The 72,089-nt window shown below is 42.8% G+C and overlaps 2 protein-coding genes and 2 long non-coding RNA genes across 8 annotated transcripts in view; 3 read left to right on the top strand and 1 right to left on the bottom strand.

The window, feature by feature from the left end:
* LOC142465531 (uncharacterized) overlaps positions 1-12,029 on the top strand; it is an 82,248-nt gene extending 70,219 nt beyond the window's left edge. Inside the window, exon 3 of the long non-coding RNA XR_012787916.1 lies at positions 11,845-12,029. This is a non-coding gene — a long non-coding RNA (uncharacterized LOC142465531). The remainder of the gene's footprint in view (positions 1-11,844) is intronic.
* Positions 12,030-17,054: 5,025 nt separating this feature from the next.
* On the top strand, positions 17,055-25,607 carry LOC142465514 (uncharacterized). Its single transcript, XR_012787904.1, has 3 exons — positions 17,055-17,170; positions 19,585-19,750; positions 25,400-25,607. It is a non-coding gene; the product is annotated as an uncharacterized LOC142465514 (long non-coding RNA).
* A 1,373-nt stretch (positions 25,608-26,980) lies between these two features.
* On the bottom strand, positions 26,981-51,870 carry ZBTB49 (zinc finger and BTB domain containing 49). 3 transcript variants are annotated; one of them, XM_075569434.1, is made up of 9 exons: positions 51,719-51,868; positions 51,332-51,427; positions 45,018-45,191; positions 36,641-37,713; positions 36,118-36,164; positions 33,409-33,482; positions 32,715-32,797; positions 32,282-32,443; positions 26,981-27,812 (listed from the first exon to the last, which is right to left on the bottom strand). In XM_075569434.1, exons 3-9 carry the CDS (start codon positions 45,167-45,169, stop codon positions 27,154-27,156), a joined length of 2,250 nt encoding a protein of 749 aa, XP_075425549.1. In that variant the 5' UTR covers positions 45,170-45,191; positions 51,332-51,427; positions 51,719-51,868; the 3' UTR covers positions 26,981-27,153. The 3 variants fall into 3 exon arrangements, with proteins under 3 accessions (XP_075425549.1, XP_075425540.1, XP_075425557.1); XM_075569425.1 differs by lacking the exon at positions 51,332-51,427 and having other exon boundaries at positions 51,719-51,870; XM_075569442.1 differs by lacking the exons at positions 45,018-45,191; positions 51,332-51,427; positions 51,719-51,868 and adding an exon at positions 39,223-41,088.
* A 14-nt stretch (positions 51,871-51,884) lies between these two features.
* On the top strand, positions 51,885-66,605 carry LYAR (Ly1 antibody reactive). Of its 3 annotated transcripts, none has more exons than XM_075569451.1 (9): positions 51,885-51,989; positions 54,082-54,249; positions 55,536-55,650; positions 56,891-56,998; positions 58,113-58,196; positions 58,380-58,764; positions 61,362-61,445; positions 63,898-63,989; positions 65,937-66,605. In XM_075569451.1, the coding sequence occupies exons 2-9, from the start codon at positions 54,128-54,130 to the stop codon at positions 66,069-66,071; spliced, it is 1,125 nt and encodes a 374-aa protein (XP_075425566.1). In that variant the 5' UTR covers positions 51,885-51,989; positions 54,082-54,127; the 3' UTR covers positions 66,072-66,605. The 3 variants fall into 3 exon arrangements, with proteins under 3 accessions (XP_075425566.1, XP_075425573.1, XP_075425569.1); XM_075569458.1 differs by having other exon boundaries at positions 51,899-51,989; positions 54,087-54,249; XM_075569454.1 differs by lacking the exon at positions 51,885-51,989 and adding an exon at positions 52,877-52,896.
* The last annotated feature ends 5,484 nt before the right edge of the window (positions 66,606-72,089 follow it).

Below are 72,089 nucleotides of genomic sequence, written 5' to 3'. Positions count from 1 at the left end.
CTCCTGATATATAGTCTTTAATGCTGGTTCCACCGACAGCATACTCCAGTGTCTTTCCCTCTCCTCCTTGGTGGTGCGTGTGCACCAGGATGACGTGGTGGATGGCGCCGATGGGCGCGCGTTTGGCACACTCCCCCGCCCATGAGACACGCTCCATGGTCACCATGGTAAGGAAGCCCTTTGCTGGCTCTGCGCAAGCGCGTTTTAGCTGGGGTTTTTTCCTATCCCTGCTGGCCCAGGATTACGTGTGGGCAGCGGGGGCTGCCTGCAGGGGCGCGTGTGCGCGCTCTGATGACCCCACACCAGAATCTCATTGCCCAGATTGTAGGGAGGATCCCAGATATGGTTCAGGATTGGTAAGCCAATTATTTCTTAGTCTTTAAATATGTTAATGATGATGGGATGTGTATGCCTTGATAAAGTGCTCTGTGTAGCACGAAACATGTTGGTAGGGTAATGCCTTGCCCTTTTTCCTTCCATGACTATTACATTTTTATGGATAATGCACTTTCCTCCTAATTTCTTGTTTGGATAATTCCGGTTGTGCTCTGCCATTTCTCTCTCTTATCTACAGCATTTTGAGAGACAGAGAGAGAGAGGCAATGCATGGGGAGAGACAGAGAGAGAGAGGCACCGCATGGGGAGAGACAAAGAGAGGCACAGGCACAGCATGGGGAGAGACACAGAGAGAGGCACAGGCACAGCATGGGGAGAGACACAGAGAGAGGCACAGGCACAGCATGGGGAGAGACACAGAGAGAGACACAGGCACAGCATGGGGAGAGGCACAGGCACAGCATGGGGAGAGAGAGACACAGGCACAGCATGGGGAGAGACACAGAGAGGCACAGGCACAGCATCGGGAGAGACACAGAGAGAGGCACAGGCACAGCATGGGGAGAGACACAAAGAGAGGCACAGCATGGGGAGAGACAGTGTGGGGAGAGAGACACAGCATGGGGAGAGGGGCACAGCATGGGGAGAGGGGCACAGCATGGGAAGAGAGACACAGCATGGGGAGAGAGACACAGATTGGAGGGGGGGGGATAGGGACAGACAATTGGGGGGAGAGAGAGACACAAAGAATGGGGGGAGACAGGGAATAGGGGAGAGAGACAGAGAATGGAGGGGAGAGAGACAGAAAATGGAGGAGATACACAGAGAAAGGGGGGAGAGAGACAGAATGGAGGGGAGAGAGAGAGATAGAGAATGGGGGGGAGAGAGAGACAGACAGAGAATGGGGAGAGAGAGACACACAGAATGGGGTGGGGAAAAGAGAGAGACAGACAGAGAATGGAGGGGAGAGAGAGAGACGAGAATAAGGGGTGGGGGCAGATAGACAGAAAATGGAGGAGAGACAGAGAATGGGGGGGGAGAGCATGGAGGGTAGAGAGAGAGAATGGAGGAGGAGAGAGAGAATGGGGGGAGAGAGAGCCGAGCATGGGGGGGGGGTTGGCGGGGGGAAGAGAGAGACAGAGAATAGGAGGGAGAGTGTCAGAAAATGGAGGAGAGACACAGAGAATGGGAGAGGGAGGGGAGAGGAGAGGGGGGGAGAGGGAGAGAATGGGGGAGAGAATGGGAGGAGAGAGAATTGGGGAGAGAGAGAGAATGAGAGAGAATGAGAGAGAGAGAGAGAGAGAGAGAGAGAATGAGAGAGAATGAGAGAGAGAGAGAATGGGGGGAGAGAGAGAATGGGGGAGAGGGAGAGAGAGAATGGGGGGAGAGAGAGAGAATGGGGGGGAGAGAGAGAATGGGGGGGTAGAGAGAGAGAATGGGGGAGAGAGAGAGAGAGAATGGTGGGGGGAAGAGAGAGAGAATGGGGAGGAGAGAGAGAGAGAATGGGGAGGAGAGAGAGAGAGAATGGGTGGGGGAGAGAGAGAGAATGGGGGGAGAGAGAGAGAGAGAATGAATGGGGGGGAGGGAGAGAGAGAGAGAGAATGAATGGGGGGAGGGAGAGAGAGAGAAGATGGGGGAGGGAGAGAGAGAGAGAATTGGGGGAGGGAGAGAGAGAGAGAATTGGGGGAGAGAGAGAGAGAGACAGAGAGAATGAGAGAATGAGAGAATGAGAGAATGAGAGAATGGGGGGAGAGAGAGACAGACATGGAAGGGTGGAATGAGAATGTAGGGGTGGGGGGGGGGAGAACGAGAATAGAAGGATATGGGGGGAGGGAGAGAGAAAAGGGTGTGTGAGAGAAGGGGGGACAGAGTGGGGCAGAGAGACATAAAGGAGAAGTGGCGCAGTTGGTGATATCATTTTTTTTATAATTTTTTTTTTAAATGTGTCCCGGTTTTTACTTTTGTAAATCTGGTCACCCTAGGTGAGTCGTAAGAACGTTTCCAGGGTCCGAGGTTGGCGGAGTAATGCGCTTAGCTGTAGCCGAAGATATCACTCAATCTCCGGATACAACTGTTGGGGTATCCCATAACTCTGGAACCTCCCTACATAGACACATTCTGCAAAGACTTTCTCCGCCAAACCCACCCTGAAATTTACAGCCTAGAAATCTCCCGATCCCAGCATCCCAGTAAAGGCAACAATCACATAATTCTTTAATGTGGGGGAGGGTGGTTAGGCCTCCCGAGTGAGTGGTGGGGGAGGGTGGGTTAACCCTTATTTACTATAGCGGTTAATAACCGCTAAGGTGATTTAAGGGGTTAGGGGACATTATATTGGCTCTTTTTATTCTTGTGTATGTTTTGCAGCACCGGAGGGGAACATGGACAGGGTGTGGATGACGACGGCCTTCATCATGGCAGCCGGGCAAGGGTGAGTGCAAGAGGTATTTATTTTATTTATTCCGCTTAATGTTTTTGAAATGGGCAAATGCACTATTATCCATATGTGTGGATAATAGTAATTTTGCCATTACTGTAGTGTATGTGTTAGGGTGCGGGGGGTGGGGGGAATGGTTGTATTTTTTTATAAGTATTGTTGTATTTTTATATTTTTTGGGGGGCACAGAATTGGTACTGCAGGCAAGCCGGGACCCCAGACACCCGCAGGGACCACCGCCGGCCTGTAGTATCATTCCTGTGCATCCAAAAAAATACATATATGTATGTTAGGGGAGTATAGCGGTTGTTGGGGGCACAGGTGTATTATATATAGTAATGTTTATTGAGGGCCTAGGAGGTGGGTAGTGGGGCTGTAGTGTGTATTTTTTTTTAATTGTAGGTAGCAGGGGTGGGTGAAGGGGTATTAGCCCCAAGGATGGGTATTTAGGCTTGCGAGTGGGTAGCGGGTGGGTTAACCCCTTCATTACATATTATTAACCGCTACGGTAATGAAGGGGTTAAGTCCACCCGCAAACCCCCCCCACAAGGCCTAAACTCCCACCAAGGGCCAAATACCCCCGTCACCCACCCCTGCTACCCACAATAAGCCTGGCATGGGTGGTTAACCCCTTCATTGCCTTAGCGATTAGCCGCTAAGGTAATGAAGTGGCTGTAAATGCATTTTTCCGGCATCGGATTCATGCCGTGGGGCTCCGGTGCTTATATCAATGGCTATCAGCTCCGGAGACACCCGGCATCAATCCCATGCAAGAAAAAGGCCAAAATATTTTCTAAGTCCCGTCCTGCTCCCTTGCCGATACTTCTCCCCACCAACTTGCCAACTTTTTTTGCCGGGACGGATTTGCGGGAAAATCTCAATTGTAGAGCTGCGAAAAGCTGCTCGTGGCTACTAGAATTGAGCGTGTTTCAAAAACTGGCGATGAGTGCCGAAAAGTGGCTTTTCGTCGCCCGGCTGCCGTAAAAAAAATTTTGGCAAAAAAAAGTCGATTTTTACTGTTTTTGGCGGCTTTTCGTGGCTTACTGAAAAAAAATCCCAGAGGCATTTTTGGTGAAAAAATTGCGAAAAACAGCTTTTCTGTGCTTACTGCATGAGGGCCTAAATCTTTTCAGTTGTTACTCTCAGACGTGACTACTGAAGATGTATGTATGAACTGAGTGCACCGAGTTTTAAAATCAGGAAATACAACTCAGGAGCCACGGAGAGATGCAGTATTGTGAATGCACTACTGTGGGACAAAAGAGAGGATTCTTGGCCCCCTCAAACAACAACTGGAGCTCTTGGAAGAATTTGAAAAGTTGCTCGTCTTCCCTGATCTATCGTCTCGGAGTCTGGCCAAGCAAAGAAGTTTGAAGCCTATCACAAGTATATTAAGAGATAATCACATTATATCTCATGGGGGTTTCCTCTTTAAATTAATGATAACGACAAATGATAACCAAACTACAATCCGCAGCACAGAAGATGGCCATCACATCCTTGGCAAATTGGGTCTTCTGTCCGGTTCCAGCGTAGCGCTGCAACAATCACCCAAGCCGCAGAGTACCCCGATGGAATTGAACAGGGTGTGACCAAAAGTGAAGAGAGGTACATGAGGCTCCGATGTGGATTGATTGTCTGCCAGTGTCTGGTTGCAGATGAAGATTTCTTCATGTTTTCTTTTCTCTGTTCTTGTTTCATGTTTGTTTTCATTTGTATTTTTTACACATGGCTGCTCCCTGTGGAGAGAATCTGAGGAGGCCCATCACCTCCACTGGAGGGTGATCACTATGAACATGTGAGAAAAAGAACATTGTTGCACTGGGTGACATGTTAGGGACTTTTACTTCAATTACTTTTATACATGGCCTTTACTTCTTAACTTTAATTTTTAGGATTATGCCCCCAGGGTGATTTAATCTTTCCTTCATTACCGCAATGACGTGTAATTGCCTATTAAACAAACAATATTAATGGATCCTGACATATATGAATGTCCTTTTTGGGCACTTGCTAGGTTTTAAAACCAGTTTAGCATAACAGGGGGCTTGGCATGTGTATATACCCCGTCCTCCAACATTTACTTACTGTGCTGCATCTATAAAACTGATGTGATGATTTTGTGATCTGATGTTGTTTGACTTGAGGGTAAAAAAAGGGGGGGGAGGGGAGGTAGGGAGAAAAAAAAGAATCTATATCCCCAGTATTATATTGCCTCTTGCCACGTCCCATTATTCTTTCCTAGCTCCTATTTTTACTTAATGAGAGTCAGTGTGCTACATGTTCTGTATTTGATATCCCACCATTATGTGGGAATGGAGGCGTTGCATCCAGAAGAGAAGGTACTAAGCACGAAAAGCCTGTCCTGCTTATCCCCACTACCACCGGCATATGCTCAGAGCCTCCTGTGAGCCTAACAGGTAGCACCAACACCAGGTAACCGCAGTACATCTCCCTTAGGGTGGGGGAGCATGGGTTACATAAGTTTAGTGAATTTACCTTTTGGCTAGCACATACATCTGTTATTAGAGGACACATTATTAGCCTTTCTTCTTTTCTTAAGAAACAAAGCGTGGAAGAGATTTGAAAAACTTCAAAAGGAACTTGCTAGGCTTGAAACATTAAATAAGCAATTTACTACTAAGAAGCTAGCACAACAAATAACCACTGTCAGAACTAAACTCAATTTGCTTGTCATGGAAAGAGTGGAAAGATAGCTAAAGTGCACAAAACAAAAGTTTTTCCCTCAAGGAAATAAAGCAAATAGGTTTTTGCCAAATAAACTTAGAAACGAGATAAATAATAATAGAAGCGTGGATCTGGTGCTCGAACAAACATCTATCCGATATAAGTGTCAGAAAGATAATGAAGATAAGGTACCTTCTTCTAATGAAAAAAGGCTATTTGGACGTGTAGCCCTGTTTCCCCCTAAACAAGATGGCTACTGATGCTGCCCTTTTACCTGTTGGCTCACAGGGGCCTAAGCCTCCGCCACGTGGAGCCTGGGGCGATATACTTACAACCTTGGTGCAGTGCCTCCAGCTGAGAGGGATTCTAACGTAGTGGGCTCAGAGTTATTTACTACATTTATTTATTTATTTATAAAATATTTTACCAGGAAGTAATACATTGAGAGTTACCTCTCGTTTTCAAGTATGTCCTGGGCATAGAGTTAAGACAAATAATACATGGTTACAAATACAGTTACATAAATGAACAGGGTACTACAGTCTCTGGTTCTGAGCCGTCATCGCCCACTTTTGATGCCAAACCTTTACCCTGCCACTGATGTCACGTATGCGATACACAGGGAGGCCCGGTATCTGGGAGTCTACCTCAAAGAATCCTTCTCTCTATTGGTCGGCCAGCTTATGCTTGCCGGGAATTACCAAATTACGTAAGAGAACAGCGTCTCCAGTCTGAAACTTCCGATAGCGAACTTTATGGTCGTACCTCCGCTTGTTATTGGCGTTTAACTGGGCTGTGGCCCTTTCTGCTAACTGAAAGGCACGGTGCATACTATCTTGTAGTTGCTTCACATAGCGGTAGTGCGCCACATTGGGTACCCTGTCGGTAGATACCCTGAGGCGGATGTCCACAGGCAGTCAAGCTTCTCTGCCGAACATCATAAAGTAGGGCATATACCCAGTAGATTCATGCCGAGTGCAATTGCATGCGTGCACCATTGCCTCAACGGGCTTGCTTCATTCTCCCTTTTGAGATTTTTTTTAAGGTGCTTAACATATCCATAATGTTCTATTGAATCGTTCAGGGAGAACGTCCCCTCAAAGTGGTAGGGAGTAGTCCTGAACTTTTGAATGTTTAATAACTTGAGAAGTTCCTTGATTAGCTTGCTCTCAAAGTCTCTTCCCTGGTCAGAGTGCATTCGGTTTGGCAGATCGTAGTGCACAAAATATTTCTCCCACAGTACCTTGGCTACTGTGATAGCTTTCTGGTCTTTTGTTGGAAACTATAAACAAACACAAACAGAGCCCAGTGCTACATCCAATGGCACAAATACACAGTGAAATACCTATATATTCTCTTGTAAAAAGGGTCATTTAGTTTAACCCTTTGGCCAAAGCGTCTTAAGCCTGCTGCCACTTACAAGGCATGACCATAGCAGGGCCTAACATGGATTAAAATTCTTAATAACCTGAACAATACTAGGAAGAATGATCATATTTGATCTGTCATAATCAGCTGCATGGTTCTAAATCTGATTGAAATTCTTATTTACCTGGACAATACCAGGAAGAATACTCTGTATTAGATCTGACACAATCAGCTGCATGCAAAGACCTGTGCATATGGAAAGTGGGATGGGACGAGCTTGAAACCTGGGAGAGAGGGGTCAACTTCCAAATCAGCTGTGACCAGCTGGACAAAGTTAACAAAACACACAAATACCCAGTAAGCTCATTTAAGCCCCAAAAGTTACCACAAAATATATACATGTGTATAAATGTCAAAACGGAGTGCTACTGGGCATGGCAATATGTTGAGGCCCAACTTATTATCACACATATATCTGTATGTATAAGTATATGCGTGTGTATATACATGAGAGTGTATATAGGTATGTGTACTGATGTATATACATATATATATAGACGTTCACACCCTTGGCTCTCTAATTGCATGACAACAAGTATATTATACACAATTACACACATTAGTACATCACCATGCCTTTTTACACACCCGCATCTCAGTAGTCCGAAAATATCATATTTTGGTTTATGTATTCAACTAGTTCTCCACTAACTTGGCAATATATATTGTGCAGCAGTTGGCAACTGTATATGATACTAATATACAACAAATTAGCAATATGCATACAGAAAGCATTCTGTTATTAACATGTAGTGAGTTTCAATTTCGCCCAATTGGAACATTGTAACCTGATGTCTGTAGTTGTTTGATCATCTGCATCACTATTTTAAACTGTACTATGGATCAATAGGAGTCCGTGATTTTACACACCTCCCTCCCGATTGGCTTGTGGTATTCGCGCCAACATTCAGAGGCTCCGTAATGATGCTGTAGGTTACCATAACAACGCCGCCTGTATTAATAGCCACCGGGAGCAGAGGTCCGCCCACCCCCGAAGATGTTTCCAGTAGGAACGAAACGCGCGTCGGGTATGACGTCAGTGTGACGTCATTAGCGCGACGGACAAACAGTTGTCCGGTCACTCTCAGCACAGCACTCGTTACTACCTAGATCAGAGTTAACTAAGATGTGGGCCATACAAGGATCCCACTAGCAAGGATAGGGGCTCTGCAGCAGTACGCTTTAAGTGTGTAGTGTGTCTCAAGCCGCATTAGCTGCTTGTCAGCTGACTCCACGTGTGTTGAGTGCCCGGTGTCTCCTCTACCAGGAGGCATATGAGGTAACACGTAGTTGCTACAGTTTAAATGGTGTGGCATTCAAGTGATTTTCACCTTCATCTACACACTTTAACCCCTTATTCACTTGAAAGTGTTAACAGCCAGAATGTCCACATGTGCACACCTTCTACATAGATTATGCACTGTCTGGTAGATAACCACAGACCACATGTAGCCTGTAGGTGGTTATAAGGTTTGAATCACTTACAATAGTGGTCTATCATACTGTGGACAAGCAACACGTATTGGCTCTACATAATACACAGCAGGATTCCGGCTATCCAGCCTCACTCAGTGGGTCTGTCACTATACATGTTACATGTTAAGTAACTGACACTCCTAATATATCTTCATAGAGTATATAGAAGCCACGTCACTAGAACACTAGGGTCCGGTGCATGATTATTTAACAGGAACATCTGCTAGTAATAACATGGATATTATGTCCATTTATCTGTCTGAGTTTAGCACTACTTTAGGTTTAAATTAGTTTATGTTTTCTATATATCAATAAAACTTTTTTATTTTGATTGACATATATGGAAAATCCTCCCAACTCTGCGCATGCGTGATTTCGTTATGTAGCTGAGAACTGACAACTAGTGGGCTTTGCGCATGCGCGGGGCGTACATATGATGTTCTCACTCTGATTCGCTACTGAAGTTAGTTACCTGGTGACCAGAAATGCGCTGCTGCGCATACTTAGAATTCTGATGCCTCCACGCATGCGCGCTTGGTAATGGAGCGCACCTGATCCATTCTCAGTATGTTGCCCATCGGGTGATGTCAGTGACTGCCGGAGATGCGGGATTTGTGGTGATTTTGATTGTTTGTTTAATTGTATTTGTCTGTGCCTGCACTGGGCTTTGGGCTATATATTGGTCTCCGTCATTATTTGTCTGCACCCCCTGAAGAAGGTCCCTCTTTGAGGACCGAAACGTTGGGTCTGTTTGTGTGCCTTTTTATATCTAACACACATTTTTTGGATTACGATTGCTGCCTCTTTTTCTCCTATGGGAAATATATTCATATATATATATACAAAAAGAAGACAAAGAGCGCACACCCCATAGTGTGATCCTGTACATTTAATAAAGGGAAGGGAGGGATTAAAAACACTTACAAAGTATAAGTGATAAACAAGCTCGCAGTCCAAACGAAATCTCTGGGCAACACCCGACACCAGCTGTCCTTAACGCGATCGATTGAAGTCCTCCACACAGTGTGGCATTCGAGTTGGCCTCAAATCAGCTTCCACACGCTCCGGCTGTAAAGCGTGCAAACAATGTGATGATGTAGTGTCGTAATGTGCGTCCCTGACGCGTTTCGTCACAACAAATGTAACTGCTTGTTTATCACTTATACTTTGTAAGTGTTTTTAATCCCACCACCATTCCCTTCCCTTTATTAAATGTACAGGATCACACTATGGGGCGTGCGCTCCTTGTCTTCTTTTTGTATCTATAGATTCTGCCTTGGAAGTGGTTTTTCCATTTTAGAGCAGCCGTGGACCCTTGGATTCTGTACAGTTTTCCTGCATTACCTATCAGGACTTATTCTGGGGTTTGGACATTTACACTTGGACTGTACTAACATTTTTCAATACATATTTATATATATATTTTTTATATGTTTGAGTGTATATTTTCGTTTGTTTATATTAATTGCATATGTTATACTCATTATAGGATTGTTTTGCATTTTGATTTTTTACACTTTGAAAGGGGTTTATTATTATTTTTCACTGGTCTATGAGTGGCGCTACTTTATTCACTTCTTCTCTTGTCATATATAAATATATATTTATATAAAATATGCAAACAATATATAAAACATATATTAAAAAACATAAATATATATTTTTAAACACACACAAAGAAAATACCGCAATCAGAACAACCGTATACAGTAAATACTCAGATATTTAATACCAATCAAATAATCCCTAAAACTAAAGAAAGAGATTGGCGGTGCTAAGGGTCAGAAACCAATATGAAACACACAAAGACACAAAGAAAACCCTATAGTAAGCACTCAGATATATCTGTAAAGAATATCAACACAAGATGTATGGAATGATCCAAAATAACACCATTTTATTTACTATACGTCTAGATACCACAAACAGTTAAAATGACAACACATTAAAAACAGACGGGCACAAGAAAAGACCTCCTGGAAGTAGAATGATGAAATAATGGATCTAGAATTAGTGCAGATGACATAAGAAAAACCTGGTCGATGCTTGCATGCACGTCCGTTCCTAGGTGGTAAGCAGGTAAGGCAATGCCTAGGGGTGGCAGGTCTCAGGGTGCGGCAAGAGTTAGGCCGAGTCCCCAGTCTTCACTGTGGCACGCGCGCCCGGCGGGGGGGCGGTGCGTGCACAGCGCTACACCGCGATCTGTGGTCTGGGGGGAGAGGGAAGGTTTGCGACGGCAGGGGGCGTGGCTGTGGGTTTGCAGGGGTGTGGCCATGACGTCCCGTGGCTGGTTCGCCCTTATTGGCTGAACCGCCGGCAGGGGCGTGGCCACGCCCCCGCCGCAGATGTCGAGGTCAAATTCTCCTGCTTCCCTGAAAACCTGTCACGCACCGCTGGGGAAAGGTGCGCGACAAGGTAGGGACTGGGACCGGCCGCACTGGGGGGGTGGGGCTTGATAGCACAGCGCACGCCGAGCCTTGCGCTGTGGCGGTGACTGGGACCGCAGCCTTAGAGAGTGCTTTCCTTTTCTTTTTCAGTTCATGTTTAAATCCTCCGGTCACATGTGCCAATAGGAAGCCACATATGACGTCACAGCTTCCTATTCGCCCATGTGAAGTGACATCTAAACCTGAGCTGAGATACCGGCACCCCCTGGGGTGCACATACCCTAGCGATGGGCCTGTTCAAATGTGAGTGTTGTTGCTTGATGAAGTCAGCACGGGTGTCGCTCTCGGGCTGGAGTTCTGGCATGATGTTGCTGTGGCAACCCCACTGCCTATACAAATTGCCTGCACTTCTGCACAGCACAGAAAGCCACCTAAAGTGTTCCACAAATTATTTCTTGCTTCATCCGATATATACCGTCTCTTGTTTATCTCAGTCACAGACACTCACCAGCTTCTCCTGTAGAGAGGGAACTTCACACTACCACATTGTAGAAGTGTGTTTTAGTTACCTGTATTTGCTAATTGGAGAATAGTCTTTTCTAGCTTCTCTCGTGAATGTGAGGTGTACTTGAGCCGTTTGACTCAGTGACTCATCTCCATTGTCATCTGGCTCTTGATCATCCTCCTGGGATACCCATACAATGCATTGCCCCATGGACATTTTGTAAGGAATCGGGGGCCACATCCCTTGCGGCGTGACCCCTCCTTACCCATTACCAGTACTGCAGCGGCTGCTGCCCCTGCCCCCCGTCGCTACCCATACCGCCGCCCAGCGCATACCTTGAACTCTGCCATCGCCATCTTGGATTCTGGCACTGGTGTTACAGACTCTCAGCTGTGCTCTACTACTTCCTGGTCTCTCAGCCACTCACGAGCAGCTCCTCCACACGCCTCCGCCATGCCCCTCGTCCGGATTGGTCACTGTCGCTTTAAATATCCTGCTTTGCCTTCACTTCCTTGCTCTGCATAGCTCCTTGCTACCTGTGTTGCCTGGAACCTGTGTCATGCTCTCTTTGTTTTTATTCCATACAGCTATTGACCCGGCTCGTCTGAATACCCCCTCTGGCTCCTGAACTCAGCTTTCCTACTGACTACTCTACCTCTAAGACACTCGGACTCAGCTACGGATTTTGACTACGGAACTTTCTATATCCTCGGACTCGGCAAGTACTTGACCACTCTTTATCTACATCCAGGCCTGACTACGCCACATCCCGGACACGCCCCCTCTGCTGTCGGTGCGTATACTCTACATCCCACCTCAGTACAGAGGTCTGGTCTGCGGGCTGCACAGCGTGACACATTTTCAGCCAGATACGGATTTATAAATAATCATTCCCCATTCAAAATCTATCTTTGGTTTGTATCCAACAGTACTGTAGCACTGTTACCTTCATAGCACCAGCCTTTTCTTACCTTTTTTCCTTTTCACTAAGTTTTCAGCTTCCTCAACAGATCTTACCTAAATCATGGTATCTCCTTAGTGCGCACTATTTTACCAAATTAAGTGACTGTGCTTTTGTTGTCTTGTTACCTTGAATCAAACAGCTGCACACAGATAATAACAGAGTAAGGCTGTGCTCACAATGGCGGTGCGCCGCACGCCGCCTGTACAGACATTTGCAAAGCAATGAAGGTGCACACAGTGTGCGCGATCGCTGCATCTAAACGCGCGATTTTTCTAAAGACTTTTGAAATTGATCTTGCCGCGCGACGGTCGCGTCACGTGAGTGGTTCAGCCAATGAGGGCGAACCGCTCACGTGATGTCATGACTACGCCTCCACCACGCCTCTGCGTCGCCTCCCGTTGCCTCCAAGGCCTGCAGTGCAGGTTTCGTGCGCACATAGCACGAGTGACATCACCAGGTCGGGCACGCGCACAGCCGGAGCAACTATAATCGAGGCCTAAGGCTGCGGTCCCAGCACAAGCACCGCCCCCCAATCAGACCGGGCCCAGTACCTGCCTCGGCGCGCATTTGGCAGCCGCGCTCCGCAATGAGTTTTCTCAAATACAAAAAAAAATTGTATTTTGTACTCGCGACGGAGGCGTGGCCACGCCCTCACTGGCTGAACCAGTCACGTGAGGTCATGGCCATGCCCCCTCCCGTCGCAGTCTCTCCCTCTCTCCTGAGACCGCAGATCGCGTTGAAGCGCTGTGCATGCGCCGCTCCCCGCTGGGCACGCGTCCTACAGTGCTGACTGGAACCGCAGCCTAACAGAGTAGGTAAAACTGAAACAATAGGTCCATTTTCACACAGCAGGTGTGACCTTTGCAGGTGCAAGTAGATAAATTGTCTTGTTATTACATTGGAAGGCTAGCTTGTATTTGAGAAGTGATACTATTAATTTGAGTCTAGCGTAACTGAAGTACAGTCATTAATAAATTGTTGTAACATGTTGTTTAAATATTTGCTTACAATGGTCTGTAATAAAATAAGCATAATGATGGATACAAACTCACTTCCCCCCAACTGCAAATGCTGAAAATCATTCAATTTACTTCAAATTTCCAATAATATTTGAATAACCACCTTGTCAAGGCAGCTGAATCATCAGTGCTAGGAAAATGTTTCTATTTTAAATATTAGCCCTGTTGCTGAGCAGAGGTTGCCTTTTCTAGGTCTTTATTTCCCATGGGAGGACCTCTCCATTCTTTATTTATATTCACTAGAATACTTAGTGCCCTGGCTAAAAGGCATCTCTGTGCAGCTGGTGCTAGGGGTCACTAATTAAGAGAAGGTCACAGAAGCCCAATCTGCAATCTACAATCATACGCTCAGCAAGCATAACTCAGATCTATGCATAAAATAACTTCCACATTGCAATGCAATTTCTCCAAGGTGCCACAAACTACTGTATAGCCACATATAAAAACATGCAGCTGTAAGGGCAGCTGAGCTCATTGTCCAAAGCCACTACAATGTGCAATTATTCAATTTCAATTCCTTTTCTTCAGCATAGTTTTAAAGCACCATAATATATTTCGTTTGAAAACACAGCGCAACATATCCAGATTTTTGCCATTTTGAAGCAAGATGGATGAAGAGTCTTTTTGATCTTGCAGCTCTTAACATCAATGTATCAAGGAAGGTATTGAAGTATCCAGGATCCAATATTTCCCAGGTGTCAGCTAGCCACTTTGGCAGTGGTAATCGGAGGCGTTATGAGGGAGTTACACGGCACGCGTGTTATAATGACTACATTTCAAGCTTAAAAAGATTACGTTTCAAATTGTACCTCATTTTGCCGTCTATTGTTGTGCTCTAAAAAAATCAAACCGGTCTCAGTTGGTGTAAAGCTACTTAATTACCCAATGTGCTCCGGGTGGAATAAACATTCATGCACTTGTTGCATAGGATGCAGCACTGAGCAGAAAATGGCAATGTTCTTTAAAGCAACTCTGCTCTCCACTGATACACAGAACCCATTTATTTGTGTAACGTTGTTTCCCCCACCCTACAGGAGATTCTGCCATTACAGGTAGTGTGGTGCATGATACCTATTGATAACAGGAGAGCTGAGCTGTCCGCCGATGGTTGTGGGGACACAGGATCAGGTCTCTGGGGTACATTACCCACGTGGCTCTCTAGCAGTGCAGCGCTTCCATCTGCCGTAGGCTTCAGATGAATGGAGGCGATCTCCTATGGTAGAAACGGTTACCTCTCTCCCCAGTAAGATCACACACCAGGCAGGAGGTATATTGATCAGGAATGGTTTATTATCTCTGTACCAGCACAGTAACATGGCAGTTGCCTGCCCAATGCAGTGTCTGGATCGGCTACCCAACTGAAGGATGGTCCCTGGACCTACACTACAGGCCATGGGCACTCACTGCAGTCCTAGCTCTTCCCTACCCCTCTATAGTGAAGGCCCAATGTTCAGCCTCTCTACTGTGTGACTTGCCTCTCTCAAGTGGGGAGAAGCACTAATGAATGTGGGCGGCAATCCCCCTTAAGTACAGCCAGGAGGAGGGCACTAGGTCTGACCCAGGATTGGATATACTCAGGCCTAGCTGACACCGCCTCCCCTGTCACTCAAGGGCACTGCAGGGAGTGGGGTAAACCCATGATTACTACTGGCAGCCTGCTCTTACTAGGGCTTACTGCCAGTGAGGGCAGGCTGATAGCCATAGATGACATGGCTACATTTGTATAAAGTTATACGTATAATAATATTTGGCAAAATGACGGTGACTTTAATTCTGCAAAAAACACCTCCGCCGAACCTTCAAAAGTAAGCTATTAATGTAACAATACAGCCTGACTTCACTATTTCCTCTTGTTCTGCCATTATTATTAGCATTAACTTCTTGCCCCACCTGGGAGCTCTGCTGACCTCTCGCTAATTATGCTTAAGCTCCATAGCAACAGTTTAGAAATTAAGCTGCAGTAATGGTTCATGTTCATTTATTCCAACCATTACAGCTTTGCCTAAATTAGCATTTTGACATCTAAGCAGAAACACCTGATTGAAGTCATTTTTCATGGCCCAATTTACATTATGCAAATATGTTTAATGCAATACAATATTTAAACACTTTCTTTTACTCAATAGGTACATTTGCATTTTTATATGCCTTTTTTTATTATTATTCTAATTATCTGTCTTTGGTGCAATAATTTAAACTATTTATCTAAACTGTTTATGATTTTCATCTTTCACCTAGAATAATTTATTGACAGTAATGCAACTGAACTAAGACATTCAGATTTCACATGATAAATCGCAAGATAGGGAAACATAAATCTATTTTAGTACTAGAAAATTTAGGGCCTGATATGTTTTCATATTGTTGAGTAGTCAAGACAATAGCCGAATTCCTGTAGTGACACATATATGTGTGTGTGTGTGTGTGTGTGTATGTGTGTATGTATGTATGTATGTATGTATGTATGTATGTAACATCAAAAGCAATGTACGCAAAAATATGTTTTATCTGACAAACATATAAATTATGTGAGAGTGGTGTTGAAAAATATCCAATTATATATATTACAGTTCATAAAAAATATATAATAATACATCCCATATGAAAACTTGTCAGAGATCAAAAAGAACATTTAGAATTGGTTGCAGAGCATCATGATCACAGCAATGTTTTGGATATTTACCACCTTGTCAAGCTGATACAGAAAGTGGGCAAAAGTATGTATGTATGCATGTATATCTTTATTTATAGAGCACCATCTACTGTATGTACATAGCGCTTCACAGCTATAAATGTATATGTAAAAGTATATGGCTCGGCACCCCAAACTCACCTTGGCAAACTTGATACCCTCTACAATTCAATATGCTGCTTTGTCCTCCAATGCAACTACAACACACATCACTGTGAAATGCTCAAAGTACTAGATTGCCAATCACTTGAGTCTAGGTGCAAAGTTCATCTTTCCTGTCTTGTCTTCAAATACTTCCTGGGCAAGCTACCCATCTATATGAACAAGCTCCTCACCCCTACCACATGCAGCACTTATCATCTGAGATCTGACTCCAAAAGACTGTTCATGGTCCCAAGGCTCAGCAAAGTATCCAACTGCTCCTCTTTCTCTTACCATGCACCCCAAAACTGGAACAATCTACCGGAGACTCTCACATCCACTACCAGTCTAAGTTCTTTCAAAACTAAAGCTGTCTCACATTTTAATCTGGTCTGTAACTGTTACATACGCCTATACCATATATTATCTTTAACTGTGCATGCAATGTCTTGTACATAATGTAAAATCCTGTTAGCTTAATGTAACTGTATTTGTAACCTTGTATTTGTCATCATACTGTATCTGTATGCCCAGGACATATATACACCGGGTAGTTGGGTCTCTTATATGTATTCTTGAAACATCCGCATTTTTGTTCAATAGATTATTAAAAAATACATGAGTGCCTGTATAGATGATTCATATAAAATTCTGTAACATTGAAATATACCGCATTTTAAGTAGGTCATGTTGGAAAATGGTTAAGATTAGGCAGACCGGAATTATTTTCAAGTAATAAATATTTCCAGTACGGAAAAAAATGCTGTGATGGCGGATCACCAAGCGCAATTAGTAGAAAAATAAAGAATTTAATGTGCAATGGTGTGTGATCCGCCATCACAGCATTTTTTTCTACTTTGGATTCCGGGCAGGAGCACGCCGAACATGCACACGGTACACAGCCTTTCTACTTGGCATCGGCCTCGTATCAAGACAGTGAGTACTAGCCGTTTTTTTTTTACCTTTTAGTGTGTGGGACGCCAGGATTTGGTGATGGTAACGGCGGAGAGGAGGTGAGATTGCCGTGGGACGTTCTTAACTGTGTGTTCACCGGCACCTCTGCCTCCCCGTACCGCAATTTAGCCCCCGTCCTGATGGTAAGTTCGTTTTCACACGGGTAATTCATAACACAAAGAATTTATTTGGCTTGATCAGTGGCATGATTAGATTTTACAGTTGCAAGCATATTGTTTTCAGCATATTTTGGACCATCGTTTTTTTTGAGGATTATTCCTCCGTTTTTCCATATTTCCTGTACGAGTCTGGGATCTGGCGCAATTCTACATTAGTGAGATCATACTTCTCCAAAAAATACGGATCTCACAACTAAAATGCAGTGAATGTACCACCCCCGAGGCCCGCCTGTTTGTTCTAAGGATTTAGATATACAAATAGACATTAAAGTTAGGGTCCTAAAGAAGTAGATTTTTAATTTTAAAATGGCTTATAGTTAGTTACACTAAGTAGTTGCATAGTTTTTACATTCTTCAGGACAAAATGCTGTTCAAGGAGAGATAGGGAGAGTGCATACCAGGTTAAAAATGGTTTATTTCCTATGCTCAGCCACAGTTTGTCTTCAAGAATCACTCTACTAAAACAGAAGTATAGATTTGTAAGCAGACAATGACCGTCACATTTTTTTGCGCCAAGTTTATAAAAAGGATGTTGGTCCTTTATACCAGGGGTGCTCAATCCCAGTCCTCAAGCCCCCCAACAGGTCAGGTTTTAAGGATATCCCTGCTTCAGCACTGGTGGCTCAATCAGTCCCTGCTTCAGTACAGGTTGGTCAATCAACCTGGCCTGTTAGGGGGGCCTTGAGGACTGGTTGAGCACTCCTGAGTTATACCGTGCATTAGAGAAGTGTTGTAAATACAGTACCTAACATATTTTGCCTCTAATGGGGACATTTCCAAAGATCTGCCTTTCCTAGATTGGGGAATAAATAAGTGAGGTATTTATAAACCTCATGAAGTACTTTAGGAACAGTCCAAAAACAAACACGGTCAGGTTATGGTGGATAAAAAAAGGACAAAAACAACATCACAGCGTTCTCCTAATCTTGATCCAGTCTCAAAAACATCATAAGCTGCAGATAGAGATGTTATGTTTTGGCAATGCACTGCTGGCCCATCCAGTGCTGAAAAAGTTAAGGTGAAATACTATTCAGCTCATAAAACATACTGACGCAGTATCATTAGCAAAAATCAAAAGTAAAAATGTAAAAAAGTCAGTCAACAACAGGGCCACCAACAGATTTCCCCAGGCCCAGGACTACAGTTTGACAGAGCCCTCTCTCTCCCCCCCCACCGCCCCCCCATGTTGGTGGTCTTGCGAGACCCCTCCTCTATCACCCCCCCTCCCATCCCATGTATTTCTCTTGTCCCGTCTCACTCATACCCACCCCTCTTCCTCACTCACCCCTCGCTCCCTCTTACTCCCACCATACTCCCCCCTGCCCCCCTTTGCTATCACTCAATTCCGCTCCCTCTGCACACTTTTTCCCTCCTCCCTCCCTGGCCACACACACAATTTTCCCCAATACCCATACAACCTTCCCCGCCCATCCTCACAATAGCCAAACAACCCTCCAACAAAATAAATTCCTACATTACCACCCACCCAGATATATACTTCCACTACCCCCCAGATACATACTTCCACTAACCCTAATACATACTTAAACTACCCCCCCACCCCCAACACCAGACAGATGTAAGGGGGAGGGGCGGCATTACATAGAGCTTTTGTAAGTCAGAGCTAGAGTTTTAAATTTAATTCTAGAGAATATGGGAATTCAGTACATGATTTTCTTAGTGGAGTAGCAGAAGTGGAGCGGTGTGTGAGGTAGATGAGTCTGGCAGCAGCGTTATGGATGGCTTGGAGTTTGGACAGGCGGACGAGGGGAATACGAACTAGGAGAAGGTTGCATTAATCAAGATGGGACAGGATAAGTGAGTGAATTAAGATTTTAGTTGTGTCATGAGGGAGAAAAGGGCATATCCTAGCAATATTTTGGAGGGTGGAGTTGACAGGACTTAGTGAGGGCTTCAATGTGAGGAATGAAAGAGAGAGCAGAGTTAAAGATGACACATTGGCAATGGGCTTGGTGCGTTAATGAGAATGTGGTATTATTGGCAGTGGGGGACAGTTTAGGTGTAGGGGTGACAGTGGAAAGTGGAAAGATTACCAATTATGTTTTGGGCATGTTAAGCTTCAGGTAATGGTGGGACATCCAGGAGGAGATTGCGGATAAACAGTTGTTCACATGGGACGAGGTCAGCGGAGGAGAGGTAGATTTGGGTGTCATCAGCATAGAGATTATACTGAAAGCCAAAATATCATATTAGTTCACCAAGAGGTGTAGAGTGATAAGAGCAGAAGGCCAAGGACAGAACCTTGTGGCATCCTAACAGAGAGGGTGTAAGGATTCTGCTCGATCTATGCTGGGTTTTGCTGCAGTTCGGGTTTTCCAATTCACCTGATCTTCTGAAATCTGAAATTTCTTCTGCAGATAGGAACTATGATGTTGGAAATCGAGAACTTCTGGCTATGAAAATGGCCCTTGAAGAATGGAGACATTTGCTTGAGGGGACAACTTCTCCGATTGCAATCCTAACAGACCACAAGAAACTTGAATACATCGAAGGAGCAAAGAGATTCGGGATGTGTCAGGCGAGGTATTGTATTGTATGTCTTTATTTATATAGCGCCATTAATGTACATAGCGCTTCACAGCAGTAATACATGTGGTAATCCAATAAATAACAGATAATATAAATAACAGATCGTGGGAATAAGTGCTTTAGACATTAAGGAAGAGGAGTCCCTGCTCCGAGGAGCTTACAGTCTAATTGGTAGGTAGGGAGAACGTACAGAGACAGTAGGAGGGAGTTCTGGTAAGTGCATCTGCAGGGGGCCAAGCTTTATGTGCCATGTGTTCAGAATAGCCACAGTCCAATTCATATGCTTCTTTAAGCAAGTGTGTCTTAAGGTGGGTCTTAAAGGTGGATAGAGAGGGTGCTAGTCGGGTACTGAGGGGAAGGGCATTCCAGAGGTGAGGGGCAGTCAATGAAAAAGGTTTAAGGCGGGAGAGGGCTTTAGATACAAAGGGGGGCTCTCTTCTTCACGCGGTTCAACTTTGTGATCTCTAATCGTCCAGGATCCAAGAACATCAAAGCAGATGCTCTATTCTGACAATTCTCACTTGACGGCTCCGAGGAGGTAGAGCAGGGGCCCATCATTCCATCTTCACAGCTCATCTCTGCCGTATCATCACTTCTGCAACAGATTTCGCAGGCTCAGGTAGAGGATCCTAGGTCAATGTACACACGTTCGTCTAAATAATTCCCCCCCCCCTTCAATTCTGAAGTGAGGTGTTGCAATGGGGTCATAACTCCAAGATGGCTGGTCACCCGAGGGTGCAATTTCCTCGAACAAATCTTTTGCTTGCCAACCTGCATTATATGCACTCAGACAAATGTGCCAAGGACGTTACCCATCCACCCGTGGACCCACTTATCTATGGATTTTATGGTGGAACTGCCTCCCTCCAGTGGTATGACTACCCTACTGGTAGTAGTCGATCAACTCAAACGACAGGCCCATTTTGTTCCTCTCAGGACAGACCCACGGCCTCTGAACTATCAGAGATCTTTATTAAGGAGATATTCCGCCTCCATGGAGTTCTGATGTATATAATCTCAGACCACGGATACCAATTCGTCTCCAGATTTTGGATAACCTTCTGCCAAAGAATAGGTATCTCCCTACATTTCTCTTCTTCCTACAATCCCCAGTCCAATGGTCTCACGGAAAGGGCCAACCAGGCCTTAGAATTTTTTTTCCGCTGCTTTGTTTCTGAGCTACAGGACAACTGGGTTGATCTGCTACCGTGAGCCGAGTTTTCCCACAATTCCATGAAATATGATTCAACACTGGAATCACCGTTCTTTTGTGCCTATGGGTGCCACCCCACTGCTCTTCCTCCTTCCAGCCCTCTCCGGAGTAACTGCAGTGGATGATAAGATCCAAGAACTCCAATTACTCTGGAAGAAAATTCAGGCCAATCTGACCAAAGCCACCCTTCAGCAAAAAACCCAGGCAGATAAATGTCGACAACCACTGCCCCCGTTTCGAGATCAGGTTTGGCTGGCTACAAAAAATATCCACTTGAAACTGCCTTCCTCCAAACTCAGGCCCAAGTTCATTTGTCCTTACAAAATCCTGAAACAAGTCAACCCGGTGGCATTCAAACTGGAACTTCCGGATAACTTAAGAATACCCCCAGTGTTCCATGTCTTGGTCCATTGGAATGGTTATGGACCTGAGGAAAATTCATGGATCAAATCCAGGGATGTCCATGCTCCCAACCTGTACCGGGCGTTTCATCAGAAATTCCCTGCCAAACTGGCTTAGATCACCCGGAGGTCTCACCTCAAGAGGGAAGTACTGTAAGGATTCTGCTCAACCCGTGCCATGTTTTGCTGAGGTTCGGGGTTTCCAAGTAACCTGCTCTTTCTGATCGCTGTGGCCATTTTGGGTACTGGCAGCCTTCTGTATAAGGCTGCAGTTCCTAGTGGGTATCGCCGAGCAAAGTTCTAACGTTTGCAGCTCTTGTTGGTCTTTGCAGTCACCCTTTACCCTTATGCCCATTTTGATTCTCCTGTTGCTGACTCCGGACCGTGACCTCTGCCTGTCTCCTGGACTTTGCAACTCTGCCGCCAGCCCTGACCCCTGCCTGCTTACCGATAACGGATACTCTTCCAGGACTCTGTCCCTGGGCTCTGGTCAGTTTATTTGCATCCCTACCTCAGCCCTGCGGGTCCGCTTCCTGATTTGAGACAAGCACCATCCCAGAGGGTGAGAAGAGGAGGAGACACCAGAGAAGTAAACACTAAATGAGCAGTTGGATAGGTAGGACTTGAACCAGGAGAAGGTTGTATCAGAGGCCAATGGAGTGTAGAGTGTGCTGGGGAAGGGGGTGATAAACAGTGTCGATGGTAGCAGAGACATCCAAGAGAATTAGTTAGGAGAAATTACCCCTAGACTTAGCTGTGAGTAGGTCATTGGCCACATTTGCTAGTGCTGTCTCAGTGGAATGTAGAGCGCAGAATCCAGATTGCAAAGAGTCAAGCAGGGAGTTGGAGGAGAGAAAATGAGTGTATCCAAGCCGCTCAAGTAGCTTGGAAGCAAGGATTGAGAATGCCACTCAATGCACATCTTGCCACATGTATGTGCACTTGGAGCAGCTGTTTAAATTTTTTTCAAATAAGTAAGGCACCTGGCCTTGATGGCATACATCCAAGAGTTCTCAATGAGTTAAGTTCTGTAATAGCCAACTGATTACATTTAATATTCAAGGACTCCATTTCCACAGGCTCAGTACCACAAGATTGGCGTGAAGCAGATGTGGTGCCTATATTTAAAAAGGGAGCTAGATCACAACCGGGGAATTACAGACCTGTAAGCCTGACATCAATAGTGGCGAAACTACTTGAAGGTTTAATACAGGATAATATTCACGAATATCTAATGGAAAAAAAATTATTAGTAATAGTCAGCATGGATTTATGAAGGATAGATCATGGAAAACTAACCTTATTTGTTTTCTGAGGAGGTAAGTATGAATTTAGACCAGGGTAATGCAGTTGATGTGGTCTACTTAGATTTTTCAAAGGCTTTTGATACGGTTCCACACGAGGTTGGTGTACAAAATAAAAGCAAACTGGACTCCATAAAAATATATGCACCGGGATTGAAAACTGGTTGAAGGACAGACAACAGAGGGTTGTCATACATGGAACTTTTTCAGATTGGGTGATGGTCGTGAGTGGAGTACCTCACGGTTGGTACTGGGACCCCTGCTTTTGAACTTGTTAATTAATGACCTTGAGGTTGGCATCGAGAGCAAAGTCTCCATCTTTGCTGATGATACTAAATTGTGTAAGGTAGTAGAATCACAGCAGGATGTACTGTAATTTCTCTCCAGAAGGACTTGGAGAGACTGGAAATTTGGGCAGGTAAATGGCAGAGGAGGTTTAACACAGATAAATGTAAGGTTATGCATTTGGGATGCAAGAAAAAACAGGCGACTTACAAATTAAATGGGGATAAATTGGGGGAATCTTAATGGAGAAGGATTTAGGTGTGCTTGTACACACCGGCTTAGCAATAGTGCCAAAAGTCATGCAGTAGCTGCAAAGGCAAACAAGATCTTATCTTGCATTAAGCGAGCAATGGATGGAAGGGAAGTAAACATAATTATGCCCCTTTACAAAGCATTAGTAAGACGACCCCTTGAATATAGAGTACAATTTTGAGCACTCATTAGAAAAGACATTATGGAACTAGAGAGAGTGCAGAGAAGAGCCACCAAATTAATAAAGGGGATGGACAATCTAACTTATGAGAAGAGGCTAGCTAAATTCGATTTATTTACATTAGAAAAGAGGTGTCTAAAAGGGGAGATGATAACTATATACAAATATATTCGGGGACAGTACAAGGAGCTTTCAAAATAACTATTCATCCAAAGGGCAGTACAAAGGATACGGGTCATCCCTTAAGGTTGGAGGAAAGGAGATTTCACCAGAAATAAAAGAAAGGGTTCTTTACAGTAAGGGCAGTTAAAATGTGGAATTCATTACCCATAGAGACTGTGATGGCAGATACAATAGATTTGTTATATTTAAAAAAAAAAAAAGTTGGACATCTTTTTAAAAAGGAAAGGTATAGAGATATACCAAGTAAGTAAAAATGGGAAGGATGTTGATCCAGGGAGTAATCCGGTTGCCAATTCTTGGAGTTAGGAAGGAATTTATTTTTCCCCTTATGTGATATCATTGGATGATATGTCACTGTGGTTTTTTGTTTGCCTTCCTCTGGATCAATACGCAAGTAAGGATAAAGTATCTGTCATCTAAATTTAGCATAGGTTGAACTTGATGGACGCATGTCTTTTTTCAACCTGATCTACTACGTAACTATATAAAGGGGAGAAGAAACATGGGGCGGTCGTTAGACAGAGGGCTGGATTAGAGGCTCTATCTAACGATTAGCTGGATTAGAAGCTCTGTTAGACGGAAGGTTTCTTTAGAATGGGCGTGATGAGTGCATGTTTAAAAGAAGATGGGAGTGTGTCAGAGATGGGTGGATTTAGGTGTGCAAAGGTGTTGTGTGTGTGGCCTGATGTGAAGTAGGTGGCAAACTCTTGGGCCATGAGGTGCAATTGGGCAGAGAAGGAAGTTAAAGGTGGCAAATAGGTGTTGAGGGTTAGAGGACAGTGTTAGGATGAGAGAAGAAAAGTAGGTTTACTTGGCAAGGGAAAAGGGCCATGTTATAAGATGAGAGTAGGAATTTATAGTGGAGGAAATCAGTTAAGAGCGTAATTCACTCCAGTAACATTCAGCAGTGAGCACTTTTGGAGGTAGGGGTAGAGCTTGTGTGCCTTGGTTGCAACTTAAGATGCCGGGAGTGACATGTGGTGGTAGGAGCTGTCTTGTCCAAGGCTGATGAAAGTATACTTTGCATAGAGAGGTTGCCAGGTTTGGGCAGTAAAGGTTAAATGGAAGAGAGCAGATGTTGTGTGTATTAAAACAAATGCACATTGCACTCACAAACTGGAAGAAATATATGCACGAGAGAAAGAGCCCAAGGTGACTGCCACGTCTCACTGGATGCCGGTACTTCTCCTTGCGCGACACAGGAGAACGGAGTACTTCCCTGTCACGTGATTGATTTTGCCTCTCGCGGATGAACTCTGGATGAGTTCACTCGATCGACGTCAGCGCAATGTGAACAGCTGGGCTCTCAGTCTCTCTTGCTCACTCGTAAACCCTACGCGTTTTGCTATGGTTTCATCAGTTGTACCGAATATAAAATGTTTCATTGCCAGCCTGGTCCTTTATTTATCTTCCTATCTACATTGTAATTTTTCATGAAGCTTCCCATGAATTTCAAAAGTTACTGTTTTAAGAAGTTATAGCACAATTTATAGTTATAGCTGCAATATGCAGTATTGTAAAACTATAACCAGGATATTTACCATTAATAAAACCGTGGAAAAAAAAAACAATATTTCATTCAATTAGCTACAGTACAAAATAGCAACAAATCAAATCTCACAATCCTTTACAAGACTAATATATATGGACGCTTCCAATTATTATAAACATGAAAGTGGAGTTCCAGATAAGACATTGTAAACAGCTTATGTGATGAACAAGTCTCTTTTAATTAAGATGATGCATAGAGTACACAAGTCTAATCACTTGCATTGTAGAAGTACAGAAACTGCTCACTGAACACAGGCTAATTATTTTTTTCAGATGCAAATAGTTTGTGGTAATTAACAAGACGGAATCCATTCGGCAACCTGGAAAGATCTCCAACTGACAATGCATTGAGTCATCCTGTCTCAATTCGCAAGTGACAAATGAATCAACATACTACTGTAACTTTAAGCATTTACATGCATCAAAGCAGACCTTTAAATGTATGTTTGTGCATGTAAGTGAAGTTCAATATTCACCAATAAAACCCACCAGTATTTATACTATAGAGGTTGGTAATATGCATCTCGAAAGATCGTCTTATAATATCAATTGTTAGCCAAATTAAAAAGGTGTCATCTAATAATGTACCTCATTTACTCTGCACGGTCGCAATTGGACTAACATAGCTATTTCTACTAAATTCCTAATGCATTTCAGAATTCATTTTTTTTTTGGCTTGTATTTCTCAAAATAAGAAAGTCATTTTATAAGTGGATGAAATATACCTGTTTTCCAGAGACACAAAATAGTGCTATTATCGTTATTGTAAGAAATGTATTATTAAAAAAAGCATTTCATAATGGTCACTTAATGTGGCCTTACAATAACAGCACCTTTAAGGAACTATTTAACCTACCTCAAAAAAACAAACAAACAAAAAACACCTGCACAAACTTTGTACCCACGTACAGTATGCAGCTTAAAACTCATTCACGGTGGACTTCCATATACTCTTAATGTATGTATCTCACCCAACTTAACACACCTAGACGTAAACTCTTCAAAGCAGGGATTCCTGTGTAGTCTTTGTTTGGTGTTCTTATACCACTATTGTAGAACCATTACAGATGTAACAAACCTTAAGGTATGCGTGAGCGTGGCCCGGGCAGGGGGGGAAGGGGTTGCAATCTGGAAGCATGGACCCCCCTGCAGCACCATCGTAGAAGACTCCGTCCCAAGCACCATGGGCCTTTGCTTTTTCGGTCGTGACGCTGCCAGTCCTGCTACATCTGTATACCTGGTGCTTTTAATTCATGTCATTATTTCTGATTTCCCGGGGTACCTTTTGAGAACTACAAACATAGTTGTAGCTGCTCCTTAAAGTAAGAAAATCCTGTTTCATTTGAAATGTTTTCTTTAATTACCTGTTTGATAGAAACCACAAAAATTTCATTTTTATTTATTAATTTACTTTGATTGCACTAATTAACTTAGTAGATTTATCTCAGTGGATTCTTGCTTAGCATGTAGTCTCTAGTTGTTAAGGCAACCATTAACCATATTTGGCATTATTTTTTCCCCTCCCTTGAGCTTTGTGTGTACACTGATAACTAAATGTGAAAAAAAGAACTGTATACTATAAACACACAACACATGACAGCTCGATGCTACCAATCTAATTATTTTCTTTATCAACTGGTTTGAAATTAATTTGTACAAAAATATCATCTATTTGTTGCATCCAATCATCTATTTCCTATTTAAGAGAAAATACATTTTACGGGGCATCACTGAGCCTGAAAAACCTGACTGATGGTACATTCTCAGGGTCAGACTGGTCAAGGTAGAGGGTACATAGGGAAAGGAAACAGTTATCCATTAAGGTAAAAATAAAAGTCCAAAGCTTTAGGTGTATTCATTTACAAAAATAAACTTTATAGTCACTGGTTTTAGAAATGTGCATGTTCTAAGACAACAGAATTCCAGATAAAGTAAATATGTACGCTAACCAAAATAATTGAGTCTTTAGGCCTATTTTTCAGAAATTAAGAAAAAAAAAAAAATATATATATATATATATATATATATCACTGGTCCATCTCCGTTTCATTCTGCAGTGTCTTCATAGCCAACCCCCACAGCGTCATGCTAGAGACGAAAGGCCCATCAGAATTCCGGTAGATTGTAGACGATGCACGGTTAATTAATGGTTCATTGCAGTTATTCTCTAAAGTTACCAAAGAGGATCGAATCATAGACATATCTGACTGTAAAGTTTCTTCTGTGACTGCAACTTCTACTTCTGTAAATGTGTAGCTTTGAGACGTATCTGGCATATGAGGCTTCGAGACCTTCATACGATCTAGAATCAGTTTTTCTTGTCCCACTACTTCTTGTTGGTGAATTATTGTCTGCAGCTTGCAATAGGAATTTGCTGTGCTCCCTTCAAATTCAGTCCTTGAATTTCCAACTGAATGACCAGATTCTGGAAGCAATGCTACAGTGACATCCCGAGGAAATGAATCTGAATTCTGAGATTTTTCAAAGTCTGAGGATTCAACTGCACTGGAAAACTCCTCTGGTGTATATTGTCCGTCTTCTCCAGCCTTGCAGTTCATATTCTTATGACGTCTAAGAACAGCAGAACGAGAAAAGCTTTTATTGCATGTCTCGCAAGTGTAAGGCTTTTCTCCTGTATGTGTCCTCACGTGTCTGCGTAAATCTCCAGATCCTCCAAACCTTTTTCCTACCAAATAATACATTTTGAAATAGTTGATGAAAAGTCAAATCTTACAGTTCTTTACCTTACAAAATACTTCAATTAAACCAATTCTAAAAGTTACAAGTGGCCACTCATTCTTAAGGGGGTTAAGAAAATATAAACTAGTTAAAAACTCAGAAAGTACAGTTAACTCAGATAGGGTTAGGATACTGCATTAACAAAAATAATATATGACACTACACTTTGATATGTTTTCTACCACACTGATGCACTTGGACACAAAGTTTGTTAGCAAGTTAAAATATATGGAAGGTTAAAAAAATATATATATATCTTTTTTTTTCCACTTAAAAAAATAATATGATTCTTGCTCCTACTATAACCCCTACACTCACACACATTTTTAACTCCTCCCTCTACTCTGGTACCTTTCCCTCCTCCTTCAAACATGCAACAGTCATACCATTACTCAAAAACAGCACGCTTAACCCTACCTTTCTTTCTAACTATTGGCATGTCTCCCTCCTGTTTTTTGCCTCTAAACTCCTTGAACGTCTTGTATTCTCTCACTTGCTCCATTTTCTCAACATCTATTCTCTCCTAGACCCTCTACAATCTGTCTTCCGCACTGCTCACTCCACTGAAACAGCCCTCACTAAAATAACTAATATTCTCCATGCTGCCAAAGACAGAGGTCATTACACTCTGCTCATATTACTCGACTTCTCTGCAGCATTTGTGCTGTGGACCACCCTCTTCTCCTTCACATTCTCCATACTCTCGGTATTCGTAACAAAGCTCTATCCTGGATCTCTTCTTACCTCTCCCATCGTACTTTCAGTGTCTCTTCTGCTAACACCTCCTCCTAAATCGATCTCTCTGTGGGGGTACCCCAGGGCTCTGTCCTGGGACCTCTCCGCTTTACTCTGTACACACTCTCTCTAGGTGACCTAATCAAATCTCTTGGGTTCAAATATCACCTTTATGCTGATGACACACAAATTTACTTTTAAACCCCTGACCTTACACCTGCTGTACAGACCAAAGTTTCTGAATGTCTCTCTGCGATATCATCCTGGATGGCCCTCTGCCGACTGAAACTTAAAGTGTCAAAAACAGAGCTTCTCATATTTCATCCCAAACCTGGCCCCACTAACTCCTTCCACATTACGGTTGGAAGTTCTGTCATACACCAAGTAGCACAAGCACGCTGCCTAGGGGTCCCACTAGACTCCTCCCTCACATTGAAACCTAAAAAATCTAAAACCTGTCGCTTTTTCTTCCGCAATATTACAAAGATACGCCATTTCCTCTGTTGCTTGACTGCTAAAACTCTGACTCAGGCCCTGATTCTCTCCAGTCTCTATTACTGTAACCTCCTGCTGTCCGGCCTTCTTGCCTCTCACCGGTCTCGTATATTATAAGGGTCTGCTGTGCGCCAATATAAGGGACCTTTTGTACCTGTCTCAGGTACACTCCCCCATCTCCATCACAACACTCCCTTGGCAGCACGCTACTCCATCTAGGGGTTTGAGCGAGGTCTCTTTCCATAGTACTCTCACCGGTCTCCCCTACACTCTATCCTAAACGCTTCTGCCAGAATCACTCTACTCTTTCCTAAATCTGTCTCAGCATCTCCCCTGCTGCAATCACTCTCCTGGCTTCCTATCAAATCCTGCATCTCGCACTCAATTCTCCTCCTCACTTTTAAAGCTTTACACTCTTCAGCCCCTCCTTACATCTCAGCCCTAATTTCTCGCAATACACCATCCCGACTCTTGCGTTCTGCTCAAGGATGTCTTCTCTCTTCCCCCTTTGTATCTAAAGCCCTCTCCTGCCTTAAACCTTTCTGACTACCCCACACCTCTGCAATGCCCTTCCCCTCAATACCCGACTAGCACCCTATCAACCTTTAAGACCCATCTTAAAACACACCTACTTAACAAAGCATATGAGTAACTCTGTGGCTAATATTATACACCTGATAAAGCTTGGCCCCCTGCAGACGCACTTACCAGAACGCCCTTCTACTGTCTCTGTATGTTCTCCCTACCTACCACTTAGATTGTAAGCTCTTCGGAGCAGAGACTCCTTTTTCTAAATGTTACTTTTATGTCTGAAGCAATTCTCCCCTTTATGTGTTATTTATATTATTTGTTATATATAGGATTGTCATGTGTATTACTACTGTGAAGTGCTATGTACATTAATGGCGCTATATAAATAAAGACATACATACCAGAAACACGGTACATGCCAAACATAGGACATATGTTTTTTTTAATGTAGTGATTTTGTTTTTGGCTTATCAATTCTGTGATATGCAAATTTGGTATGCAAATGAGGTAATCTAACCAAACTAAAATTTTAGGAAAGTGAAGGGGAGAATAAATGTCCCTCTCAACTTGAATATCACAGACACTAGTTAAACTTTTCAAAGCATGATGAAACATTGGTAATTTGTCTTTCCACTTGCTGGCTGGGAGGATCCTGGCGCCGCACGCCCCCAGGCGCACTCCCGCACACCTCCTCTGCTTGGTCCTGTGCCTGCTGCTGAAACCCCGGCCTCAGGCACTCCTCTCGCGCACGCGCGGCCCTTCTTACCAAGCGGCGTTCTCACGCAGGCGCACACCTCCCTTCGCGGTAGTCCCCCGCCTCCGGATCGCGTTGTGCGTCATCTGCGCGCAGCGCGCGCGTCACCCGAGCTCCGTGGCAACAGAGCTCATGAGCTCCAGCACTTTCACCTGGCTCCTGCACCTTGCCAACCACAGTCTCTATGGAGATACTCCCCTGTTCCGCCCCCCCATGGGATTGGACTGCTCTACCTATATAGGCTCAGCTGTGCCATTGGCACTTTGGCGGAGCTTAGATTCCTGGTCCCTGTGCTCACCTCTCTCCTGTCTTCTAGTTATCTTGCCTTACCTCGTTTTTATCTCCTGTGCACCGACCCGGCTTGCCTTTGGATTACCGCTTCTCTTGAATACTGACCTCGGCTATCCACGACCCTCCGCTACTCTCCAACCCTGAACTCGGCTCTCGGACCTCGACCACTCTACCTTCTCTAGCGTAGACCTCGGCTACTAGTACCCTCTACGTTCCGGATTCCTCCTACCCTATCCTTGGCAAGTATTACGACGAGTCTACCCTCTCCACTCCAGACCCGGCTATATTGACTATCCACACTCCAGACCGGACCCCGCGCCTGTCGGTGGCGTTATATCTATTCCCACCTCAGTACCGAGGGTCTCGTCTTGTTTGTGGTGAGCACAGCGTTACACTGGCAGTCTCAAACGTCGTGATTCATCTCAAAATAGATATAGCAAAAGAAATTAGCACAACCACCGCACTAGGGATATGCAACAATTTAGTAAAGTTTCACCTTTTAGATGAGCAGAAACACATTACATTTCAGGGGGAATCACCAACCTTCGTCAGGTGGATACAGGTACACAATCTTCTTGGCGATTGTGCATCGGAATTACCTGACGAAGAGGGGGGGTGATTCCCCCCAAAATGCGGTGTATTTCTGCTTACCTAAAAATTTAAATAAAAGTTGTTCTATGTTGCGTATCCGTAGTGCAGCGGTCGTGCCAATTGCTTTTGCTATATGTAACTTTTCTTTCCGACTGTTGTATTTGTGCTATGAGAAAAATATGCGTGTCTGAATTGAGTACAGTGGCTCATGGATTCTTTTTAGTACTTTACAATTTTTTAGGAATTGTCCCTAGCACCTCATTTATACTATTATAGTCCCCTTGAAGATTTGTATTTACTAGTATACATGTAATGTTGGTAAATATGACACCATTTGATTCTCCTGACGAGTTGGGTAGGTTAACTATTGCCAGTGTTTTACAAGGAGTGAGGAAGATTTATTTAACACACACACACACACACACACACACACACACACACACACACACACACACACACACACACACACACACACACACACACACACACACACACACACACACACACACACGAAAAACAGCCCTTTTCCCAGCAATAAAAACAGTTTATAACGTTTTAACTGCTAATCACGTGCTTTATAGAAGGCCCCTTGAATGTGCGGAAGTTTGTAACAACTTAAATCAAAATACTCCTGGCTCATCTGCATATTAAGAACAGTCTTATTAAATGTATCTTTATCATATTACGTATTTTTTCCAAATCCAAGGTTCCACTTCAGCACTTGCAAGGACAAGGCCGGTGCTTTTACTATGAGACCGGACTTCGAGGCACGTACTCAATATGGTGGAGAAGAGTTCAATTCCATTCAAATGAATGGGACCAACGTCCTCCAGCGTGGGGGAAGCGGATTCATGACCTATTAAATAAGGGCCTAGAGAGAAACTGCTACAACCAGCAAACATATTTTTACACATAGGATAATTGAACTGTTAGAAACGTGCACCTTAGGTGGCCATTCAATCTCAATATTTTATATATGAAATCATGTATTTTTATGCGTCCACGATGTTAGTACTTACCACATGTCAAACAACTGTAAGGTCTCTCGCCCGTATGTCTAATTCTGTGCTTTATTAACTTCCGATGCATGTTGAATGATTTACCACACTCATCACAGGTGTATATTTTATCTGCCGTATGGGTCTTTTCATGTTCCTTCAGGTTGCTGACATTACTAAAACCTAGTAGTTCAGAAACAAAAATAAACTTGCTTAATGAAATGCGAGATTCGTGGATGTACGCAAGTGTTTTATCATTTGCTGTATTCTTGAGCAAAGAGGATTATGCACCTGTGTGGTCACACCCTCACTGTACACTTTGATTACAAGTATACTCTGAAAGCTTGTTATCACAGGCTGTTAGAGCCGGAACACGAAGTCAAACAAACTTGGTGAAAACATCCTTCAGCAGAGTATGCATTCTTTTTTTTACTATGAATCCCAATGTACTTACCTCGACCACAGATATCACATAAATGAGGTTTTTCTCCAGTGTGAATCACAATATGGCGTTGCACATCACCCGAGACTGCGAACCTGAAACACAGCTTAGGATTTATTTCTTGACACAACTCTAAGTTTGCAAAGCATTAAAGACCACATTGTGCTTTTAAGGACCAGTATATTTTCAATACATTTGCAGAATGAATAATTAAAGTGAGCAGGTGTGGGATGGCATTGCAGAACAGGTTGCAATAAAAGTATGCATATTACAAATGCCCTGCTTTTGGGACAAAATGTGACCCTCCATCAAAATGAAGCAGACTGCATTATACTCAACATTCATATAAATCTTAAAGCATGAAACTTAACTATGAAAAAAAAACAACTTCAAGTTGCTGCATTCTGCACACGGTCAGTGTTACAGCGACTAATCTTAGGGTTACCTCTGTGTGTCAGAGTTGCCTCTCCCAGTTGTGTATAATATTTGTGTTGGTGATTTAGAGGGCATTAGATTAGAAACAGGGGAAGAAGGTGACCAGTTAAACATCTTGGAAAGTAGCAACAATGGATTTTGCGTCTCATCTCATTTGGGGGAAAAAAAAAAAAGTTGGGAATATGTAGTTATACTTTGCAGTTCATACATTACAGTGCAGCAAGTTATGCAGAAGGGAGGGGGAGGAAGAATACTGTGGTCCATACAGTACCTTTTCCCACAAATTTCACATATATAAGGTTTTTCCCCAGAGTGCCGTCTTAAATGAGTTTGAAGATTGCCAGCCTGAAAAGTGAGAGACCAATAAGACACACATGTAGAAATTATTAGAAAAAGAGCGCCGCCTGCTGGGTTAAAATTGTATAGACCTTGTTCATTCATATACAACGCCTACGTAGAGCTTTTCTCTATATACGCCAAAAGGACCAATTTTGGACAGAAACAGCCCAAACGGCTGCTTCGGCATATATAGAATTACCCCCATAGTGTTAGTGCACAGGAGGAGAATGGCCGTATTTTATCCAGGCTTGGACAACCAGCCAAAATACGAACTTCACTTATAACATGAAATGTGGAAACTAGAACAGCAAACGTTGCTAAAACTTTTGGCCGCAGTTTAATTGGAATACCGAGGGTTAGCCTCAGTGTTATTGTGTGAGAGGGAATTAGGCATGTGATAGGAAAGTTATATGAGAATTGCCCAACGAATATACAGTTATGAATACCATCTTCTACTAGGAACTAGAATTCCACTAAAATAAACACATATTTAAGATATGCTTTTATACTTTTTTTTCCACTTTATAATTAATGCGATTCAACCTATTTAAACAATAAGACTATATTGCATGAGAAGTCCCTGCCCCTAAGAGATTACAAATGAAATTATATTGTGGCAAAAGACAGATGTAATATAATTATATATAGCTGGATATATTAAAGTGTACATACAGTATGCTTGTGGAAACAGAGTCACACAGTATTGTACAGAAAATATTGTGCATTAGAGGCTCAAGAATTAGAGGCTACAAAGGGTGAAAAACAGCCGTTTTTTGAAAATATTAAACGAGGAACCAAAAAGGTAGAGGACAGTAACTGCGAAATGACAGCGATGAGGATGTATGACATAACGAAGGACATAAAAGAGCAGTCACAATTTAGGTTTGCAATTTTTTGTGTTAACTGTAGCATGCGGTTTTTTTCTTAAACAGCGATACATCTCTTTTTACTACAGTATACAGTAGATACCAGCACTCTTATTGTGAATAAGGGGTGGATGGTGCACTAAGGGAATAAATATATGGTACAGAAAAATACAGGACACCGCCAGGTCCAGAAGGAGATGACGAGTCAAAAAGTCCCCAGATTACACGCACTCAAATCAATAAGGTCAATAGGATAGTGTACTGAAAGTATAGTCGAAAATAACCAATATAAGATGGGTAAATAGATGCTAGAAATGTCACCCCAAGAAACAGACGGAGAGTATTCTGTAAATGTTAAAAATAATGTAATCTGGGGACTTTTTGATTCACCATCTCCTTCTGGACCTGGTGTTCTGTATTTTTCTAAAACAGGACTGCATTCCTTTTCTCTTAAGTGATGGCTTTCTTGCATTTTGCACCTTTCACCCTTTGGGTGTCCCAAGACGTAGCCGCTACGTCATGGGCACTCCAGGGGGGGCCCATGACGTACTGGGTACGTCATGCCCTTAGTGTGTTTGTTTTTAGGGGAGGACCCGTTCCGTAATGCAGGGAAATGGTTTGGGTTAATGGCCCTTGCGGTCACGTGATCGCCGTTTGCCAGAGGGGCTGTGGCACTCTGGGGCCACATCCCCTTTGGTGCCAAAAGGGCTAATAGGTAGAGAACACCAGGATTTAAGCAGGACACATTAGGAGGAGAAACGTTTAGCATAGATTGCGGAGAGCACAACTTATAAGCAGCATGTTTCACTAATGAAAAGTAAATGATCAGCAAAATGGTTGAGCCAGTTAGATGCAGCAAGGGAGAGAATCGGGCTTAACACCTTTTTTTATGAATGTATTTTGTGGAGAAAGAAGCACCAGGTCAAGTCCAAGAGTGTATATGTGGGGAGAAGACAAATGTGACACCAAAGCAATGTACTGTAGTGCCGACGATTATTCTAAAACAAACCTGGGGCAATCTCCAAAAAGACCCAGGTACATGATGGGTACATGCTGCAACATTTCACACATTTCTGCAGACAGACTAATGGCCCATCGGATTAACAGCGGGGGTCCCTGGCAGTCCCATTCAAACTGACCCCTGCTGTGTTAATCCGATGGGCCATTAGCCTCTGCAGAAATGTCACTGAAATGTACCCAGCATGTACCTGGCTAGTTTAAGGCAAGTTTAAGGCAAGTTTTAGAATACTCGTTGGCTCGTCTGTACTTGTGAGATGGAATGGGTGTTTGTGCCATCCACTGGTGCATCACGGGCATGTAAATAGGACCTGGCTTATGGGGAAAGATCAGGAGCTTCCTTTCAGACAGAGGCAATGAAGCAGTGCCCACAAGAAGAAACATGAGACTTCATCAATGGGAACTGGTCTGGTATACAAGTACTGTAGTAAATATTAAAATGTTTACAGTGCTGTACTATAAAACTCAAAAGCAAAACTGGTTTCACCACAATATAAAAAAAAAATTGCCTTTAGCATTTATAGAAAAAACAAAAACAAAACAAAATTAGATCACTAATAAGCATTTCTGTTTTATTCAGGAAATATATTTCAGAAACCCTCATTTGAGATTTCAAATAAAGACAAAAAAGGTATGTATTTATGTCTACCTAGTCACATCTGTTCAGTAGAACAATGCATCCTTAGATAGGTCATCTTAAAATATGACACCACAAAACAATTTAATCTCTTTATACGTAGTTAAGAGAATGGTCCCACCTGTGAGAAGTGTTTCCCACAAACGCTACATTCAAAAGGTTTCTCACCTAGACGAGGAAACAGAAAATAAAAAGTGAAGAAGATACAGATTCTTAGACAATGGACAATATACAGGCTTTTGGTAGAAAAACGGAGGTGGCCTACAAAGTTATTAAAAAAGGTGCCGCATAAATCCCACTGAAATGGAAATGTAAGGGAAACTAACCTAATTTGGCAAACAACCCACAGTTAAAGATATTGAAAGATATTGTTTGTACATAAACATGGGAAAAATCACACAAAACTGTACAAAATGTCGAGTTTGTGGTGAATCTGAGTGCAGTATCGTATACAATGACACCATCAAGTTTAAGATGCAATGTAGCTTGTCTATATGTAGGGAGGCTTTAAAAATTGAGAAACTCAAATGCAACAACCTTATAATAAAGAAGTAACGCAACATCCCGGAAACTTTAACGCTATTTCACAGTTCCAATTACAGTATATGCCGTGATCTAAATATTAAACAATTACCTCACTGTACCTGTATGAGAACGTTTGTGCAGCTCTAGGTTACTCGGATGTTTGAAACCCTTCCCACACACGTTACAAGCACAGTATTTGTGGGATGAGAGATCTGGAGACTGTTCTTCTAGAGGCGATGGGCTCTCGGCTCTCTCTACTTCGACATTCTGGCCCAGATTGTCAAAGATGTCACCATCTGATTCTTTCTCCAAATAGGGTTTGTCACGGTTTTCCAGCTCTTTTTCACTGGTAAACACAGTCTCTTCAATGGTATTTTGCAAAACACTCACTGGTTCTACAGACTCTTCTGCTGCCTTTTGAGACCTGAGAAAGTTTAATTTTGTCAGATGAGCTGCTTTTTTAAGACGCATCTGTTTGGGAAACTGCAAGGGTGATCTGTCTGGATCCTGGTTTGAAACAAAAGTATGTGAGAACGCAGGCAAAGGGTTCACGGGTAGAGAATTGGACGGTACTAAGATGGATTCAGAATTATTTAAAGCCTGGGACTCAATTACATTAGGCTCTGTGCAGATGTTCGAAGTTTGGGGCTGTTCGTGTCCTCTGTCTGCATGAGAACACGCATTTTCCTTGTACAAATGTTTGCTATAAAAGTTCCGCAATTTATAAGGATGACTTGAGTGTTTCAATTGGGTTTCTTTATCATTTATATTTACTGACACAGATGAAGATTTTGGTGCCTCACTTGAAGAAATGTTCACCTTCTCAGCTTGAGATGAATAGGGACGTCTCTCTTCTGCTATACTGCCCGGGAGTAATGGAGTGCCGAGATGGTCGTTTGAAACAGGATTAGCGTATTTTGGAAAAGTGCTCTGTAGCGACAAATAACTGCTGCAGGGTACATGAGTTACCTGATCTACAGTGGTGGTCAGTTTTAAGAAGCTATAGCACATGTTGAGTACATTTTGTACTTGAAGGCATTGTGCAATGTCTAACATTGCTCGTATGTTCTCATGGTTTAAGTCAAGGTGAGATGTATACATGAAGTCCAAAATTTGACCTATGCCACCAATATTTTTAATGTCCAAATGAAAGACATCATTTTTTTGACTTGAAGAATTCTGAAATAAAGATCTGTTGAAAGAATAAAAAAACAAATACATAATACATGTCAGAGTGCATAACCATCCTAATATTGACCTATTAAATGTAAACATGCCAATTTTGAGCTTTAAGGGAGCTGTTGATCTTACTGGTCCCATATTCCTTGGAATCCAAAACATTTAGTCTTACCTTTTGACAATTTTGGAACAAAAACCTGCATGTATTGTGAAGATTCAAGCAGCCTTGCCACTTTTACCATGGAAGGGAATATTAGAGATGCAAGAAGATTAAGGGGCTGCTTCAAAAAATCCTGAGCTGATTGGCCACTTTGGGTTATATTCAATCACCTCCTAAGCCACATATCAGTAGAAAAGGCTCTCTGTTGCTTCCCCCCACCCCCCTTCTATAAATTAAAAATATATAATACCATATAATGTGAAGTCATAGAGAATCACAGTAACTACTTCATAAGATACAGTAAAGTATATTAGACATGGTCAGTTCTGTTTTATCCTCCCCCCCCCCCAACGCGTAACTACAGCTACAGTACTAGGTGTCACTTTTCTTTTCAACAAGTCAATCTGTGCTCTGTAAGCAGATACAAAAGGGCCCCTATTAAGTTGCTTGACATTTTAGTTCCATTCGAGTACCGCTGAACCCTTTTCCATCACAGGAATGATAGCTTTACAGCCTACAAAATAGGGGTCACAGATAAATAGCTACAACATCTAAGTTAAACCCTCTCTTTTTGTAATACCTGCCAGTTTGCCCGCTACCTGCAAAAAAAGAACTATGACAGTCTCTTTCAAATCTCATAGGCCTTCCTCTCTGATCTGATTTTTGTTGAAACTACTCTGCTGGTCTGATTCATTGAATTGATGCAAACTATTCCTCAGTCACCAGACTCTGCCAGCTCTTCTACCTACTCTGTATCTAACACTTCTTATTCACCATATCCTTATGGGATTGCCTCACTTATTATTATTATTATTGGCCAAGCTCCTGCTCCCCAATTACTGTTATTATCTGTAGACTTTGTCTCAATTTTATTCCAACGCTTTATTTATCTCATTCCTCCTTCACGTTAATGCTCAATACACATACCTTACTCACTACACATACCTTACTCACTACACAACTAGAGATGGGCAAAACATTTTTTAATCTGGAGCAGTTTCTAAAAAATTTTTTTTTTTGCGAATTTGCAAACTTTCTCCAAGTCACTATGGAGTCACGACGGATCCCAATGTTTTCTCGCTTCCAGAAATGATTTGCCATCTTAAATGTCCATTGGGTGATAATACATTTCCCCTGATAATATTAAGAAACTTACCACAATGATATTTAATAGCAATAAATATCAGTTAAAAAAAAATGCTATTTTGCATATTTGCTACCGTTTAATGTTTTTCATTGTTAAATATATCTAATTTCAAATGATATTTCAGTCTAAATAAATAGGATAAGTGTGGAAGGGCCCCCCGTGTTTGAGAAAGATATCAAACATTTGACGCTGCCTTATGCGGACTTGTTACTCACCGAGCTGCCAGACACACACTCCTTCCTCACTCCCTAACTTTCTTCAGGCTAGGCTGCAGCAAGAGACAGATGTGCGAATAATAAAAAAGGTACATGAGAGTGTGTCTCACTGCACAGTGAGACGGGGGCTCCACATACAACAGCCTTAATTAAACCTGTGACCTCAGGGGATAGCAATTCCGCACTAATAATGTTACAGATTGACAGTCACATTTAATACAATACCTATATACTGCCCAACATTACTTTTACCAACATGCAACGGTCTGGCACTCATCCAGGGGCTGCAAACAATTCAATCACATTTCTGTTCTAGGTCTCCCTTTTTCTGTCCCAGTTGGAATGCCTTTTCCCTCTACCACAAACCCCATCTGTTCAAAACTTCTACTTTCACTCCCTTCATTTCTTGACTATTATTAAAAAATTGTCTCTGCTTCAGATTCAGAAGTGGAGGCTGCCATTTCTTTTGGTGCCTATCCTTTCACATACCTCACAATATGTGGGCGATGAAGAGAGGTGTAGCATTCTTGCTATCCCTTTACTGTAACTATCAGGTTCTCCCTAAATAGCTTTTACATCCCACAGAACTACACACCTGTGGGACTTGGCCTTTCCCCTCGAGAGAAGGAAGGAACAAACTCTTGACTCCTATAAAAGGAGGCTCACTTCCTCTTTTAGTCGATATTTGTTCCTCTCCCCTTTTGAGCCGACTTATTTTCAAGGCTTCACCTGGAGAACCTCCCTGTGCAGTACGATAGTCCTCTGTGGTCCTGGAAGAACTGCGACTTTGTTTTTTGTGTGACTTCCGATGTGTCTGTGTTTCAAATACTTCAAGTTCTAGTGTTTCACCTTTAGCTCACCAGAGTAAGGTAAACAAGAACTTGTCCGGATGCTAGCTAGAAGACTAAGAAGGCGTGCGCTATATGTGAACAAATGTTATCGAATAAACATTGCTCTAAGAAGATGTCAGCAGAAGAATTATGACCTCAATTTAAAAAAAAATTATGAATGGTACAAATCTATGACAAGTACTTTTAAAACATATGAGGTTTGTCAGAACACCATCAAGAATTATTTTCATCAGAGGAATATTTAGGAACAGAAACCTCATCGATATCAGAAGAGGAAGGGCCAGAGAAAGGAGAAATATTCATGTTTCACTCTCTCTTTCAGGTATTGATCAGATAATGAAAACCATGAGATTATCTTCAATCACGGTTACTGCAAGAATTATTGAAAAAACGGGGGGGAAAAATGTTTCAGTCATCAAACGAAAATCTAGTTATTTTTCAGGACATTATGCTATAAAGATATAAAAAATAATATCTGGTATATCATGACATATAATTAATTCCACATTTCCTATAATCAAGATGGCTATTCATTTATTGCGCGATTCCTCATCTGATATCATTACATTGGCAGCCGGATCAGCAGCAAACTCAGTCACAGCCAGGAGAGTTATAGCACTAAAATCTTGGATAGTGGATAGTTAATCAAAGAACAAGTTGTGCTTAATTTGAGCATTCTTTAAAGTTTTAAAATCGGAGCTAGAGCAATTTATTGAGAAGCTGAAGAGGGTGTTATCCAACACAGAATAGGAGTCATTTCAAGGATCAGGATCCAATCCATCGTATCCAGTGAGACAAGACAGCAGAGGGTCTTTTCAGTTAGGTCAGGTCCCCAGTGGCCGCTGCTGCACGCGCTACGGCGTGCGTACCACACAACACAACACAGCCTTCTCAGGCCAAGTCGCCGTGTGTGGGTGCGCAAAGCACTATGACCCGTCCACTGGCAGGGATGACAAGAATGTTTTCTTTCCTAGTCGTGACCCGATCACATGGTCGGTGGGCAGCCAATGAAAGGGCAGATAGTGTAGACCAATGGGAGTGCAGGTAGTGTAGACCAATGGCCCCCCCATCATGGCCGCGCCCCCACCACTCCCCCTAGACCGCACAACGCGGTTTTCACCCATGCACGCGCCACAGTGAACACTGGGGCCGTAGACTTAGAGCAAAGATCTCCTACATCAGAGATCCAAAGGGGGAGAAAGGATCTTTTACATGTGTTTTCTAAAACAGACATTTTTTGATACTACATCAAAAAGCCACATTTGTTCAGAATTGACAAAAACACAACAAATGGGTCCTTCAATTACTAAATCAATAAAATTCCATCAGACATCAAGATTTCTGCCAAGCCAATTTACTATTTAATAACAAAAAATATCGGCAATGATGAAGGCAATAAAAATATTGTTTTACCAAAATCAAGCTATTATAGAAGTTTCAGTACAGAGCAAGTTTCAAGGAACTTACTCCCACCTGTTTTTGCTCTCCAAAGTGACTGGGGCCATTCAGGGCAGTTCTAAATGTCAAAAATATAAAAACAATTTGTCAAGAAATTTCAATACAAAATGGAGAAAGTCAACATCAGTAATCAATACTGGGAGAGTTTATGATTTCAATACATCTATACTTGCACATACCAATTTGTCAAGCACAGCAAACATTTTTCACGTCAAATGCCGGTTTTACCACTTTTAATTAATTCTACTTCCTTACGGGCATACTTCAGTGCCAAGGGCATTAACCAAGGTGCTGGTAGGTAAATAGCTCATCTTCGTCAAAAAGGAATATCAGCCAGCCATCCCCTAGACAACCGATTGGTAAAAGCAAAAATCAGCATGCAAGTTAAAGTCTGATGTTTGCACGGTACTCCAGTTTCAGCAAGACCATGGTTGGATTAACAACTTGGAAAAAAGTTGTTTGGTGACTAAAATGGGAGTTCATAGCTAAGAAAATGCATTGCACTTCTGGGGCTCATGGAAGCAGCCATCGACAGAGTACCATGTGCAAAACTCCACAAGACAATTTATTGAGAAGTATTAAGAAAATGAGACAAGTCACCAGAATCCTTAGGCTGCGCTTATGCTGCCGACGACGAGACCGATGAAGTCACCCGTCGCCATCACGATAGTTGCATTTAAAGTTTATGCGACGTCGCTGGCTACAAGGCCAGTGACATCAGAAAGGGGGAAGGCAGAGGGGACGGAGAAGCTCTCTGATTGGCCACAAGGGGAGACCGTCGCTGAAAAAAAATCAAATAACTGACTACCAGATTTTTGGCAGCGCTGTCGCTTGGTCGCGCCGTCGCGTGCACTATAAGCGCAGCCTTGGATATAAAGACACAACTTTCTCAATGAACAAGGATAGCATTAACTTGGTGGCAAACCATAACCAATCAAAGCAAAGGAAGATCATTTGTTTTCCCTAACTGGGTTGCATGGACAACAGATGCGAGTCTATGAGGTTCGGATGCATACTTAGGTCAAAAATCTGCAAGACCAATGGAAAAAATAAAGATAAAAAAAAAAGAAGCAGAGTTACAGCTAAACTATTGGAATTAATGGCAATTTGTTTTGATTATTTCATGTTGTAAACCTCAGGATTCACGCAGACAACACAACTGCAGTAGAATATATCAACAAAAAAAAGGGGGTACAAGAAGTTTGGCCTTCCACAAATAAATTATGAAAAATCTGTTAGGCAGAAATTAACCTGCAACTAAATTTCAGTGGTTCATATTGCAGGTGCACTAAGTACCGGAGGGAATTATCCCAGTCAACACAAAGATGTTCCAGCAGAATGGGAAACCCAACATTCCGTGTTCGAGGAACCAGAGTCCCACCACCCCCTGGCACAGGGCGGTCACGTGACAGCTTTCAATAGCGGTCACGTGACCGCGGAGGGGGAGTGGGGTGTTCTCAGTTTCCTCACTGGGCAGATGGCGCCCTGTCTCTGTAACGCTTGCGCTCACCACGAACAAGACCGGGCCCCGGTACTGAGGTGGTAAGATATGACACCACGCACCCACGGCAGCGGGAGCAGGCCTGGTAGGCGGATAGTCTGGAGTGCCGGGTCAGGATTGGAGAAGGTAGTAAAGTACTTGTCGGGTCGTGGAGCAGAGCCAGGAGAATGGTCAGTTTCCAAGAGCCGAGTTCAGGGGTTGGAGCCAGGAGAATGGTCAGTGTCCGAGAGCCGAGGCCAAGGGTTGGAGAGTAGCGAGTGGATCAAAGTCAAGCCAGGTCGGTACACAGGAGAGAAGACAACGAGAGGTTAACGCACAAAGCACAACTGTGGAAACGCAAGGCTACCAAAGAGCTATGCTCAGCCAAAGAAGGAATGGCCGAGCAGGGTCATATATATATATATATATATGAACCAGAGTCCAATGAACCAGGAGGTGGGGCGGAGGAGTGGCCCCAGCGAAGGCAGGGATAGGGCAGGACAGCAGGATCCAGGTGAAACAGATGATTATAATTACAGCGCGGCTTGTGAGAGGTGCACGCGTGTGCTCCGCGTGGGAGGGGGGCACGTGGCCTGAGAGGGGTGTGGAGCCTCACTCCGCAAGAGTCCAGAAAGCCCCCTGTGTGCGCGTGCGCCGTAACGGGAGCGGGGGTCAGAGCGGCAGAGGAAGAAGGAGGATGCCGTCCTAGGCGGCGTGCCTCCGGAGCAGGAGCTGCGGGATGCCGAGCAGCGGGAGGTAAGGGGGGAGCCCTCTTTGAGAGAGGTGTTCCCCAATTCCTTACACTCTCTGTGGGAACACAGGACACGATCGAAGCGTAAAACCCCCTCTAGAGTGCCTGTCCCCATGACTTAGTGACTATATCCTGCGACACCCAAATGGTTAATAGGTTAAATGGAGCTGATAAACACATTGTTTAAAAAATGTATAGACATTTTCAAATATATATTTGAAATGTTTTACTTTTCCATAGTAAACAAAAGCTTTGAATGGAGGGGGGGGGGGGGGGAGAGTTTTACAATCTTTATCTAATGTTATTTGGTGCCAAGACAGTTTGTTAGTCCTCAAAAGTAAAAGGTGAATTGTTCTTTTTTTTACCAACTATTGCAAAGTCATCACAAAGCCAATATCAGTCAAACAGATAAACATGAGCAGCTGATATGCTTAAAATCTAGCAGTTCTGGAGAAAGGGAAACATTCATTTTTAACAGGATGCACATAAGTAAAATTGTGACTTTAAGGGTAACAAACTTTCTAAGGTAGTCAGTTACACTCAATTTTAGAAATAATACTTTTTTTTCCTGCTTTTTGGGTTTGCCCCTTTAAATCTCCCTTTGATTTTATTGTCCTAACTCATCTCTTTACAGTTCCACTTTTGTAATCACTATTCCACTATTCGTCCAAGACAGGCATATAAATGCTAGTTAAAACGTAACAACAAAATGAGGGGCCTTTAAGATGGATTCACTAGATCTGGGGTGCACAAAGTTTTCCACGAGCGGACCCCTGCCTGCTCTCCTTGGCGCCTGGTGCTTCCCCCCCCCCTACTCGGCCCCGGCGTGTGGGGTCATGTGACGTTACATTGCCACGGTAACGTGACCCTGCGGCGTCATTTGACACCGGGTTACAATGAGGACGCGGCGCTGGAAGGGAAAGTAAGTGTGTTATAGAGGCCTCGCACGCCACCCCCGGCATTTAATTTAAATGCATGGGGGGGGGGGGGAGAGCGCGGGACCTCTGTAACTGCCGCCCCCCCCCCGAAAATCTAGCCCCACCCCCCCAGTTGGCGCACCCCTGCACTAGATCATACTCATAGTTTGAAGAATTCAGCAATTGAGAATATTTCACTGCCTCAGAAAATATGCAAAAAGTAAATAAGTGTTCTGAAAAATGATTGTAAACCTCCTTGTGTGTAGTAAAAAAATAAAAACATCGATATAACAAGCTTGGACTCAACTTTCCCAGTGAACGCGCTTCCTTCTACTTACCTAAAGTATTGACTGAAAGCAGCCAAGACATTTTTATGTGCTTTAAAACAGACCCCTTTCACCACCAACATGCAGTCGCAGAGAAGCCCTTGAATGCGCTGTTCATGAAGCTGCTGGAGGAGGTGGCAGCTGTGGCTGGCTGCACGGTCCATACTGGAAACGCATTTCAATGACCTAAACAAGAATAAATCACCTTACAAATATGCAGTCTAAGGATAGAATATGCAATTAGGTTCATTCTACCTCTTCATCACTCTATTTGCCTCCCCCTCTCTTTAAAAATGCTTAATAAACAAATACATAGAATATGGTTATAACGTTACCAAAAATAATGCTGCCTGCATCTAAAAACTTTAGACGAGTATTTATATTCCAAGAGACGGCCATGTATATTATATATAATACACACACGCATACATTTTCAAATATATACAAACATACGTTTACATCTTCACACACACAAATTGAGAGAATTTGGCCCCGTAGAGACTTTCCATTCCAGGGAACTCAAAAGGTCACATTTTACATCCCTAACATCTCCAAAAGGGCGAGCATTAACAGCAACATATAGTACAGCAGCCACCGTTCTGATTACATAAATACAACATATGGTACAGGTACAGTCTCATTCACTAAACAGAGTTAAGCGCGTGATGCTGCTATTGTCTCCATGCTCTTTGGGTTAGTAACTAAAGCTGCGCTTATAGTGCCGGCAACGTCGTGTCAAAACAAATGCATTGCCGCCGTCGCGTGCGCTTATATTAAGCGCGACGCTTTGGTCGCGATCGCTGGAAGTCATCTCAATTTGATTTTTCCAGCGACTGCAGCCCGACGTCACCGTCGGCGGCGCTATAAGTGTAGCCTAAGGAGGAAGAGGTATGATAACTTTTATTGGGCCAACAAGTAGTTCATGTTACAAGCTTTCAAACCTCTCATGGTCCTTCAATGGGTATGGCAGAAATACAGCAACACTATATTATATACAGTGTTTGTAAGAGGGATATCTGGTTGCTCTTTAGGGTGGGATTCATTGTCTAAAAGTGTTACAGTTTATGCCTATCTTGCGGCCATATTTTATTTTGATTCACTGCATATTGATTTATTTGTATGCTACTTCAGTAACGCACGGCATGTGTGATCGGTACTATATTCATAAAGATACAACTTTGCATACTTATACACCGAAGGGTAGCAAATAATGTGAAAACATACTGGCGGTTTCATTACAAACTTTTCATTTGGATGCATAATGTAAACTAAAGTTGAAGGCGATCTCAGACTTAATGATTACAGGGCAAGCAGCCGACTCAAATGAAATATTGTAGCGTGCAAAAAGATGGTGCCTCATTTCTTTACGTGAACAATACAGGTCTACTGCACAATGATGAATAAGGACGTTCAATGAGATTAAAAAAAGAAAGTAGTTATTAGACATGGAAAATATCACAGGAGGTAGCTGATGACAAGGTACACAGACAATAAGCAAACGGAGGACAGCAACTAATGCTAACCCAGAAAATAACCATCCTGGAAAATAGTTTCTCATCGCAAATTAAACCTAAGTACTATTCTGGTCTATTCCTCACGTGCACTGTCCCTGTGTTACTGTACACACAAAGAACAGATTTGTAAGGTTCTGTACACAAACATCTATGAATAAAAATATTGTGGTATACTAAAATGGTATCTCGCTTGATCAATTTACTTTCCAGTCAACAAAATCTAAGCAGCACACTCAGCTGTGATACATTTTAACACTGTATAAAGCACACAGGTTTCTTACCAGTAGCGCAAAAGGGGGCGGGGGGGAGGGGGTGCAAGGGTGCACTTACACAGCCCTCCCCCAAGAATTGCAGGGCAGTTAAAGAGGCCCCGCACTCTGCCCCACAGCAATGAAACCGCTGCTCCCTCTCCCTGAAGTACATTATCAGGGCCACCCTCCTCCTGCCGCTGGACTAAGGGCGCGCGCATAACGTGCAGACATCATTACGGAGTCTCCTGGTTCCGCCTCTAGATTGCGCCCGCGTGGGGGCGTCATTGACAGGCGCGCACGTAACGTGCACTCAGCAAGTTCCTGCTCCGTGTCATCAACCCACAGCTGTTATATGGCTCTCACCTGCCTCCTGCATCTAACCACAACCCGCACTGATGGTGCGCCTCCCCTGTGCTCCACTCATTGCCTCTCCTCCCTGTTATATGCTCAGCCAGCCCACTGACTCATTGGCTGAGCATTAACCTTTGTCATTCAAAGTGTTCACGCTCTCCATGTTCCTGCTGCCTTGCCTAGTGCCCTTGTTCCTAGATCTCTGTTCCTGACTCGGATATCCCTTGGACTCCGCTCTTCTGTACTCCTGACCCCGGCTACCATCGATGATCCGCACCTCTCCAACCCAGACCTGGGCACATGTTCCACGACTATTCTCATCTCTCCAATCCTGACCTTGGCTAACAGTACCTGCAATGATCCGTACCTCACCAACCCAGACCCCGGCAAGTATCTTGACAATCTGTACCTCTCTAACACCGACACGACTACCTCGACCAATCTACACTCCAGACGTGCCCACGAAGCAGTGGGTTGGTATTTATCTAATCCCCACCTCGGCCTCGCAGTCCCGCCTTGTTTGTGGTGAGCACTCCGTGACAGGGAGAGAGCGGGGCCTCTGTAAGGCTGCGTCCATGGAAGGACAGGCAGTGCTGAGCCGTGCGGACGCTCCGCGCTGAGCCCCGGCATCCTCAATGAGGGGAGAGGGGACTCACGCGAACGTCCGCAATCGTGCTGAAGCGCTGGATTTTTCAGCCGACAGGCAAAGCTGTTTTTCAGCGCGCTGTCGGCTGAAAACATCCAATCACAGCACAGCAGCGTCAAGGCGCCGTGACGTCGCTGGGCCAATTGCCCGCTAGGCACCGACGTCACTGCCCCGCCTCCCCCCGACTCATGATCACGCACGCATGTGCACGAAATCGCTCATGCTTGAACAGGCGAGCCTCAGCGTCCGCGCGGCTCCATCCTCTATGGACGCAGCCTAAGAGAGCAGCCCTTCTCCAACGACATCATCTAACGTTGCCATGTCATGATAACGCACTATGCTGCTGGACAAGGGCCGGCATCGCACCCCCCCAATGTGAGTTTTTGGTTGCGCCCCAAGCAGCAGCACAACTGCTATAATATATCAGGAAAAAAACAGCGCTAATTACAGAATAAATTAAGCATCATAAAATAAATAAATTGGTGCATAAATTAAATATTCATAAATGTAAAAACGTTATAGTTACAAGTCTACTCGAGTAGAAAAAATTGTGTGTAGATAGTCCCACTGATAGATGATCTAATAATGCCACAAATGCAGGTATGGGAGCAGCTGTATCTGGGAGAAATCACTCCAAAAGAAGAATCTGTATATAAAAATAAATAAATAAGAAAACAGCGCACAACCCTAGTGCATTACCAAAAACAATGTAGTTTATTAAGAAAGTAGAGGGGAAGACAATGCCCACTTACAAGGAGAATAAAATTAGAATTCACATAAGTAACGCTTGCGCAAGACAGGACCCCTGTACTGAGGTGGGGAAGTAGTAAACCATGCACCCACAGCAGCGGAAGCGTGCCTGGAAGGCAGATTGTCAAACGTAGCCGGGCCTGGGTTGGAGAGAGTGGGTTAGTCGATACTTGCCGAGGTCTTGGGAGTATAGAGTTCAGAATAGTCAAAGTCCGTTAGCCGTGGTCTGGGGTTGGAGAGGTTAGAATCGTGGAAGTCCATATAGCCGTGGTCTGGGATTGGAGAGGTTAGAATCGTGGCGGTCCGTATAGCCGTGGTCTGGGTTGGAGATATCTGCAGAATCAAGGGTTAAGCCGGGGTCAGTATCCAGAGGGGATCCAAAGTCAAGCCGGGTCGGTACACGAAGAGTTAACTGCAAGAGAACACAGGACGGGGAGCAAGGCACAACGAGCGCAGGAACTCAACGCTACAACAAGTTATACTCAGCGATGTGGGAAAGGAACTGCAGGGTATTTATCAGGAACAGGAACCAGTAGCAAGGGAGGCAGAGCGGAGGTGCGGCCTCCGCAGAGGCAAGGATTGGCTGCAGGAGACAAGTGGGCAAAACAAGTACTTGCCACGCAGCTGGGGAGCGGTGCACGTCGTCACGTGTGCGCGCCACACATGAGAGAAGCGCGGCGCGTCCGAGGGGGCGGAGCTAAGCTCCGTGGCACATTAGATGAGCTGTGCGTGCGTGCTCTGTGAACAGAGCGGGGGTGCGCACACGCGCCGGTGCCAGAGCGGAGGTCTGAGATATGACAGGTAAGGAGGGAACACGTCGCAAAGGGGGTGTTCCCCGATTCCTTACAACATAAAGGTTTCTTGGTATCTGGAGGTTCCCTCAGCTTGCGGAGGGCATTCAAAACGATACCGCTATACAGATACCAAGAAACCTTTATGTGAATTCTAATTTTATTCTCTTTGTAAGTGGGCATTGTCTTCCCCTCTACTTTTATAATAAACTACATTGTTTTTGGTAATGCACTAGGGTTGTGCACTGTTTTCTTGTTTACACACACAAACACCTATGTTCCTCACATCCCCACCTTTCACATGCCTTCTTTTACAACCTCACATCTCACAATTCGCCCTTCAAGCTCTCCCTCCCATGTATTTATCTCCCCCCCCATGCTCACTCTTCCTCCCTTACACCCCCAACTCCTCCTCTCTTGCTCACACACTCCCCCTCTTACCACATCTGCTTAATTAGACTGTAAGCTCATCGGGGCAGGGACTCCTCTTCCTTAATGTTACTTTTATGTCTAAAGCACTTATTCCCATGATCTGTTATTTATATTATCTGTTATTTATTTGATAACCACATGTATTACTACTGTGATGCGCTATGTACATTAATGGCGCTATATAAATAAAGACATACAATACAATACATCTCTCTTACACGCCAACCCCCGCAGCACACGCTCTCGCCCTAAGGCTGCGGCCGGGCTGGAAGCGTGCGCGCTGGCGATTGAGCGCCGTGACTTCATGCGCTCTGCTTGGCCGGGCAATTCATGGCCAGCTAGTTTGCGGCCGTGACGTCACGGAGCTGGTTCGTCCTCATTGTGCGAACTGCTCACGTGACATATCAACGAGCAACCAAATCAAATTTGTCTGTCTCGCAAGCAGCAAGCACACGTGCGTGCAGCCGCACGTTCTACATGTGCATCCAGAGTCACCAATCTAATCGTGCCGAGCGCAAGCGGTTCGCTCCACCCTGGCCTAAGGCTGAGTTCAGGGTGGTTACTACGCAAAGTGTGCTCGCACGTTCGGGACAAAGTTGTGAAAGAGAATATCTGTTTTCAGGGTAGAAACGACCCTTGGCAGCAAAGTACAGCGTTGACGCTGCTACATTTTGTCGACACAACCGAAAGTGATTTTTCGGGCTGCAGTCGTGTCACGATAGCCACACCCCCGCCATGCCCCCGCACGCCGCAACCCAACTTCTGCAGCTAAGGCACAGATCACTGGGCTGCAGGAGTGCGCGGCAGAGAAGCGCACGGAAGCTCGCGGCCGTAGTATCCACCCTGAACTCAGCCTGAGGCAAGGTACCCGCTGCAGTGCTCGCTATGGTGTGCGCTGTAGGGACAAGAGCCGGCCTTCAATGGGGCCGGGCCCACAACCAGGCTTGGCCGCAGCGTTGCGCAACCTAATTTTTCATAAGACAGAAAAACTGTCTTCATATCTGGCGACGGAGCGCTGGCCACGCCCCCTGGCGGTTCAGCCAATGAGGGCGACCTGCCGGGTGACATCATGGCCCCACACCCTGCTACACGCCCCCCCACTCTTTCCCCCTTCAGTTCTACACAGACCGGGGAATAGAGCTGCAGGGGCGAGTGCCGCGCCGACACCGGGGACGAAGCCTAAGGCTGTGTCCATAGAGGGGGGAGCCACGCTCCTCCGCGCTGACGCCGAGGCTCGTCTGCACAATCAGGAGCGATTGCATGAACTAGCAGACGAGCCAGCGTGCACGATCGGGAGGCGGGGCACTGACGTCACTGGGCCAATAGCACGCGAAGCACCGACGTCAACATCCCGACGCTGCTTCGCTCTGATTGGAGGTATTCAGCCGAGGTTCTGCTGGCGGCTGAAAATCCCTGCGCCTCAGCACGCCTGCGAACGCTCGCGGGAGCCCCCTCTCAAGACATCCTCATTGAGGATGACTGGGCTCATCACGGAGCGTTCGCACGGCTCAGCGCTGACTGTCCTTCTATGGACTCAGCCTAACGAATGTCAGGAAGGCGGCTAGCTCAGCATAGTAACCAAAGCACGTACCTCCCTGTTAAGCCCAAGCCAATCAGAGGCCACACGCCGAGAAACCGATCAATCAGTGGCCTCAATCAGTGGCCTCGCAGAGAGGAAACATCCAATCTGAGGTGGAGCAGTTAAACAGGAGAAAATATATATTAAAAATAAATAAACCCCATGTGCACATCTCCAGGGTCTCCTTAATATCTATGCAAAGTTTTAGGATTTGGAGCCCTTACTCTGACAGACACACGCTCATAGATAGCTACCGTACACACATATATACTGTATATACATATAGAGACGTGTATATCTGTGAAACTGGAACGATTACATGATTGGGGCTGTAAATAGAAAGATAATCACTTTTTTATTTTAACACACACACAATACAAATACACAAACACACACTACCTATACACAATGTGACGCGCTCTGTCCCCTCACAGTCCTGTGCAACCTCCTCCTGTCACCGGGATACAGTGACGCAACCAATGACGCGCGTTCTGCACGACGTTGATGTCACTTCCACCGACCTCGCTCCTCCGGCAGTGAAATGGTTAAGGGGGGGCCGTTCAGCGGAAGTGACGTTTTACGCTTGCGCCTGCAGGCGGGCAAGTGAGTGACGCAGTTGGTGCTGTAAACAGTGCGCGGTGTGTGGGGGCGACACGTGCAGGAGGAAGCGGTGAGTGCTGCATCATGTTATACCGCCGCGTTATACACGGGATAAGAATACGGTCCCAGCTCAGGGACCCACAGCCTGTGTTATTGTGCGGTTACCCGACTAGCAGAGCAGCTGCATGTGACGCGGGTATTCAGCACGGCTCTTACATAGAGACCCGCGGCATGACAGTCACATGGAGGGGGCGCTTGTGTTGTTACAGGGGCAATTCAACATCGTTTTGAAAAACATATATTCTTGTTAAATAGTGACTAAATATGGAGGGTTACAGATATACCAGAACATTAATTACCTTTAACCCAACACCCCCCTCCCCACCACCACCCCCCTCCCCACCACCACATTTTGACTGAGCCACCTGTGCTGGAGCAGGGACATCCTTAAGACTTGACCTGTTGGGGTTCCCTGAGGACTAGAGTGACTTAGTTAGAACACTTGGGGTTGTTGGAGGATTAAGGGCCAGCTCCAGGAGACTCCACAGTTGTAGTAAAGGGAGGGCTGCCGAGAAGTTTTATAAGTTACATTTTTGTAGCAGTGTTTGATACACAAGATGACACATTTGGTTGTGGGGTCACCAATAGACTATCTGATATTTAACCAGGCTGTAAGTGCACCAAGTTGTCTCAAAAGAAGCTCTACATCAGTGAAAGGGGGGATACAAAACCTCAATCCTTTTTAATAAAAATAGAAAACGGGAGAATATGTGAATTCTAATTTGAATAGAACAAGTACATTCAAAGACAAAATGAAAAAAGGTTTGAAACATGGTGTAAAACAAACAAGCGTGTCAAACACAGTAAGGAGTAGTTGGATAGTATATGGCAGTGGTTTTAAATATTTTTTCTTTCTCCCGAGGTATCCCTCTGTCGACTATTGTAACCACCTGCTGTCTGGCCAACCTGCCTCATTAGTAAGGGAATTATGCCAAAATATTTATCGCATTATATCTGTTCAACAGCAGAAAAAAACCTCTAGGGAGGAAAGTGGAGCACTGCGAAGGAACAAAGTGCAGGAACCGGCACACCAATAGTAAAAAAACTGGTTTATTGAGCGACTATATGAGACACCAACAACATAGCAACCACCCACTCTGACGCGTTTCGGGCTAAGCCCTTTGTCAAAGAGTTAGTCGCTCAATAAACCAGTTTTTTACTATTGGTGTGCCGGTTCCTGCACTTTGTTCCTGCGCAGTACTCCACTTTCCTCCCTAGAGGTTTTTTCTCCTGTTGATCTTCTATCAAGTTGGATGCACGCATTGACGGAGTTCCTGTTGTTCACTTTCACTTCCAATAACAGTGAGTGTACTGTGGTATTGTCCTGCTGCATACTGATTGTGTTTGCCTATATGCTCTGTGGCCTTATCTGAGTGTGGTTGGTTAAAAGGGGACACTCTACCTTTGGTAATTGTGTCTCCCCAGTACCTTATAAATCCCACTTAGTGATTTAAGCCGGTTAGGATGGCGGCCACTTATTCATGAGCCATAGGATTCTATTACACTTTACATCAGTATTCCTATTAAATATATTGGAGCAGCTATATAAGGATTTATATACCCAGGATCAAGATTGTTATTATCCAGTCTATATGGGATCTATTGGATTAATTATTCTGTGACTGTGATTTGTTTCTGCTGCACCGTGGATGGACTTCATGTCCTTTGGTTCGTTATATCTGTTCAATAGAACGCATTTGAAATACACTGTTCTAAAAGATATCGTTAACTTTTTTGTAAACTAGTTTGGAAACCTTCTTTTCATAATAAAAGTTAAATAACTTAGAAAATATATATATTTTTTTTAACACAAATTTAAATATGGTGGGAATGGGTAAAGGATTAAATGGCAAACACAGGGAAAATTGATCAAAAGTGGGGCACAGGTGTAAGGAGGGGCAACTGCAATATTTGCATTAAAGCTGCAGAACACGTTCTTTCTCCGGTGTGGCTGCAAATCTGTCTTGTTCTGTATGTTAGAGCAGGAGAAGCATGTCACAGGTCTCACTGCTAGGCAGATACAAGACGCAAATGCAAGTAATGCACTTTATATTTTATTGTAATTGCCTTATTTTATCATTTGACTGTTTGTGTCTCTTTAGAACAGAATATTCGTATATCCAGCTCTGATCCCATTTGGTCACGATAATGGTGTTTTTCACCTGCAATACTTGTGGAGAATCCTTGAAGAAAGGACAAGTGGAAAAACACACAGCTAAGTGCAGAAGTTGTGAGTGCTTCTCTTGTATCGACTGTGGTAAAGTTTTCTGGTATGTAGGACTTACTGTGGGACCATTAAATGCATTCAAAATTATTTTATAGATCAAAACATACATAATTGTATCTACAAAACATGATGTTAAACATTTTAACTAAGCTGCCCGCTGTTACTGTATCTCATAGCATGGCAATGCTTTACAGGCCTGTCTGGCAGCAAAGGAGTTAATGTTTGTATGTACAGTATAGTATATGCCGTAGATATCTGCAAGATCCAGAGATCCTTCTTCCCGATGTCCTTAGGAGGTGGCTTATGGATGACAACCTGTACTAAACACGCAGAAAGCTAGCTTTCCCTTTCAGCCTCGGTCCCTGACTGTCCGATTGATAGAAGAGACTTTGAGGCTGCATCACTCCAGCCATATTGCTTAGCCAGCCCCCCCCCCCCTCCCCGCACTCTGCCTTCCCCAAAACAAATTCTGACTTCTGGTGAATAGCCACCACTTTGCTAGACTATAAAGAAGTAAAGCAGTGCACAGCCAAACGGAGGCGGGGACAAAAAGAATGAAAAAATATACATTTTATTTATGCCATTAATAAAAGGCAAAAAGTCCCCCAACGCATGCACAGGTTGCAGTATTCTGGAGTCATCTTTTCCATCGCATACTTGAAACTGTGAATCAATTGATAATGGTGCCCTCTTTAACCTGATCACATTCCCTCGTGTATGTCTCTCCCCTCTCTCCTAAACCCCCACCAATGTGGCCTATGCTCTCCCTCTAAAGAATTTCCGGATGTCCGCCAGCGCAGCAACCAATCGGCTGCCTTGTTGGAACAGGAGAGAGAGAGAAATCCCAAAACTGCACACCCCTAGGGTCTCCTTACACCGCGATTATACTTGCTGTGCACATGTGCGTGCTACCAGAACAAATTTATGTAATGCAATGGAAGCGCGCAATGTTGGAAAATACAATTAGATTTGTTCTTGCCACGCGTCGGCCGTGTCACGTGAGCGGTTCAGCCAATGAGGGCGAACTGCTCACCTGACCTCACGGCCACCCCTCCACCACGCCTCCCTGTCGTCTGCAGTGGATGTTTCGCACATGACGTTGCGCGCACCGGCAGTATAATCGCTGCCTTAGTATGCATGAGAAAAGGGGGGGAAGGGGAACACAAATTGACTGTGCCCCTAAAAGAATTCACTAAACTGCACACCACAGGTATAAAATGTAACTTTTAATAAATTGACTTAAAACAATACCCCTCCCTTGTTTCTTAGTATGCATGACCTGATTTGTTTTTTTTTAATTATTATTATTTAAATCTTTTGACCACACAGGGGTGATGAATATAAGAGCCATCTGAAATGTATTAGTGAAGATCAGAAATATGGTGGCAAAGACTATGAAGCTAAAGCAAATAAAGGAGATGTAAAACAGCAGCAATGGATTCAGGTGAGTGGATGACTTTGTCCTCCATTGAGCATTTCCGATTGTCACAAATGTACAGGGATCTGGTTGGTAACGGGAACGCCAATCATTTGGACAGCGCTAGCCATTGTATGCTTTTTTTTTTTAACGAAGTTTTTATTAGTGTGAAGTTGAGGTCTGCAGATGCACTGAGAAATCCCAACCTGCTTGACAAAGAGGTTGTAGAATAAGGATGGCAGGTAGAAAGTGGGCTAGTACTGTATTGTTTTAACTAATATTTGTTTGCTGCCAAGAGTGACCATGAGAAAATATGGAGTAAAAACATTTCTGTATAGATACAACACACCTTGACGGGTCCCAATGGGAACCAAAACGTCGATCACCACATTAAATATTTCTTGAATGAAAGTCCCAAGAGTGCTGAATCTATTTTTTTAAATGTTGCATAGCCACATCTGTGGCACCTGGTTTGGTAATTACATGGAGGAATACCTTCACAGATATAACTGTAAATATAAGCAATAAAGTGGAAAAATGAGAAATGATGGACAATTATACAGTGAAGAAGTGTCTAGTGGGGGGAATGCCCAGTCAAGTAAATAAAGTTTTTAGAAGTGAAAGTTCCCCATGATGATATAGGGAGTCAGAGTTCCAAAATACACTTCCAGTAGACATTGTTGGATGTCTTCAAGATATCACATCTCGTCTAAACCAGCTATGGGCGTCCACTCTACCTGGGAGTGGGACCCCTCACTGGGGGAAAAAGCACAAAATGGCCGTAGAGTAAAAACATTTTGTCATGAGAGAAGGGATTTGGCCCGGCATTAAAGGGGTTACACCCCATGGGGTTTTTTTTTTTTTGTAATTGCCATTAATATACTGCTTTTGTATAGGTGTGCAACAAAATACAAAAATGCCCAAATGCTACATCCAATGTGACAAAATACAAAGTACAATACTTCAATGCTAGGATTCTCATGAGTGAGGGTCATTTAGTTAAACCCTTTGGCCAAAGCGTTATAAGCCTGCAGCCACTTCACGGCATAACCAGTGTGCAGGTCCTAACACTACCTGGTAACATTCTCATTTACCTCTGCTGGAGGGAGAATGACCACAGTGGATCTGTCCTACACAGGAACACCTTTGTGTAGGTGAGACTAATTATTTGCAAATTTTAGTACTCCACATGTTGTTCTAATCATTGGGAGACTAAGTCACAATTTTTTGTACCATTGACTGTCCCGTTTTATTTTTCATTTAACAGATTATTCAAGATTTAACGAAGAAGCCTGGCATCAGTTCAAATATACAGAACATTTTAAACCAAATTAGCTCATATGATAACATTCCAAGGAAAAAGGCAAAATTTCAGGTATGTTTTGTCGAAGGAAGTCCTGTCACTAAATTGCTGCTGTTTGTGTTACTGTAAAAATAAGTCCACAGCCTTTCAAAAGACAGGGCAGTGGCAGTAAAAACTTTATTTTTAACACCTACCTGCTTCTGTAGTGTTGTGGATTAATTTAGCAATGGTATTAAAATCTGCGCTGTGCGTGTGGAGACGCGGTTCTTGTTAAAAATAAAGAGCGCTCCCAACTCGTGGTGGCGTATTAACTACTTCTTCTGCAGCTTTAATTGTTCTTGTACAAACGATGGCAGCAGGGGTACAAACTTCCAAACATTTAACGTCTATAGTTTTGACCCTTTCGCAAGACCTGATCCAAACCCAAAATGCCTGGTTGGCTCTGGTGTCGGATAAAGCTGAAGAAGAACCAATACTAACACCACATGAGTTCTTTATATTAACTGAGGCCATATCCCAACTTCACACAATGAGTGGACATTTTATTTGAATTACATTCCTATAGTTTATTGGGAAGATTACAGGGAGGGATCCCTCAGGCAATAGCACCACCCGTATTTTAAAAGCTGGGCAGAACGAGTAGCTTAGTGGTGAGAATACTCTTTGACGCAAGTGAACCTGGTTCAAATCCCAGTGTTGTATCTCCTGACCATGTGCAAGTCACTTTACTAATGATAAACAGCCACCTCACACCTCCTTAGGGAAAGGAAGGTTTATATGGACTGAAATGTAGGCTCCTGTATTTTTGCAATACATTTTTTTTTCATTTTTGCAGCTTTATGTGGGTGTGCTGTATGATTTTTTTTTTGGGGGGGGGGGCTTTAATTGCTTAACTATTGTGTGACTGAACTCATTCAAGCGGCTGAGCCTTAAAGTGTGCAACAGCTCAGCACTGTTTAGTAAATCTGGGGCAAGATCTGTAATGATAAAATCTGATTCCTAGTTAATACCTTGCATGCCAGGAGAGTAAGCAACTGCATTGCAGATACACAGGTAGCATTAAAGCGGTTACATTAAGGTTCTTTAAATGTTATTCCACACATGATCCAAACAATTTTTGCCTTGAATACAAATTAAGAATAACAAAGTTGTATTTTTTTTTTTTTTATTCACTGCATCCTTTTAGAACTGGATGAAGAACAGCTTAAAAATTCACAATAAAGTGTTGCAAGACCAAGTGTGGGAGATTTTTGCAGAAGCCACAAGCAGTGTAAGTATTCATTGAAGACATCCTTAAACGAGTCAGGTTTAGATTTTATGATCTGGTTTTGGAAAAGATTTATAAATTGCTCTCACCGCCCCCATGCCACCCTCTCGTCCTCCCTTCCCCCCACCACTCTGAAAATATAAGCCTTCATGAGTAATTCTTTGGCTGTCGACTTTACATTTTAAGGGGACTGGCAATAAGGATAAGCCGCAACAAGCCAAACCTTCAGCCCCGGAAAATGACTCTGAACCTCCAGACGCAGTGGAAGAAAAAGACAAAAAGAAGAGCAAGAGGGAACGCAAGGAAGAAAGACAAAAGCACAAGAAGAAAGAAAAGAAAGAACTGATTTCAGAAGACCAGCTGGTAAATGGTGGGAAGAAAAAGGGCAAGAAGCGCAAGATGGAAGATGAGGCCGGAGATGAGTTTACAAAGGAGAAGAAGAAGAAGAAAAAGAAGAAACGTGGCAATGAAAGTGAAGTTGAGAGCATGGAACAAAATGGGCAAATTGAAACAGATGAAATAGAAGGTGCTGCACAAACTGTGAAGAAGCGAAAGCACACTAACTCTGAAGGTAAGTTCTTTACGGCTGTAGGTATTGGTTTAATGCTTCAAATAAATGATAGTCCTTGTTGCTGTTAACATGCAGAGCGCTATATGGGTACAATGTTTGAAAACAGTCATTGGGAGATATAAGTAACATTTGGCTAAGGATCTGCCACTGGGACTCAAACCGGGATCTTCTAAAGCTTAGTTCATTAATCACACCTGCAGTCAGACATGTCGGATAGAAGCTACTGGATGCATGTAGCACTCATGATCATTCATGATATTTCCTATACACCCCTACAGATGTGAACTGTTGCTTTGTATTCATGATCACGTATTGTATCGGTTTACAACAAAATCCTATGTTATATCTGCAATGTTGTTTGTAGGTTGGGCATCTAATGGTAAATTGTATAAATCACATCTATGTACGGGACATAAATAAAAAAAAAATATATATAGTATATATTTATTTATTTTTCGGGGCACATTTTATACTGAGGAAAACACTGTTGTATTCATGCTACCTCAGCTTGACAATTATTCCTTTAATTTCCTAGTGGAATAAAACAGGGTATTGATGGAAAATGACGACAGCATCATTTGCCACTGTATAAATCCTTAGACCACATTTTTAATATGAAGTACAGTTTTGGCACCAATCCATAAAAAATACATTATGTAACTGAAAAAAAGTGCGGAGAAGAGCCATGAGAGGCTAGCTTATTTAGATTGGTTTACATTAGAAAAGAAGCATATAAGAGGATATATATAGATAGATAGATATCTCCTCTTAGATGCCTCTTTCTAATATGTATAAACGTACACGTACATACATATATTACAGCTGAACCCTGTTGTAACGGGGATCGCAAAATAAAAGATGGCTGCTGCAATCAGTGGTTCTGCATCTACCAGAAGGGGAGTGTGTCTGTGTGACGGGGGGGGGGGGGAGGTTGTGGTGCCGGAAGCAGCATGATCCCAGAATCAAGAGAGGGAGGTGTGTGTCCAACCAATCCCTGAGCAGCTGCAGACAAGCTACTTTTTAAGCAGACAGGTTTATAATCATCCAGTAGAGGTGATGAAATCTAATATGCTGAAATGTCCATGAGCTGATTTTCAAGCTCTTCTCTATTCTATTTCCCCCTCTTTCTATCCAGCTATCTTAATGGTTCAGTTTTGGGAAATTGTTTGTTACTTGGAAGTTATCTGTAGAGTTCAGGTTTCCGGCAGCTATTTCCTGGGAAGTTAGTTTATCGTACAAGGAGAGAGCAGAGATGGGGATTTAGCTGCCAACAATCAAAGCAATGAGTATTTCCATCTCTTACAAAGTGCTTCCTTTTCTCCTAACTAGGATATGAGAAATTGGAATTCCAGTAGAGTTTGGTCACTAACGTCTTTTAGAAACGATGTTAGTTGGGTTTCTAGCTACACTACTTTTTATTCACCCTTGTAGTATCTCTTTAAAATCCCCATGGTAAATAATATAAATAAATGGGGTTCCTGCCCTATGCATAACAGGCACATAACCTTGCAAATTAAATGTGTTTTAAAGAAATACTCCGATGTGGTTTAAAAATCATTAATTAGCAATGCTATTCAGCTTCTCAAAAATGTGTACACCATGGTAGAGAGAAATGAGTTCTCTATAACATACTTGTGTTTGATACCTAAGGTAAGTCATTGTAACTGTAATCCATGCAGTCAACTTCCGTATGTTCTCTCTGTAGATTGCTTATACCTATTGTGTGTGTGTGTGTGTGTGTGTGTGTGTGTGTGTGTGTCCAGCCAATCCCTGAGCAGCTGCAGGCAAGTTAGAAAGGGTGGGACATTCCTCTCTGCAACTCCAGGAAGTTTGCCAAAAAAAAAAATGCAGCTTAGCTTTATAAAAACGGGAGTCACGCTCAACCCGCGTTAATTGCGAATCCGCGTTGTAGCGGATCGCGCTATAACGGGGTTGAGATGTATATCTATATCTATCCAATAAAGAATTTCACTTGTCTTAGACAGGTCTGCAACCCTGTCTTTCAACCATTATCACCTACCATACAGTACTTCCACTGCAGCAAGGGATTCTGGGAAGTGACATGCAAATGAGCACACAATGTGTCACCTTTTGCCTAAAATGTATGTGTATTACAGTATATTATAATAATATTTTTTTATTATATACAAATATGTTCAGGGTCAATACTGTACAAGGAGCTTGTAAAAGAACTATTCATCCCAAGGGCCGTACAAACGACACATGGTCAACCCTTAAGGGTGGAGGAAAGGAGATGTAAAATGTGTAATTCATTACCTTTGGGGACTGATGGCAGATACAATAGATATCTTCAAAAAGGTTAGACCTCTTTTTAGAAAGAAAAGGTATACAGGGATATACCAAATAAATAAACCTGGGAATGATCTTTATTCTGGGAGATATCTGATTGCCAATATTGGAGTCAGGAAGGTATTTAATTTTCCCCTTATGAGACCTCATTGGTTTGTTTCACTGGTATTTTTTGTTTTCGTTCCTCTGGTTCAATATACTATAAATACAAATATTTATGTTGTCTAAATGTAAGAGGTTGAACTTGATGGACTTATAACTGCAATAGGATTCCTTTTATTGCCTAGGTGAAACGGCTGCAAAACAAAGGAAATGTAAAAACAAAGAAAATTCTGCAGAAGAAAATGGCGAAAGTAACAAAACAGTGAAAGGTATGGAAACCTTCAAGGGTTGTACAGCTGCAGCGGCTGTTATTCAAGCACTTCACGCGTTGTGTACATCGGAATACCGATGTCATGACGCGGGATATCTTCCAACCTTACCGCCTTAAGATGCGAGTGCAGAAAATGGCATTTTAGTGTTCTGGTTTTTAAACACCTTAAATTGACACAGTGGCACAGTACTGTACACATTGCAATTCATTCATTTCCTTGCACCCAAAGAAACAGAATCCATGAAATTCAACAAAGCAATCGCGATAAGCGCGGGTGCCTGGGGCGATATGCCGCGTGGAGTACAGCAGCGCACACGAAATCGGCACCATGATTTGTTTGAATAACGGCCGCTGCAGCTGTACATTGCAAAAGTTAGTGTGATTGTACCGTTTCATAATGAAGTTTCCCATTCATGGATTTTTGTAGAAATATTGATGCAAGAACTTTTTTCTTAATGTTTTTGTTCTGTAAGCGGCTTGATAATCCCAAAGGTTTTTATTTTTAAATCTGATTCTTTTATCAGGAGACATAAGCGTTTGCAATATTATGGTTACCCAAAAGCTAGAGCTTCAGGGGGTGTGAAGAGGGGGGGTGTGTTTTAACATTAGAATTTAAAAAAAAATTAAAATAGGGAAAAAAAGAGCAGATATACAGATTAGTAAAACTCATATCAGCTTCTGGGGTTATCGCTGCTTTAAAGGAGCTGTTCAAGCCGTTTTTTTTTCTTGTTTTTATACAGGATTGAAGCAGAGGGTCTCCAGGGCTGAACTCCATTCATTTCAGCTCCCAGACACATTCTTCTAGAGATCTTTACCTCCAAAGGTGGTGTCGGATGATCTGCAGCTTTCTGCATTTTCAGCTTCCTCGTCACATGGGCCAATAGGAAGCTGAACCTTTTGACGTCATGGCTTCCTATTGGCCCGCAGGGCCCGGGAGCTTTGAAAATCCAACATTATGCAATCCCTGGCTACCAGCACCTACTACGGAGGTAAGGATCTCCAGAAGCAGGGGGTCCTCGGAGCTGAAATTAATGGGGTTCAGCCCTGGAGACTCCCTGCTTCAATCGTGCGTGTGTGCGCCATCATTTTTAAGTTTTATGGTGGGTGAAAAAGGCAACCAGAAACCTCCACCATATAGCAAATAAGAAATCATTTCTGTGCACATTGACAGGTCTGCAACCCGGTATTTGCATGTAATTTCCCAGAATCCCTTGCAGTGGAAGCATTGTATGCTGGGTGAAAGGCAGGGTTGCAGACCTGTCTAAGGCTGGGGCCATGGTGCCTTCGCCCGTGCGGAGGCGTTCACGGCCATGACGTTACCCACGTGAATCTGGTGCATTTTGTGGCCAGTGGAGATTGTTTCAACGATTATTTGCGCAGCGCTCCCCCACCCGCTTTCACCCGCATGGACGCGATCACTGCCTTAAAACAATCTGATAGCTCAGCGTGAGTACACCTCCGCAATTTCTGCGGCACCATGGCCCCAGCCGTGTGTGTGTGTTACAGATGCAGCGGCCATTTTAACAAATCATGTCGCCATTTTCGTGTGCGCTGCTGTACTCCACGCGGCATAAACGTGGCCAATCGACCCAGGCACACGTGTTTATAGCGGTTGCTTTATTTGAATTTCGTGGTGTGTGCAATGAATTGTAATGTTTACAGTACTTTGCTACTGTGTCAATTTCATTTATTATTATTATTTTTATTTTATATATATATATACACACACACAAATATAACTGTATGCTCATCTGCATGTCTTAGGCAGGTCTGCAACCCCGCCTTTCCCCATTATCACCCAGCATACAGCACTTCCACTGCAGCAAGGGATTCTGGGAAATGACATGCAAATGAGCACACTGTCACTTTTTGCCTCAATAACCATTTTTAACATGGTTCCCTATAGGCTTAAGCTTGCTGCATGGTCACAGCTTTGAGCACAGCCAGGGTTAAGGTGCATACCCAGAAAACCACCCACAGACAGCTGTTTCGACCTTGATGGGTCTCATCAGTGTGGGGTTGATTATATATATATATATATATATATATATATATATATATATATATATATATATATATATATTATAGATGTATCAGTATCGTGTTAACAGAGCTTCAATAATGTAGATGTATCAGTACCGTGTTACAGGACCATTTCGTTAGCCACAGAACGGTATCGTCTATTTTTTTTTTGATTATTATATTATTATATAATATGTATATATTATATAATATAAAAAACACTTATATTATGAAGGGGGGGGGTCCCAACATGGATTGCCTCTGAATGATGCAACACGCATTTCTGCATTGCACTAAAGGTGCAGGAAGCAAGTGGAATTGGCAATTGTTAACCAATGATCAAGACTCTTTCCTGTTCTTTACATTGCATAATATATTTTCAATTCTATTATAGGGCATGTCTCTTGTTTATACTGCTTTTTATACAGTTGCAGGTAAATTTAACTGGAAGGGGACCATTAAGGCTCTATTGAAACAAGCTCCCGACCATGAGCTACCAATCAAGAAGCTGAGGAAGAAGGTACAATATACTCTTTAAGCATCATCTTTTTATATTACATTTCTAATTTAATCTGTCTACCATCCTATATACTTCAGGACATGTAAAAGAAAGTAAAAACACAAAATAGTGCAATATTGTCTACTCCAACAAAATAGCTTCAATGCTGGAAGATCTATGAAATTTGCACTCTCGTGTTTAACGTGAATTGAAAGCGTTGTGGTTGTTTAAAGTTACCAACTTATGTCTCCAGACAGGTACTCCAGATCCATATAGAGGGGGGGAAATCCATATACAAAAAAGGGAAAGCAAAATAGTATAGTACTGTTTTTAATGTTAAAAAGTGGGTGATATCAGTGACTACTAAGGAGCCCTTGTTGATGACATCTAGAGTGGAGGACAACTTTAATCAGCCCAGTACCTGCTGTGAAGGCCGTGGAGCAGATGCTGTTGCTGTGAATATCTTTTCTGACCCTATGACCCATGGTGGTCTGAATGCTTACTAACTAAAGGCACTTATGTAAGTGGAATACTTTGTGTTTTTAACATTAAAAACCGTACTATACTATTTTGCTTTCCCCTTTTTTGTATATGGATTTCCCCCCCTCTATATGGATCTGGAGTACCTGTCTGGAGACATAAGTTGGTAACTTTAAACAACCACAACGCTTTCAATTCACGAGTGCAAATTTCATAGATCTTCCAGCATTGAAGCTATTTTGTTGGAGTAGACAATATTGCACTATTTTGTGTTTTTACTTTCTTTTACATGTCCTGATGTGATTTGCGCACCTGTTTCTCCTTCGTTTGCTGATTGAATTTGGTTTGAATTCTACTTCAGGAGCTGCACTCATTAAGGATAGTATATCATCTGTGTTACCTTTGATTTATTTGTGATATTATTTGCGCTTGTTTTTTCTTTTCACTATCCTATATCCTTGAATAGTAATACAAATGTCATTTTGTAAGTATACAGTTTTATGTTTTGCACTAAAGTAATTATTGTTTTCAATTGTACACATGGGTTTATAGATTTCCAGCATTTATTGACATTTAGTCCTGTGATTTTAGTTTATTTTGTGCCAGTGTTTGACACCCCATGGGTTCATCATTAGCAAGTCACAATGACCTGATGACGTTGCAGCTTTTTATTGGCCTCCTTGGCGAGCCTGACCCTACAGCCATAGTGTGTCAAAACCTCTTCTATCTCTGGAACAGGGGTTCAGCTGAGGACACCTTCCTTCCCTCCCCCCCTTTCCAACCCCGGTTCAGGTAGTCTAAGCAAAAATACATTGGTGCAAAAATTCCTGATCGCCTTTGCACCGAGCTAACAATCAAAGAAATTGGAGACGTATGCCAATTAACTAAGATTACGCACATCCAGTACTGCAAGAGTTGTGTATTACAAAAAATGGAGACAATAAATATAGCAAACAAACTGCACTTTTAACACGTGCATATCCTTAGGATTGCCTCAGACGTTTTGATTTCAGCTCTGGGGACTTCCTGCTCCCTAGATACATATCTGTAAGGGGGCCGTGAGTAAAAGCCCCGGCTAGGCACGGCTAAGGTCTGTTTAAAGGTCCCACAGGCCAATAAAAATACTCGACATCATTCCTCGCAGCTTCCTATTGCCCCGTGTGACAGACCGTTACACAGATATCAGATGCTGGTAGCCCCTTTGTTTTCATGTAGCAGGGGTCCCCAGAGTTGAAATGTAACACTCTGCAGATGCCTGGCTTCCCCCTAGGGGAGAAATACATATATATAAATTAATAAGTAAAGCTCCTTTTTAATTGGAGGTGGGCCTTAATGATAAAACATTTAAACTGGATGAAACCTTGAAACACAGCTACTAAGTGCTGCCACTGTCAGCTCTGTCACGTTTTGGAGGGTAGAACTGCACGTGTGAATGAATGAAAGAATATTAATGCTTTTCGCACATGTAACTTCTTCTCTTGTTTCCAGGTTCTAGCCCAGTACTATACAATATCCACCAAGCAACATAAATCTGAAGCGGAGCTCCTGGGAGTTTTCAACCAGAAAATAAACAAGAATCCAAAATTTAGGGTTTTAAAAGAGAAAGTAAAGCTCTTGAATTAGTTTTATATATATATATATATATTTTCTGTGTTTTTGTTTTGTTTTTAAACATGGTTCACCTGCCCCTAACTTTTTTTTATAAAGGTTGGTAGGCTGCAAGTTTAGGTGGTATTCAGTCTTCACAAGCATCTGTTGCTGTATTGGTAAAACTGGTACCATCCAATTTCAAATGTTTTCCTCAGTTTGTATGTTGGTAAGCACCATGTTGACACATTTCCAGTCTGTACTTTGCATCATTCTGGTATCAAGTGTCACCTGTGCAAATGTTGCTGTAAGGTAATGATGCTGTGGATAAGGAAAGCCGAGATACTGCGATTCAGGAAACGTTTACATACTAAAGCCTAGTTTTATGATTTATTGCAGACGTCTATGCAAGATGTATTGTGTCAGATTGACTAGACTGCGCTAAGCTCCGTCATTCAAAAGATTGGGCAATAAGATGCAGGTTGAGTGCTCTTTTATTACATCTGTACCATTGTACTCTGAAGATATTATGCCTTTTTTAATAAACCATTCACTTGTTTAAAAAAAAAAAACTTTAAAAAAATAAATAAAAATGCAATCCTTTCAAATGCATTAAAAATAATTTACATTTGTGTAATTTGACATTTTTGTAGCAGCTATAATCCATTACAGTATAAGTAAAGATTACACTAACATGGGACATTAGGTATTTGTGTCTGTAACCTGTGCTGATACCAACATTCTTCCAACGTTCTTATAAATGTGTGTTTATCCCGTTCACTTCAGGAGGGGATAGAAATTAATTGGCCCATCCAACAATAAAGATGTTAAACAAGTCAAACTCCCAAAGGCTTGGACAGGTCATCAAGAAGCTTCCATCCAGTCACCTGCAAAAGAGCTTAGATGTTGAGCTAATTGAAGCGGCACCCCCTTGACATTTCATGCAAATGGCATTGTGCACATCTAGTAACTAATTTGTGATCTGTATCCATGACAGGCCTGGATATCTAAAAATATTTTAAACTGTTTGAGGCACACTGGGAATAGTTGCAAAATAATTGCTAGGGTCTGTGGCTGCACAAGCCAGAGCAAGTAGTGTTCCGGGGACGCAGCCCCTTCCTCAGTTCTGTGCATACTAGGCTGTCGACCAAGTTATCATCACATTCCATCTCATCGTGTACAGCGCCACAGTTGGGAAGTCCTGCTCTCCCTATATCAGTAGTGAATTGAAAACATTAATTACTATTTTATGAAAAAGTTCAATTTTAAGCAATCCAGGACTTGCTATTTAGTACGCTATAAAGCCTCTTCTCTCCTCCCGTCCCCACCCCGTGGCTCCCCCAAACAGAAATTCTAAAAATGAAGTTGTGGCTTTAACCCTTTATTGAGAAAGGGTGGGCTTCAAAATACAACAACGGCTAGGAGTTCAAAATAAATATATGGCACTGGTGCGGACATGGACTGGAGATAACTGGCAGATATACAGAGAAGGTTGCACCCATTTTGTTGTGAAGAACTTTGATGAAGGTATATTCACGCGTTGCTCTTACTGCAGCAAATCACATGTGGTTACCAATATAATCTAGTCACAGAGCTTCCAAGGGGCCTCATGTCACTGAGAGTGCACTTTCTTTTATTCCAAATGAAAATGGGGTCAAAAATCCTGGAATATTTTGCATTTATAAAACAAAACAAAAAACAACTGAATCATTTGGTGCCAAGTCATTGATCAGTGTAACCTAATTTATTTTTTAAAACCATTTATATTTTTCCCCCTATATCCTGAATTATGATTAGTGCTCTTGACAAAGTTTGAATTGGTGTCTAACACATCTTTGTTTCTGGAATTGAGAGGTTTAGAATATACAGGCAGTCCTCGGTCATCCGACACATTGCGTTACTCAAAATGGCTTTGTAAAGCGAAACACGTTTTCCCATAGGAACACTGTTTAAATGAAAGGTTCCGTTCCTGAAGGCATTTTTAACACTAAAATACACCAAATATTTTATGTAGGCAATAAGATATGCAGCACACACATAAATTATATAGTGTATATACTGTATTATATATATATATATATATATATATATAAACAAATAATATAACAAATAATATATTATATATATATATTATATATACGCTCTTACGATGCTTTGCAACGTTGTTTATGTGAATGTGTGTGTGTGTATGTATATGTGTATATATACATATATATATACACACACACACACATATATATATATATATATATATATATATATATATATATATATCACACATATATACACACGTATATACACATATATACACGTATACGTATATACACATATACACATATATATATATATATATATACACACACATATATATATATACACATATATATATATATATATATATATACACATATATATATATATGTGTGTGTGTGTGTACACAACGTTGCAAAGCGTCGTAAGAGCGTTGGATAAGCCATTTTGGCGTTGTAAAAATTAATATAGGTATGCATTGCATAGCGTTGGATAAGCCATTCGTTGTAAAGCGAAGCGTTGTAAAACGAGGACTGCCTGTACTCCATTGTCTCTATGTAGCCATGAAACACATTGTATTAAGATATTTTAAGAGGTCTGTCCCACATGGCTACAACATCAATGCGTAATGGGCTAATTTTATGTGTAATTCTAATCCTATCTGCTAATTATTGTTTCTTCCCCTTTATAGCTTTGGCTAATGATGCCCGCATAATTGGTTCAAACAAAGCTACAAAAGGAAAATTGTTTGGATCAACAATGTATAATGTACAACATTTTATATAAAAAGATTGTAAAAACACACCAATCACTTATTATGGAGACATTGAAAGTTTATAAAATATGTAAAAATACATATGTGGCTTGTTTTAATGTTGCTAATCACCTGCACGGATACTGCCATCGGTTCACTTTAGTCTCATGCGGCTTTAAAATAATTCAAGAATTTGTTTGAGGCATTAGACACATTATTGTTTATTGTTTCGATTTATATTATTAAAGCAGCAATACAACATTCCCCCTTTTTTTTCTTGTTTATGTATGTAAAGCATGTGGCAATGAATAATTCTACATTCTTAACTAGTCACAAGAAACTGTATGGTGCTCCAACATGAACCACTGGCTAAATAGCCCAAGACTATACGCATATAAATTGTGTCCCTGGAGGTCCCAGACAGTCCAGACCAAAATACTCCAACCCTTGTAATAAACCACTTCCACTAGATACCGATTAGCTGGAAAAGATCCCACTGCAATGATGTGGGACCTTCACTGGCTAGTGACCAGACATAAATATCGGTTGGGTAAGTATAGGTGTATACAAATAAACCGGTTGGAGTGACTCACATTTGTAGGGTCTTTTGTGGGAATTCCTCCATGGGTGCGTGCTGCCGTTACTCCACAAGACCGGACATCCAAACGAATTTTGTTTCCAGCTGTGCTCCATCTCTCCTTCGTTTGGATGTACATTCTTAACTAAGCGTACAATCGTTTAGTGATCCTGTTCTAAATCTGTCAAAATCCTGCTTGTGTAACTAACATAATGGCTGCTTCAGTCAGTGTAACTCAGCAGCTACAATGTATTCTTATATTACTAAGGTAACTATTGTTTCAGTTTGAAGCTCAAACTGCTGGGAATATTGGCAACAAATGATCACAAACAGGAACATGTAGCAAATATCTTGCACTGCTTGAGAGGTCAAAGGATGCTTTAAGAGGTTTAAAATAATGTATATGGGAAATGTATGATGGAAGGTTTGGTCCTGGAAATCCTACATGAGAATAGGAGTGCTATGGCTACCTTGTCTAATAGAGGTGGTCAAATGCTTTAGTCTCAAGAAAAACATTTTAAGATTATAGTACTCCCTGAAAGTCTTTACTACATCTCGCCCTTTATCTCGCATTACAGTCTGCACCCATGCAACTGTATTGCTGTAGAAATCCACAGCCATCCCTAAGACATCCTTCATGCAGCATTAATAAACATGCAACATGGCTTTTGGGATTCCTGCTGGACCCTCTCCTCTTACTTGGCCGGTGGGAACTGCCTGCACTCCCTTGCTTCATGGCGCAATCCAAGCTGACAATGTGTTTTAGAGCATTGAAGCAGGGGCCCTATCAATTTCGACTCCAGGGACCCCCTACTTTCACAGATACCTCCGAAGTAGGTGTCGGTAGCCACTCCGGCTGAGCAAGCTGGGTTTTAAAGCTCCTGCCTCGCATGGGCCAATAGGAAGCCGCACTGATGATGTCACGTCTTCCTATTGGCCTGCATGGCTTGAGATATTTAAACAGCGGCCATTACATAATCCCTGGCACTTACTTAGGAGATAAGTATCTCTGAAAGCAGGTGGTCCCCGGGGCTAAAATTAGCAGGGTTCAGCTCCGGGGACCCCCTTCAATCATATATAGAAAATTCGCAAATAATATTTGCAGGCTTGGATTGTCGCTTTAAGTTCCCCGTGTGAATAATAACCAAGGCACTTTTGACTTCTAAACGTTCTCCACCTCTTGTTTTTTTGTCTTCTCTTGGCTTTGTTCTTTTTTTCTATGTGACCTAGCACTTTTTATGTCTTTCAGTCTTACTTGAACAGTCCTTTCAAACTGTACATACTGTAATGTGAAACGCGTCAACACGTTTGTTCAACTGACAAATTACTTCTGTAAATAAATCTTAATTTATCGTGCTTCCAAGTTAAAGGAATCGTGTTCTGTAGTCTGAAACGAAGGGAAGAAAATCAGGGCTCCACGAATTTGCTCAATAAACTAATTTATTGCCAATAGACTTAATGTTTCGGCCACACAGGCCTTTCTCAAAAGCAGAAATGGCATAATGATTATGCCATTTCTGCTTTTGAGAAAGGCCTGTGTGGCCGAAACGTTAAGTCTATTGGCAATAAATTAGTTTATTGAGCAAATCTGTCGAGCCCTGATTTTCTTCCCTTCGTTATACCCTCGATTGATACAGAGAATCCTGAACCAGGAGCACCGGTAGTTGTATCCCCTTTTTTCTGATTATAATAGTGTGCAGCAATTTATCATTCTTCTAGTCTGTAGTCTGGAACCCCATTTTAAGGGGTTATAAAAGTGTTTCATCAGGTACAATACTCACAAAATGGTTATATATGGTGACGATAAAAGATTGATACCCTTATTATCAATGTCTTAATATATAATGTATAACCGTGTTCACTTAATATAACCATGTATTTGTCATCATAACTCTGTGCCCAGGACATACTTGAAAACGAGAGGTAACTCGCAATATATTACTTCCTGGTAAAACATTTTATAAATAAATAAAATCAGCACACTTTGGGAAAGATTCTCAGAGGATCAAAATGGGTTAATAGCATTTCCATTAATGCCCGGCTGGGGGTTCAGAGGATTATAGCTAAGGTGACCTAAGTACTGGTTTGACTGGGGCGCTGACGGTTTTTGGTCACTTGTCTCGGTGTCTCAAAAGGGTTAGTAAAACGTTGAATTTGTACCGGCTTTGAAATTGCCGCTCGAAACCTCTTGGAGCGGTAATTTCAAAGCGGAACATATGAGGCGCATTAGCCCCAGCTGCGGACCGGCTTCCTGCATACCTCCACAATCAGTGTAGGATGTGGGGCCCGTCCTTGGAAGGCGGGCCCAACGACCTGATCTGCCCACGGGAGCAGCGACCTGTGGCCTTCCCAGTTCCCCACCCAAAGGTAAAGAGTGTGTGTGTCTGCGCGTGTGTGCCTTGGATGTGGGAAGTTGTTAATTATAGCCAGTGTTCGACAAATCCATTAAAATACAGGCCCGTGGCGACTGGATTTGACCCAGTGGCGACCGCCTCATGGCCGACACCAAGCAGGGCGGGACTAGGTGGCGAGTAGATTTTTTGGTGATTTGTCAACCACTGATTATAGCTACAGATGAAGGTGCCATCTTTTATACTAAATGCCATCTAAGATCTGGCCATTTTAGCTAATGTAAACAAAAAGAAAAGATGTGGTAATTTGCATCCTAATATAATCATTGCTCCTTGTAACT

Source organism: Ascaphus truei, chromosome 1 (genome assembly GCF_040206685.1).
Source record: "Ascaphus truei isolate aAscTru1 chromosome 1, aAscTru1.hap1, whole genome shotgun sequence".
Classification (NCBI taxonomy): Eukaryota; Metazoa; Chordata; class Amphibia; order Anura; family Ascaphidae; genus Ascaphus; species Ascaphus truei.
This window is presented reverse-complemented; position numbering and strand designations above follow the sequence as displayed.

Excerpts from the sequence above, each read along its gene's own strand:
- ZBTB49 (XM_075569425.1), bottom strand. The coding sequence starts at position 45,169 with ATGGACCGTGCAGCCAGCCACAGCTGCCACCTCCTCCAGCAGCTTCAT. Across the intron at positions 33,483-36,117 it reads GTGGGAAACACTTCTCACAG|GCTGGCAATCTTCAAACTCA; the intron begins GTGGGACCATTC and ends CTCACTTTTCAG. Across the intron at positions 32,444-32,714 it reads ATGTGATATCTGTGGTCGAG|GTTTTAGTAATGTCAGCAAC; the intron begins GTAAGTACATTG and ends CTGAACTACTAG.
- LYAR (XM_075569451.1), top strand. The coding sequence starts at position 54,128 with ATGGTGTTTTTCACCTGCAATACTTGTGGAGAATCCTTGAAGAAAGGA. Across the intron at positions 55,651-56,890 it reads AACAGCAGCAATGGATTCAG|ATTATTCAAGATTTAACGAA; the intron begins GTGAGTGGATGA and ends TTCATTTAACAG. Across the intron at positions 56,999-58,112 it reads GGAAAAAGGCAAAATTTCAG|AACTGGATGAAGAACAGCTT; the intron begins GTATGTTTTGTC and ends GCATCCTTTTAG.